Source organism: Schistocerca piceifrons, chromosome X (genome assembly GCF_021461385.2).
Source record: "Schistocerca piceifrons isolate TAMUIC-IGC-003096 chromosome X, iqSchPice1.1, whole genome shotgun sequence".
Lineage (NCBI taxonomy): Eukaryota > Metazoa > Arthropoda > Insecta > Orthoptera > Acrididae > Schistocerca > Schistocerca piceifrons.
The window spans coordinates 147611624-147683712 of record NC_060149.1 but is presented as its reverse complement, the minus strand read 5'-3'; positions in this window follow the sequence as shown (position 1 = coordinate 147683712).

The window sequence follows — 72089 nt, the reverse complement described above, 5'->3', positions numbered from 1 at the left end:
GAAATTTAATGTAGTCTACTTTTATACACAAATATGTTTTTGCTGGACATCGCGGTTTCCGAGTTATTCGAGAAAACGTACGAAAGTGAATTTCAAACGCACTCCCACCCCCAGTTACTCCCGCCGTTCAGGATTGTTGATATATTGTTCATAGCAGTCGTTCTCACCACTGTACAAATATTTGCGACAACACGAAATATTTCCCGTATTCGACCTTTTTTTATCTTCATTGATGAGGCTATTACACCACCGGATTAGTCGTGCATTTACAAATTGTAAAACTGACTTTTGTGTAACGTTTACCTCACCATTTTGTGAATTTTCAAAGCATAAATTTAACAATTAAATCTTAATAAGAAAATCTCCGCCCCCTTAGCTGACTGATCAGCCTGTCTGAGTGCCACGCAACGGGCCAGGGTTCGATTCCCGGCCGGGTCGGAGATTCTCTCCGCTCGGGGACTGGATGTTGTGTTGTCCTTATCAGCAGTTCATCATCATCGACACGCAAGTCGCCCAGTGTGGCGTCAACTGTAAGGATTTGAAACTCGGCAGCCGAACTTTCCCAGGTGGGGACACTCTACCATCACTCCCATACGATCATCATCGTTACGATTCTACTGTCCTTGTAAGGGTTAAAAGTTTAGACCGAATTGTAAAAATAATTAGTTTTTGTATAACGTCTACAAAAGTCTGTTTTCTTCCATTACTCTAACGGGAAAGCTTAAATTAATAGTGTTAACGAAAGCCGCGCGGGATTAGCCGAGCGGTCTTGGGCGCTGCAGTCGTGCACTGTGCGGCTGGTCCCGGCGGAGGTTCGAGTCCTCCCTCGGGCATGGGTGTGTGTGTTTGTCCTTAGGATAATTTAGGTTAAGCTTAGGGACTGATGACCTTAGCAGTTAAGTCGCATAAGATTTCACACACATTTGAACATTTTTTTGTTAACGAACTAGTCGATTAAGCCGGTTCAATGAAGAAAAAAGGTCGAATATTGGAAATAATTCTTGTACTCGCCAATTTTTGTACAGTGGTAGTAGAGAGTGCTATGAGCAACATACTGAAAATCTGACTGATGTAGTGAGAGTGGAGATGGGGTGCGTTTGAAGGCCGCTTTTGTAGGTTTCTCTCGAATAATTCGAAAACTATCGCTTCTAGTGAAAACGTATTTCAGCGCAAAAATGAACTAGATTAAATTTCGTGTAAAAAGGTCGTGTTCATTTTTCTCTAGAACTAATAGCTAGCGTGAAGAAAGCGAGCCGGCCGGTGTGGCCGTGCGGTTCTAGGCGCGTCAGTCTGGAACCGAGTGACCGCTACGGTCGCAGGTTCGAATCCTGCCTCGGGCATGGATGTGTGTGATGTCCTTAGGTTGGTTAGGTTTAAGTAGTTCTAAGTTCTAGGGGACTGATGACCACAGATGTTGAGGCCCATAGTGCTCAGAGCCATTTGAACCATTTGAAGAAAGCGAGAGGATATTGATAGTCTTACAAGACGCGCATACTCTGTATCGTAGGTGCTGTTTGTAGGCCAATTTGATGTAGTTCCCCATCTGACAGACCACAAATGTTCCATACGAAAAAATTGTTTGTCTGGACTTCCTATGCACCACTGTAGTGCGTTGTAAACAGTTATCGTTTACATCCTGTAGACAGGCGTCTGCCAGTTTATGGATTTCGGCATATCGGAATCACGAGTGTCATTAAGTTGTGTGTTTGACAATGAGTAATGTCATTCGAAATCCAACATTTTGGTGTAGCACATGTTAGTCATTTATTTTTTTCTTCCTCCGTCTAATATTAATTCCATTATGTACAAAGTGAAAGATACAGTTTTCAGTGTTTTTGTGAAGCGATATTTCGTCACCGGATGCTGTTAACGCGGAAGTTAATAGAGAATCCTCACGTTATGTCCGTCTCTGTCAACTGCGTAAACAGCGTCGCAGATATAATCTGACATTCAGATACAAAATCAGTCTCATTAAGTCAGTAGAATAATTATGAGCCGTATAGCGTGGAGAAGAGAGACTGTTTAAGCTATGCATGTCACCCAATGATGGACGTCGTGCTTCCAGACACCTAGCGAAGCTGCCCAGAGGAGAAAAGCGACGCTGTAAGTGCTAACAGCGTTTTATTTTCCATACTATATCTGATCTAGCCCACCAAGTTATTTGATAATTTTTTCCGGGAACAGGAACGGAGGACGACAGGGCCCTAATTAAGGAACTACCCCGGAATTCACCGTCAGTGGTTTATGGGAGGCACGGAAGGCTTAAATCAAGATGGCTCTTTCGGATAACCGTAATCGCGCTGCCTGGGCCACAATTCCAGCTTTTTATAGCCTCCCCGGCCTGCTCGTCTGAAACAGGATCACGGGCGTGCCTTCCTGCAGATTCGCACGCACTCGGCGCCCGTGCTCGTTAAGAGCCCGGGACGGCCATAACGGACAAACTTCCTTGTGTACTTACCCTCCGGCCTGCTTATCGAGCACGCGTAGCAGCGTGTTAATAACAGCGAGGAATCTCGATACATGTTCATCTCGCCTTTGTATTACAGGTCGTTAAAAATTTCTGCGCAAATTCTGTAAAGTGTTTTGGGAGAATCTGCCGTGACTCGACTGATCCCAGCGTCATTCTCGAGAGCTTTAGGAACATAGTCGTTAATTTCTGGAATGCTCGTCGAATGCTCGGCGCTGCGCTATCTCCATCAGAAACAATACTGAGGTGTGGTTTACTTCCTTGGACGACGCACGCGCCAGACGTGATGTCCTACAAAGTGGGGAGACAGAGACTTACGATGAGGGGCAGCGTTGTAACGTGTTATGCTTAGGTACGGAACTGATGCAGTTATTCATATACTCTGGCTGGCTGAAAACTGGAGCACTCTGCTGTACTCAGGACGAAGAATACAATGTGACCTCTCGCGTTTTCTCGGTATGGTGTGTGTTCAACAGAGTTGTCGCCATTTTTACGAACAATGTTTCTGAGGCCGAACCGGTCATCTTCTTTAAGTGTTGCGAGGTGTGTTGTTATTCGTATACATTAATTATTGATTAACTTTTTATACCTGGGATTCACAGTCATGTAGAACTTTATAAAACACATCATATTTACGCCAGTGACTGTAAACTTTATTTCACGATTGCAATTTCGGCCTTAGGCCATCATCAAGTGAAGCTGAACAATACAGAATGTTTCGTTCGTTGGTAGTTCAGCAACATCCCGTGTGCCTGGCTGTATTTTTCAGCTTCAGTTGATAATGGCCTAAGGCCGAAATTGGTATAGTGAAATAAAGAAAGTGTTACAGTCACTGGCGTGAATATGATGTCTTTTATTGATTATTGACTTTACTCTGTATACACATAAACGTATACAAGGCTTTCAATTTTTTATTTAGGACAATTTGTCCCATAATTAAATCGAAAGTTGTTCCCATCACCGGTCCTGATCAAAATTTTTGGGAGGTTTCCTTTGGTTGTAACGCAAATTCCAAAATATTCTCAATTGGCGCTCTCTTCGCCCTATTACCCCGTCACTAATGATCTAGATGTCGATGGTACGTTAAACCCTAATCTTCCTTCCTTCCTTTCTACAACGTCATTTGGTGTGTGGCTGAAAAGGTCCAGATTCTACAGTGCGTCAGAATTACAAGAGCCCTCTTTGGCTTTATGGTAGAGAAGCCATTTGGTGTGTGGCTGAAAAGGTCCAGAGACTACAGTGGGTCAGAATTATAAGAGCCCTCTTTGACTTTAGGGTAGAGAAGCACTGGCTGTTTTTCAGTTAATAGTGGATAAATGATGTACGTGCTCAATCTTGCATTTAGTATTCCTTTCGTTATCTGATTTATTGCTATGAATTCGGGCGGAATGGCTATCTTTAGGTTTGACATGTTTAGTACGTTGCGACTTAGCCCGGCTTGATTTATTGACTCAGTCCAGCTTGGTATATTCTCCTGTGGTTAAAAGCGTTGGCACTATTGTGACTACGTACACTTTCCCCACGTATTAATTGATTACATTCTTGTAGGGTCTGCAGCCGGATCATAAGCCATCTTGCCACAATATTTCAGTAGTTCATCTGGTCGCGATCTTCAGGTGATATTTAGCAAACAGCATTCTCACCTGTAAGTGGCGGCCAGATGGACCGCTAAAATGTTGCGTCGAGATGACTGATCCGGCTGCAGACTCGACACGAATATAAACAACATCGGTACTGGGCGCGAAACCAAAGTTTAATTTGTATGATATGTTAAACCTGTAGATCGAAGCACCAAAAATACTTATTTCATTGTGGTAGACATACATGAATGTCAAAGTTCATGTTTTCCGTGCTTCATTTTGTAAGTGATGTTGCAGTCAGTTTTCTTTTTCTGTTATTTAGTTTGAGTGGATTATCACTAGTTAATGTTCCTGCACATTTTACAGTATTGGCCAGTTCCACACTATCTCGAATCTGTAAATGACTTATTTTAAGTAATACGTTGTTTTAAGTATTTTCATGTCGACGTGCAACGTCAGTGAGGCCAGTTACTGAACATATTAGCAGTCCAATTTGACGTACTCTACTTTTATTCGGTGGACGTCACGTTCACCAGATAGAGTTATATCAGTTCCCTAATGTCCTCGTGAATTCACTCAGCTAGAATAAGACATGTACCTCTGGAGCCAGCTATAATATGTTGCGACCTGAATGGGAAGGACTTAAATGATTGTCTGATTTACGCCCAATCACCAAGGAAAACGTACTGAACATCACTACAGTTCATTTGAAGGTTATGATGATACATATTTGGTGGCACCCTACGGAAGCATATTTAGTGCCCCGCGAGACATTCTCAGAGACGAACTAAGTTGTGAATGGAAAAATATTTCAATGACTTAATTCAGTGGAATCTACTAAATTACACCACACAGTTCACCTAAATTAGTTAAATCATTATATAAATCTGCTTCTCCAACATACAATAAAGTCGGCCGGGGTGGCCGACCGGTTCTAGACGCTACCGTCTGGAACCGCGTGACCGCTACTGTCGCAGGTTCGAATCCTGCCTCGGGCATGGATGTGATGTCCTTAGGTTAGTTAGGTTTAAGTAGTTCTAAGTTCTAGGGGACTGATGACCACAGAAGTTAAGTCCCATAGTGCTCAGAGCCATTTGAACCATTTTTTTCAAGACACCACACACAACTTCTAAAAGTGCACCACACTAATCTAGTACTCATTTAAATCAACAGTTGTCCTCTTATCGCAGTATAATATACGGGAGGCGTTTAATATGTAACGCAATCCTTTATTTTTCTCGGCCATTTTCGGTGGAAAACATGTGGAATTTGTTGTGGGACATGCTGGAACATTCCCGCTTCAGTCCCTATAGTTTCATGAAGTTCCGATAGGTGGCAGCGCTATACGTAGCCTTCAAAATGGCGTCTGTAACGGATGTGCGTTCCAAGGAGAGAGCTGTCACTTAGTTTCTTTCGACGGAAAACCAGAGCATCGCAGATATTCACAGGCGCATGCAGAATGTCTAGGGAGACCTGCCAGTGAACAGAAGCACGGTGAGTCGTTGAGTGAAGCGTCTGTAATCATCGCAACAAGTCGCGCAAACCTGTCCGATCTCCCGCTTGCCGGCCGGCCACACACAGCCCATTCGAGGCCATCGATTGATCACAAACAAACATCTCGCTCAAACTTCCAGGCAGATTAAAACTGTGTGCCGGACCGAGACTCGAACTCGAGACCTTTGCCTTTCGCAGGCAAGTGCTCTACCAACTGAGCTACCCAAGCACGACTCACGACTGGCAGAAGTAAAGCTGTGAGGACGGGGCGTGAGTCGTGCTTGGGTAGCTCAGTTGGTAGAGCACTTGCCCGCGAAAGGCAAAGGTCCCGAGTTCGAGTCTCGGTACGGCACACAGTTTTAATCTGCCAGGAAGTTTCATATCAGCGCACACTCCGCTGCGGAGTGAAAATCTCATTCTGGAAACATCTCGCTGCTCAGCTGGACGTCTCTGATGGCAGTGCTGACACACTCGTCCTCCATTTGCGGTACTCAAAGGTGGGTGTGCGCCAGGTTCCTCGCTGCCTGACAGAAGACCACAAAGAGCAACGAAGGATGCACTGTGGAATATAGTACGTGCGTGATGGAGTGGCTACTTTGGCTCCGATATCGACCACTGGAGTGGTACCATGCGGACATGCAGGCCCTTCCAGTAAAATGGTACAACGCCGGAACACTGAAGGAAGATTACGTTGAAAAATTGGGTTTTGTACCCAAAAGAGTGGGGAATAACGTGATGTATTGGAATCTTAATGGTTCAAATGGCTCTAAGCACTATGAGACTTAACATCTGAGGTCATCAGTCCCTTGGACTTAGAACTACTTAAACCTAACCAACCTAAGGACATCACACACATCCATGCCCGAGGCAGGATTCGAACCTGCGACCATAGCAGCTGCGCGGTTCCGAACTGAAGCGCCTAAAACCGCTCGGCCACAGCGGCCGGTTGGAATCCTGGATAAAACCAGCCTGCTTCCTGAAAAAAATGTGTTACATTACTTATTGAACGTCCCTCGCATATTTCATTTCTGAGGTGAATTTTGATGATATGAACCCAGGGGAATCCACTTATTTTGATCTATCCTATAAATGTTTAGAATGTTACCTATCGAGGTGACGCAATTGTTAGCACACTGGACTCTCATTCTGTAGGACAGCTGTCCGCAGCTCGTGGTCGTGCGGTAGCGTTCTCGCTTCCCACGCCCTGGTTCCCGAGTTCGATTCCCGGCAGGGTCAGGGATTTTCTCTGCCTCGTGATGACTGGGTGTTGTGTGATGTCCTTAGGTTAGTTAGGTTTAAGTAGTTCTAAGTTCTAGGAGACTGATGACCATAGATGTTAAGTCTCATAGTGCTCAGAGCCATTTGAACTATTTTTTTGTAGGATAGCTGTTCAAGGACCTTTCTGGCAGATTCAGGTTTTCCGTGATTTCCCTAAATCACTTAAACCAAATGATAGGATGGTTCCTTTGAAAAGGCACGGCTGATTTCCTTTCCCATCCTTCCCTAATCTGAACTTATGTTCAGTCACTAATGACCTCGTTGTCAACGGGACGTTAAACATCAATCAACCTTCCCTCCTTTTTGCACAATGTTAAATTTGTGTCGCTGACTCAAAATGTTATAAAACAAAAGATAAAGGGATATAGCCATCGACAGTAGTGTGTTAGGTGGTAAACATTAAGTTGAGTTTGTGTATACTGAAGTGAGCTAATATTACTGATACCTTGGGTAGGAAGTAGATCGTAGATGCTGTGAAACACTTCGCCTCGACGAGATGGAAGGCAGTCAGCTTGGCGTTCCGTTTGGCGTTAACGCCCTACATTTATATTATCACGTGGCACACACAATGCTGAATTCTGAAGTGCCAGAAAGTAGGATTCTAGCCAACTGTTATGTCATTCTCTGGAAGTCTCCAGAAATGTTCATAAGACTGCCACTCCTCGTTACTTCAGTTGTAGGGAATCTTCTACCTGTCATTCACTTGAGTGTCCAAATAAAACTAAAGATTTAATGGAGATGTTTTTGCTATTCAGAAGAGACCCACTCCTGCATTCCTACATGCTGTCTTGAATAATTGATAGAAATATCGTCTGCATTATGCTTAAGGTTACAAGGTTCTCGGTGAATGTCTTCTGTTTGAACCTCCTAGGTCCCTGACCACACGTTTTTGGAAATTTCTGGTAAGGTCTTACGGGACCAAACTCCTGAGGTCATCGGTTCCTAAGCCTACACACTACGTAATCTAACTTAAACTAACTAACGCTATGGACAACACACATACCCATGCCCGAGGGAGGACTCGAACCTCCTACGGGGGGAGCCGCACGGACTGTGACAAGGCGCCCCAGACCGCGCTGCTACCCTCACTTTGCCGCTGAACATTCGGCCTTCCGTGCTATAGACTGTGGGATTAATACTATAAGGTACAGTGGATCGTGTTCGTAATGTGTTCTCACTCCTGATTGCTGTTATATTGGTAAATAGTCAGTTGGCTGCTTAGCGCTCAGTTTCACTTGATACTCTCCCTATCTTGGTGGTTTCCACGCTAACATTGCTCTACCTGACAAATGAAACCGGGACAGGAAGTCGTCGTTTAAGTGCAGGCACATTAACAGCTTAACACAGAGTAGTGTCTACTATCATGAGAGAGCATAATGAGAATTTGATGACGGTGAGCGACCAAGTAACAGAACTAATTTGCATTTTCTGTTTTTTGTTCAGAAGATATACATAGTCTGGAGTATGAGGCTCCCAACTGTGCGAAATTTTCACAGCTGCTAACAGAGCCTAACAGCACACGGAGTATACTAAAGTATTCACAAATCAGAAATTGTCAATGAGAAGCGTAATGACGTCGTTACAGAACACCGTGCTGTCACAGATGTGCAGAGAAATTTTTAACTTGTAAAGCACTCTCACTGTAAAAACAACTGCTTGTAAGTTTGAAGGAAGAGTGAAGGGTCATGATTGGTATTTGTTTATAGAAGACAACTACTTCAACTTAGGCCTATCCGCCTGCGAGGATGCGCTTTCTTTGGAGACTACAAAGCGTTAGTGTAGGGGTGTTCGAAGATTAAAAATGTCTTAATGAACATAAACGCAATATTCTTCCTTGTGCTGGAAGGTTCCACCACCTATTTTCTAAGCCATTTGAACCATTTTATTCGAGCATAGCGAGGTTTTTGTCTTTCTTCCCTTGTTTTTATGCGCAGATGGGAAGACTGCAGCACTGGAAGATTTAGGCGAGGGCTTTCTGGTTCCCTAAGGCGGGCTTTGCGTTCCACAGCCTGAGTACGACCATCAGGCTTATCAGACGGACAAGATCTGGCGGCTTCAGACATGTCTCTTATGCTCCGTTCAGCTTCAATCCCGTGTATATCTTTTAATAACTATGGCAGTTCATTATGTGACTATGTACGTATGTATGTATTAAACCGGGGACCTAGAAACGACAGAGAGGCTTCACCCCGCCGTAGCCCTCAGTGGTTCACAACCCTACAACAGGCCACAGCAGTCCACCCACCCCACCGCCGCCCCACACAGAACCCAGGGTTACTGTGCGGTTCGGCCCCCAATGGACCCCCGGTAACGTCTCATACCAGACGAGTGTAACCCCAAATGTTAACGTGGTAGAATAATTATGGTGTACGCGTACGTGGAAATGGTGTTTGTGCAGCAATCGGCGACACAGTGTAACTAAGGTGGAATAGGGGATACCATCCCGCATTCGCCGAGGTAGATGGAAAACCGCCTTAAAAACCATCCATAGGCTGGCCGGCACCACGGACATCGAAATTGATCCGCCGGGCGGATTCGTGCCAGGGACCGGCACGCCTTCCCGCACGGGAAGCAGCGCGTTAGACCGTGCGGCTACCCGGGCGTGCTTTATGTGACTAACTATTTCCTTCTCTCTTCCTGTTGGGAAGCTGCAGTAATATGAGCTACGTTAGAGTCTGTGCGCCTGATCGTTCCAGTATGAAGTCTTATACGTTTATTCACCTGCATTAATGAGAAAAAGTATGTGCAGATCTTTTTCTTGTCGTAACTACGCTGGTATCCAGAATTAAAGCAACAAACGGAAATTTTGCAAGGTTGCGTTTATTTTGCCACAAAAGAGTACAGACAGGTGATAGTAACGTAGCAACAATGTAAAGGATACAGGATGTAAACAACTGCAACATGCATAACGGCCGACCGGGGAGGCCGAGCGGTTCTAGGTGCTACAGTGTGGAACCGCGTGACCGCTACGGTCGCAGGTTCGAATCCTGCCTCGGGCATGGATGTGTGTGATGTCCTTAGGTTAGTTAGGTTAAATTAGTTCTAAGTTCTAGGGGACAGATGACCTTAGAAGTTAAGTCCCATAGTGGTCAGAGCCATTTTGAACCATGCATAACGGTAAACGAAAATGTTCATTTTTTCCAACGTAACGGGTTTTGCACGCACATTACGACAACTGTTTAATGTGCTCAATATGGGGTGTGACCATCTGTGGCAGCAATACAGGCCTGACAATGACGGGGAATGCTGTGAAGGATGTCACCAGTCTCATGTTGAGGCAATAACTCCCATTCTTCCTTCAGAGCTGCGCGCAAATTATGGAGAGTGGTTGGTAGATGTTGACGTGATTCAACACGTCTCTCTAGTGCATCCCTGACATACTGTATGGGATTCACACTGGGGAAGCGAGTAGGCCACTACATGCTTGCGATATCTTCCATTTCCAATAAAATATCAACCACCCGTGCTATGAGGGTGAGCTAATCGTCCATCGTTACGAAGTCTCGGCCCAATGCACCTCTCAACAAGCGCACATGTGACCCCAAGATCTCTTCAAGATACCTGTCAGCAGCTGAACCTCGCTGATTCACTCATACAATTTCATGAAGAGGTATTCGAGTGGGCCCTGCCCACACCGTTAGGGATCCTCCACGATACCGGTGTTTTTCCAGAATGTTTGGGTTCCGAAATCCTGTTCCACGTTCCCTCCGGACGTGAATCCGTCGAGAATCATTTACCAGACCAAAGCGGGACTCGTCTGTGAAAAGAACGTTGGCCTACTGTTCGACCGTCCAGGTAGCATGTTCTAGACGTTCCCTTCTCTGAAGAAGAGTCAGAGGTACACATACAGCAGGTCTCCGACAATAAAGGCCACTCGGCCGGCGTCTTCTGTACACCGTTTGAGCCGCGCGGTCTAAGGGCGCCTTGTCACGTTCCGTGTGGCTCGCCCCGTCGTAGGTACGAGTTCTCCCTCAGGCATGGGTGTGTGTGTTGTCCGTAGCGTAAGTTAGTTTGAGTTGGATTAAGTAGTGTGTAGGCTTAGGGACCGATGACCTCAGCAGTTTGGTCCCATAAGACCTTACCACAAATTTCCAATTTCCAATTTTACCCTGTTTGTCTCGATACAATACGTCCAGTGGATGAAGCAAGGTCAGATGCCAGTTGCCGTGCTGTGCTGAGGCGGCACCGTCGTGCCCTTACAACCAAATAACGGTTCTCTCTCTCGGACGCCACGCATGGTCGTCCATGCCCTGGTCTTCGGAATACAGTTTCGATCTCTATAAACTGTCGCCACATACTAGAAGCAACAGAACGATTCACATTGAGCCATCGGGCCACACCAGTTTCCGACTGTACTGCTTACATTGTTCCTATGGCCCTCCACCGCAGAGAGTCCGGGAGGCGCCTTCTCTGGGCCGTACTGCATCGTCTGTGAATGTGTACACAGCAACTGTGGATGGGGGGACTATATGGGAAACACTACCCCCTTTGATAGGTGCCCTGACGTCATCGTTGGCTTGGTTGTCCGTTGACCAGAATGCGCTACCTTCCGTGCAGAACACGATCGTACGGACATCTGTTGACAGTGTAATATATGATTGTATCGTTTATTAGACAGAGGACGATAAAAAAGTGCTTTGTTACTTTAATTTTGGACACCAGTATAGTTGTCATCGTCTGAGTGGATGCACTGGTCATTAGAGTACGTTGCTTCGGAACTAAGGTGATTAACTTCGCTAAAATAGGGAGCTAAATGGCCTTGAGTGACAATATCTACGGCTTTTATACTGGTACTACAGTGGTGCCCCGTTGCTTTGTGGCTGTATTAGCAATGACGATCCATTCACTATGTTGTTTGTAGAATTTCACCCTATTCCCATTTCCTTGTTCATTATTAGACTCAGTCCTTCATAACCCATATTTGTTTCTTTGTAACACCTGTACTCACCTGACCAGAAATTCTGTTCTTTCTGCCACCACACTTCGCTAATGCTCAATAAATTAAACATCGACCTATCTATTCCTCTTTTCAAGTTCACTAACCTACTGGTGCGAATGAAGAATATATCATTCCACCCTCTGATCCGTAGAAGAATAGCCTTTTTCATAATGAAATTCCCATGTGGAGTATCCGCCCAGAGATTCAAATGAGAGAACTATTTTAACTCCGAAATATTCTACTCAAGAGGATGCCATCATCCCTAAACAAGCGGTAGCACAGTATGTTATCGTGGAGAATAGCAGCTCTAGTTTTCTCTGTTACCTTCAGCCTTGCTGTGCTACCAACAGCGCCTAACGTTACAACGCGAGATCAGTCAATCATCCAGATTGTTGAAAAGATAGTTCCACCTACAATATGGCTATCTGTATGTGTTAAATTAGCAGTCAGTATTACATATGTATTTTTCTTAACTATGACTTCGGCTCATAGCGCACGCACGGAAGTTTCAGCATCGTAGGTTAATGACTCATGCTTAAGCCCGCAGTGAACTACTTAATTCAACCCAAAAAGAAATTTCATTTACCCATGTCTGTTGAATTGGGAATATTAGGACCATAAAATGGAATATTCTGCAGTGAATACAACGGGACGTTATAGTCCTTTGACAGCTAATACATAAAATCTATTGTGAAAAGAGTCAAGATTTCGCTGACCGATTATTGACTTTATTGGAAACTTTTTCGCTCTTTGCATTTGAACGTCTGAAGTTTTCGTTTAATCAATCGAAGCTAAAGCAATAATTCCTAAACAACCTGTTTCAAAGCTATGGATCTATCAACTAATTCTAGGTATAACAGTAAAATTTAAGCAACAACACAGTTCACATACAATTTATTGACTTCAGATCAATTATTTCGGTTAGTGCGACTAATAACTCCCTGTGGAAGTTGCTTCCAACAAAAGTGGAAAGCGATCTAAGCTGCGAAACGTACGCTGAATCACTCAAAAAAGGATTGCATTTATATTAAATCTTAGAAGAAAATCATACCAAATGATTCGAGCGCATCGATAATGATTATTTCCGATAATCTGCTGTGACCTCGGCTGTCATCACTTATACGTATACACTCCTGGAAATGGAAAAAAGAACACATTGACACCGGTGTGTCAGACCCACCACACTTGCTCCGGACACTGCGAGAGGGCTGTACAAGCAATGATCACACGCACGGCACAGCGGACACACCAGGAACCGCGGTGTTGGCCGTCGAATGGCGCTAGCTGCGCAACATTTGTGCACCGCCGCCGTCAGTGTCAGCCAGTTTGCCGTGGCATACGGAGCTCCATCGCAGTCTTTAACACTGGTAGCATGCCGCGACAGCGTGGACGTGAACCGTATGTGCAGTTGACGGACTTTGAGCGAGGGCGTATAGTGGGCATGCGGGAGGCCGGGTGGACGTACCGCCGAATTGCTCAACACGTGGGGCGTGAGGTCTCCACAGTACATCGATGTTGTTGCCAGTGGTCGGCGGAAGGTGCACGTGGCCGTCGACCTGGGACCGGACCGCAGCGACGCATGGATGCACGCCAAGACCGTAGGATCCTACGCAGTGCCGTAGGGGACCGCACCGCCACTTCCCAGCAAATTAGGGACACTGTTGCTCCTGGGGTATCGGCGAGGACCATTCGCAACCGTCTCCATGAAGCTGGGCTACGGTCCCGCACACCGTTAGGCCGTCTTCCGCTCACGCCCCAACATCGTGCAGTCCGCCTCCAGTGGTGTCGCGACAGGCGAGAATGGAGGGACGAATGGAGACGTGTCGTCTTCAGCGATGGGAGTCGCTTCTGCCTTGGTGCCAATGATGGTCGTATGCGTGTTTGGCGCCGTGCAGGTGAGCGCCACAATCAGGACTGCATACGACCGAGGCACACAGGGCCAACACCCGGCATCATGGTGTGGGGAGCGATCTCCTACACTGGCCGTACACCACTGGTGATCGTCGAGGGGACACTGAATAGTGCACGGTACATCCAAACCGTCATCGAACCCATCGTTCTACCATTCCTAGACCGGCAAGGGAACTTGCTGTTCCAACAGGACAATGCACGTCCGCATGTATCCCGTGCCACCCAACGTGCTCTAGAAGGTGTAAGTCAACTACCCTGGCCAGCAAGATCTCCGGATATGTCCCCCATTGAGCATGTTTGGGACTGGATGAAGCGTCGTCTCACGCGGTCTGCACGTCCAGCACGAACGCTGGTCCAACTGAGGCGCCAGGTGGAAATGGCATGGCAAGCCGTTCCACAGGACTACATCCAGCATCTCTACGATCGTCTCCATGGGAGAATAGCAGCCTGCATTGCTGCGAAAGGTGGATATACACTGTACTAGTGCCGACATTGTGCATGCTCTGTTGCCTGTGTCTATGTGCCTGTGGTTCTGTCAGTGTGATCATGTGACGTATCTGACCCCAGGAATGTGTCAATAAAGTTTCCCCTTCCTGGGACAATGAATTCACGGTGTTCTTATTTCAATTTCCAGGAGTGTATTTATGTTCAATACATGATTTATCAAGATCCCAGTGTAGTGATGATGGGGCACTAAAATGATCTATTAATGTAATATACAGTGCGAGACGGCCAAGTGGTAAGACACTCGACTGGGGGGACGGCGGTTCAGATCCCTGTCCAGCCATCCAGACTTAGGTTTCCAGTGTTTTCCCTAAATAGTTTAAGACGAATGCCGGGGTAGTACCTTTGAAAAGGACGCGGTCGATTTCCTTCCCCAATCGGAAATTGGGTTCCATCTCTAATAACCTCGCCATAGATGGGACGTTCACCCTAACTTTCCTTCCTTAATTTTTATTTACGTAACAGGGAAGGCAAAAAGCGAATGGTCGACTTCGGTTTACTGAGCTAATTTTAGGACAACGCAGCTTACCAATAAAGGAGAGCGCGTGTAGAACACTAATGCGCCCATTCTTGAGTACTGCTCGAATGTCTGGCATCCCCTTCAGGTCGGGTTAGAGGAAAACATCGAAGCAGTTTAGAGGCGTGCTGCTAGATTTGTTGGCGGCAGCTTCTATTAATATGTGAATTCAAATGGGAATTGCTGGAGAGAGAGACTGCGTTCTTTTCGCGAAACACTATTGAGAAAATTTAGAGAATCGGCATTTGCAGCTGGCTGCGGAACGATTCTATTACCGCCAACGTAGGTTTCGCGTGAGGACCACGAAGGCTAAGATAATGGAAACTGGAGCTTGTACCGGGGCATGTAGACTGTCGTATTTCCCTCCTTCTATTTGCGAGTGGAATAGGAAAGGAAATAACTAGCAGTGGTACAAGGTACCCTCCGCCATGCACCATAACATGGCTTTCGGAGTATTTGTCCAGATATAAATTTTGTATGAGCAGTTGATTATGACTGCCTTGGCAATTTACACTATCGTGATTGCATCAAAATGTCAGTGAATGGTTTATGATGGGCAGCGGATATTTGTACACCAGTTATTCGCCAGTATTTTGTTTTGACAATGGAACTACCCAGAACTTCATAGCAATACAACACAATATTACAACAGCCAAGATTAGTTTACAAAGATACCAATCACATTACGGGTCAACAAGTAGACAGTATGTTTTGAATGACTCACAATTTTTCGTTTTCTTTCACTGTGGTAGGTATGAATAGTGAACTGAAAAAACCCTTGTATTCAAACCGAGCAAAAAAGTAAAATAGAATGCGCAGAAGATTGAAGATAACGACTCTCCAGTGACAACTGTAGCTGTATAGCGTAGGAGTTTCTTTCTTAACCGGAGCGCATAGTTGTCCACTCTCTTCAGAACTGTGACGCTGGACAAACGGCTGTCGGACACCACTCTCTCTCTCTCTCTCTCTCTCTCTCTCTCTCTCTCTCTCTCTCTCTCACACACACACACACACACACAGACACAGACACACACACACACACACACACACACACACACACACACACACACGCACGCGCGCATCGTACAGCTGGCTATAAAAAATATACGGAAATTCGTATGTCCCATAATACACTCCTGGAAATGGAAAAAAGAACACATTGACACCGGTGTGTCAGACCCACCATACTTGCTCCGGACACTGCGAGAGGGCTGTACAAGCAATGATCACACGCACGGCACAGCGGACACACCAGGAACCGCGGTCTTGGCCGTCGAATGGCGCTAGCTGCGCAGCATTTGTGCACCGCCGCCGTCAGTGTCAGCCAGTTTGCCGTGGCATACGGAGCTCCATCGCAGTCTTTAACACTGGTAGCATGCCGCGACAGCGTGGACGTGAACCGTATGTGCAGTTGACGGACTTTGAGCGAGGGCGCATAGTGGGCATGCGGGAGGCCGGGTGGACGTACCGCCGAATTGCTCAACACGTGGGGCGTGAGGTCTCCACAGTACATCGATGTTGTCGCCAGTGGTCGGCGGAAGGTGCACGTGCCCGTCGACCTGGGACCGGACCGCAGCGACGCACGGATGCACGCCAAGACCGTAGGATCCTACGCAGTGCCGTAGGGGACCGCACCGCCACTTCCCTGCAAATTAGGGACACTGTTGCTCCTGGGGTATCGGCGAGGACCATTCGCAACCGTCTCCATGAAGCTGGGCTACGGTCCCGCACACCGTTAGGCCGTCTTCCGCTCACGCCCCAACATCATGCACCCCGCCTCCAGTGGTGTCGCGACAGGCGTGAATGGAGGGACGAATGGAGACGTGTCGTCTTCAGCGATGAGAGTCGCTTCTGCCTTGGTGCCAATGATGGTCGTATGCGTGTTTGGCGCCGTGCAGGTGAGCGCCACAATCAGGACTGCATACGACCGAGGCACACAGGGCCAACACCCGGCATCATGGTGTGGGGAGCGATCTCCTACAGTGGCCGTACACCACTGGTGATCGTCGAGGGGACACTGAATAGTGCACGGTACATCCAAACCGTCATCGAACCCATCGTTCTACCATTCCTAGACCGGCAAGGGAACTTGCTGTTCCAACAGGACAATGCACGTCCGCATGTATCCCGTGCCACCCAACGTGCTCTAGAAGGTGTAAGTCAACTACCCTGGCCAGCAAGATCTCCGGATCTGTCCCCCATTGAGCATGTTTGGGACTGGATGAAGCGTCGTCTCACGCGGTCTGCACGTCCAGCACGAACGCTGGTCCATCTGAGGCGCCAGGTGGAAATGGCATGGCAAGCCGTTCCACAGGACTACATCCAGCATCTCTACGATCGTCTCCATGGGAGAATAGCAGCCTGCATTGCTGCGAAAGGTGGATATACACTGTACTAGTGCCGACATTGTGCATGCTCTGTTGCCTGTGTCTATGTGTCTGTGGTTCTGTCAGTGTGATCATGTGATGTATCTGACCCCAGGAATGTGTCAATAAAGTTTCCCCTTCCTGGGACAATGAATTCACGGTGTTCTTATTTCAATTTCCAGGAGTGTACAACACCTGGGTAAAGAAAAGGACACTTGAGTTTCATTTTTCGTTGCCATGGAGGTCATCAGAGACAGAGAAATACCGCAGTACGTCAAGAATAGCGGAGGAAAGTCTCCAAGGCGTTTTTCAGAGAACCATCCTGCTGTAACCGACAGAAATAAACTCTTCTAGGGTTACAGTACGTCCTGGTCATCAAACATTTCAACTTACAGCGCCGTATCCTTGTATCCGGGATAATTTGAAGTCCAGAAGAAAATAGGTGGAGTAGAAGGAACTGACATCTAAAGTTCGAAAACTACTACGTCTGTCACAGCTTGCGTCAGAAGCTCGTGGTCTTATGGTTAGCGTGCTGACTCTCAATCACAGGGCCCCGCTTTCGATTCTCTGCCGGAAGTGAGTGTCTGTGTTGTCCTCATTACAATTTCATCATCATCGACGCGTGCGTCGCCGAAGTGGAGTAAAATAAGAAGACTTGCACCCGGCGGCTAAGCACCTCGGAAGGCGTCTCCCGACCAAAAATGCCGTACGCAGACTATCACAGAATGTGATCTGAGGCACTTTATAATAACGTGGGCAGATTCAGAATTTTCAACATCATAGACGCCACGGTAGAACAGATCCCCCGCGTCTATCACTTGCATTGGCGCGCAACTAACGGTCATCGACTCGTGCTAGTACAGCAGGGCGAGACGAATGCTGCCGAGTCCAGCGAAGTGTAGCGATGTCGTAACAGAGACCAGAGACAGTGGTGGTGAGAGGACGCTGGCGTGGCGTAGCTGGCTATGATCTGCTTGGGGTAGCTGCATCAAGCGAACTGATGTCCGCCTACTCTACGACCTGTATATTCCCATCTTCGTAGTTCGCCATATGCCAGACTTGCGTGGCCGGTGATCATGTGGCATACTTGTCGCCGAGCCTCTAAACCTACGAACATTGTACAAGTCATTGCCTTTTACACCACATGTGCAAAAACGGAAGCAAAACACGACCAAGATGATGAATGTACTCATCCCGTTATTCATCAACGAGAATCTAAGTGCGAAGACCAAAAACCAATCCTGTCAGCCAATGGTGCGACCCAAGCTACTGTACGGCCGTGCACCATGGAGCGTTACTTATGATACCAACATTTGTTTATTACAACCGATCTATAACCGGTGCCTGCGATGAACATTGGGGTGCCAAGAGGGACTCCAACAAGGGATATCAATGCAACTCTCCTGAAAGATAAAATTGCAGACGACGGCAACAAGCTCTTCATAAAGGTTGACCTCCTACGAGACGAAATCCACTATCTCCGCCTAGTTTGCACTGTCCATCCCCGAAGATGACATAAATATAAGATGCCTCCGGCCTCGGTCCGTTGACACCCACGGTAGAATCGTCAACTTACCGCGCTAATGATACTGCGATTTCACACGCTCATCGAATCAACTATCTACTGCATCTTACTCGAACCTGATACGCAACCTAGGAACAATGTTCTCTCTTTTGAGGAACTAAGGACACCTGTGTGCCCCAGTTTCCTCACAATGTGTAAATAAAAAAAATGAATAAATATACATGTCTATGTGTACCTTATATCTAAAAAGAGGAAACTCTCGAAGGGAGTCAGCCTTGCGGCCCTGCCATCCACAAAGATTACTGAAAACAAAAGCAAAACAAAAGAACACGAAACCTACAATGTTTCCAGTCTCTGCTATCTCTCAGTCCACAGGTGGCGAAGATAAATATAAGACATCCCAAAATTCGCGTAAGTTATTTAGGAAACGAATGAATAATCTGAAGAAAGATTGTTACACGGGGATGGGATCTGAAAACCATTACTTCCGATTACGAAATTAACCACTGCATCGGATCGCTCAGTAGCGCTTTAGTGAGGCGATAATGTTGATCATTCATGCGCTGTAAGTTTTGTTTCTTATTATAACACGGTACTGTAATCTGAAAAATGTGACGTACTAGAAAACCCTTTCTACCAATTTCACAGCAAATCCTAAGAAGTTCTGGTCTTATGTTAATTCACTAAACGGATCGAAGTTATCTGTCCAGACACACTGTAACAATAACAGCATTGAAACAGAGCATGACACAGAAAGAACCGAAATACTAAAAGTCTTTTTACGAAACTGTTTCACAGAGGGAGGTCTCCCTGAGGTTCCTGCTTCGGATCGTCGGACGAATGACAAAATGACAGACATCGAAATAAGTGACCGACGGATAGAAAAGCGACTGAAATCGCTCAACAGAAGATAGGCTACTGGATCTGGCGAGATACCAGTTCGATTCTACACAGGGTATGGTGAAAAACTTCCCCCTCTTGTAGCAGCAGTACACCGTATGTCTCTAGAGGAGCGAAGCTTTCCTAATCATTGGAAAACAGGTTATTTCCGTTCTCAAACAGCGTCGTCGAACTGACGCAGACAACTGTAGGCCTGTATGTCTGAAGTCGGTCTGTTGTAGAATTTTGAACATATTTTATGCTCGCTTATTGTGACATTTTTGGTGGCCGAAAATCTCCTCTGTAGCAACCAACATGATTTCCGAAGACAACGATCGTATGAAACCCTGCTCGATCTGTTCGTTCACGAGACCCGGAAAGTAGTAGATAACGGCGCCCTGGTAGATGCCGTGTTCTTTGCCTTTCGGAAGGCATTCGATACCGTTCCACACTGCCACCTAATGAACAAAATACGGGCGTACGGCGTGTCAGATGAACTGTGTGACTGGATTAAAGATTTTCCAGCAAACACAACATAGCTTGTCATACACATACTATCGCTGAAAAGTCTTCGAACATTAGTGATGTTGAGGAAAAAATGCAAATTGGAACCAAAAATGTTCGAAATACCCTTAAGTCTTTTATTAAAACTAAATACATGCAGTCAAATTTTATTCTGCTCAAAGTAGCCTCCTTTGGCTTTAATCACTGCTCTGCAGACGCGAGGCATTCTAGGTGTCAGCTGCATCGGGATTTCCTCGGTGATATGCTGCCATTCCTCTTGCAGTTTAGTTCAGAGATGATGAACGTTGGTAAGAGTCCTTGACTTAATTGTTCTATTCAAGTGATCCCAAAAGCAATTCAGTAGAATTGAAGTCGGGGGATTGGGGCTGCCAGATCATGTTTTTCAGTTCCTTCTTTTTTTGCTGGCCAGAGTGGCCGAGCGGTTCTAGGCGCTACAGTCTGGGACCGCGCGATCGCTACGGTCGCAGGATCGAATTCTGCCTCGGGCATGGATGTGTGTGATGTCCGTAGGTTAGTTTGGTTTAAGTAGTTCTAAGTTCTAGGGGATTGATGACCTCAGAAGTTAAGTCCCATAGTGCTCAGAGCCATTTGAACCATTTGAACCTTCTTTTTTTCTAAATTTGCCAAATACGCAGTTTTGAAGCGTGTTTAGGGTCGTTGTCTTGCTGGAGGACGAATCCATTGCCAATCAAACGTCTTCCACATGGCTTTGTATTATACAGTAGACTGCATGGTAGCCCTCTTTCTTCATTGTCTCTACCGCCTCCAAAACATCCCCATACCATGAGGGAACCCGTTCCATGCTTTAATGTTGGAGATACTCACCTGGCAACCGGCGAACAGACTTACATTGCTTTGTGTCAAAGACCTCAAATTTGGATTCGTCAGTGAAAAGTACCTTTTCAGATTGATTTACTGTCCAACTTTCATGTTGTCTTCCTCAGTGTAGCCTCTTCTGCCTATTAATAGCCGTCAGTAATGGTTTCTTAGCTGCCTCACCCCCGTTAAGAGTCACTGCCTGAAAACGTCTTTTCACAGTACTTACACTTTCCAGCTTTTCTCTATTATTCTGCTGCTAAAACTGGCGCGGTTTTGAAGCGATCACGTGTACTTGTGACTACTATATATTTGTTATCACTTTTTGATGTGACTTTTGGCCCACCCTTTCGACGTCGGACCATATTCTGGCCAGTATCCGCATGCCTCTGCAAGGTATAATGGACAAATCCAACGGAAATATGTTCCTGACGTTCTATTTGTCGCACTGTAAGACTGGGTGCACCTAAAGGCACAACTGCAGAACGTTTTTCTGTTGAAAGGTACTTTCTTCGTCCCGTTACCGATGTTAACACTGAGCACTCACTGCAGTTCACTCTTTGATATCTCGTGTATAACTATATACTTCTTTCTTACCTGTAATCGTGTTTACAGATTTGTTGACGTCCTATGAACGCCATCTAGTGAGGAAAGATACTATGCCACCACAATACAAAATTAGCAGCATACAGTGCTTGTAACCCGAATGGCATAACAATGGAAGTTATGTTTTGAACGATTTCGTTTTTAAAAACGTGGAACACTACTCTTAAACGTTATATTGAACATGACACTGTGGAAACAGTATAGTTAATTCGTATTTGAATCTGATAACTAGCTTTTTGTATCTTACTTTCAGGGCATTCGAAAATTTTTGAGCGGTAATATATATATAAATGACATAGTAGATAACACCGTAAGTTCCATGCAGCTTATCGGGGATGATGCTGTTGTATACAGAGAAGTTTCGACTCTAGAAAATGGTAGCGAAATCCAGGAAGACCAGCAGAGGATCGACGCCAGGTACAGGGAATGACAATTGACCCTAAAAATAAGCAAATATAACGTACTGCTAGTACATAGACAGAAGAACCCTTTATTGTATGATTACGCAATTGGAGAATAATCACTGGAAGCAGTTACTTTCATAATATACCTACGAGTAAGCTGAGGAGTGATCTGAAGTGGCACAACCACATAAAATTAATCGTGAGTAAGGCGGATTCGAGATTCGGATTGTTTGGAAAAATCGTTAGGAAATGTAGCCCACGAACAAAGGAATAATCTTACAAAACCGTCGTTCGATCAGTACTTGAATATTGCTCGTCAGTTGGGGATCCAGAAAGGACTGATGCAGAAAATAGAGAAGATCCGAAGAAGAGCAGCACGTTTCATTACAGATTCATTTAGTAAGTGCGAAAGCGTCACGAGATTTTCCATCCACTCCAGTGCCAGAAGCTGCAAGAGAGGCGTTCTGCATCGCGGTATGATCTAGTGTTAAAGTTCTGAGAGCATACGTTCCTAGAAAAGTCAGAAGCATATCGCTTCCTCCTACGTGTATGTCGCGAAAAGACCATCAAGATAAAATTAGAGATTCGAGCGCACATGGAGACTTACCATACTCGACTGAAACTGGAAAAGAGGAAAGTGACACTGATACACAAAGTACCCCCCACCACACACCTGGTGGTGGCTTGCATAGTGTTGATTTCGATTACAAACACTTTAAGGGGCCAGACGTAGGTGCAGTAAATTGAGAGATCTACGAGTGCTATTCGGAAAGTAAGGAACGATGGGTCGTGAAATGGAAACCACAGTGAAAATCAAAACTGTTTTATTTGCAACAGTTAGCTACAACTTCCAGTTACTTATCTCAATAGTCGCTGATCCAACTTGGACGTTTGTAATAGCGTTGTAACAACTTTCCAATACCCTCGTTATGGAAGGCAGCCGCCAGTGCTTTCCGACCATTCTCTACGCTGACCTACAGCTCGTTATCTGTGCCAAAATGTTGTCTTCACAGCCAGCGGTTCATGTGAGCAGAAGCGAAACTCAGGAGACAATTACGGGCTGTATTGTGGGTAATCAAATATTTCCAACTGAAAACGATGCAGGAGCATCTTCATTGCTCCTACAGAATGCGGCTGAGAACTGTCTTGAAGAAGAAAACGCACGACAGTTATATAATGTTTGCTGCATAGCTTCAGGCGAAATTTCGTACTTGGCGGGAGACACTATTGTTCTAGGTATCTTCATGTGCTCCCTGTGTGCTCAGAGCTAAAAAGAATGACGAAACGCCATCGACGGGCATACTAGAGACACTGCCCAACACACCTGAGCAAAACTTCATCGGATTTTCACTGTGGTTTACATTTTGCGACCGACCGTTCCTTACTTTCCGAATAACTCCCGTATCTACGGGAATGAGATTAGTTCAAGTGTGTCGAAGATTGGGTACTACAACGTACGTCGATGGCAAAAGTACCTTGTCAAGAGTAGTAGCAGAAGTCGTTGTGAAAGATATACATGGCTATTCTCAAGTACGTCCGCAACTCGTGGTCTTGTGGTAGAGTTCTCGCTTCCCGCGCACGGGGTCTAGGGTTCGATTCCCGGCGGGGTCAGGGATTTCCTCTGACTCGAGATGACTGGGAGTTGTTGTGTCGTCTTCATCATCATTCATCCCCATTATGGTCGGAGGAAGGCAATGGCAAACCACCTCCGCTAGGACTTTGCTTAGTACAGCGGTGCGGTACTCCCGCATCGTCCCCTACGCTCCTCGTCATCATCATCATCATCATCATCATTCTCAAGCACCCCCAAGGCTTTTAGAAAACTACTGTGCAAACACTACAAGACACACAGAAACTAGACACACATCGGTGGATACAGCATCTCTCCACTTTTCGATTCGTAATACGCGCCGTGACGTAGTTGTTGTATGGGGCAGGCGTGTCAGAATAAGTTGATAAATCCTCCACTTCGTAGTGTCGCATCGAATTAGTTCGCTACTGCAGATAGGCAACTCAGTGAACAGATTTCTTAAGGAGGCCGCTGTCACCACTTCCCAGGCATTTCATGTCAGCGACTTCAATGAATCACAAGCAGGTATTAACATTTCCCTCGTCACAAACTGTATCCAAACTGAGTACTGATAATGTGAATTAAAAACTTGGACACATGCTCTATCCACTTATATGAGTCCATTTTCTCTCTATCTTGTAGTTTACGCGCAGTCATCTTGTGAATCTCCGGAGGTACTTACGAATAAACCTGCATTTAATAATGTAGCGTGTATTAATCACCGAAAACCAGTTTTTCAGATATTGGAATTGACGAACATTGAAGAGGATGGCCATAAAGAGCTAATTCAGTGCAAGTTTCGTCTACAATAACCTGTTTGAACCGTTACACTCCGATCTGAGCTGCGTAAATTGTATATGGATGGTCGTGGGGGTATCTCCGAGCCTATCACCACCAACAGTTTGTGGCACACAGATCACTAATGATGATTACAGGAAAGTAATCCGGCCTGATGAATCATCCTTCCCTTGCCTACAGCAACAAGTCAGGTTTATGTACTGCACACACTCAAAGAAGTTTATGTGCAACACTGTTGCTTCCCACCGTTAAACCGGATGGTGACTCCATGCTGGTACGTTTTCAAATTTCGTGGTATTTAACAGGTCACGTTGACACGCTCCGAACTACAAGGTGTTCCGTGAGGAATGGTCAATATTCAGGGATATGACAGGAACGATCACTCGAAGTAAAAAAAGTCTAGTAAATATGGGCTCTAAAATTCATGCTTTACCAGATCTTTGCTTTCCACATTTTGAGAGGTGATAATATGACCAAAACAAGAAGAAAATGTCCAGTACACATGTGCTCTGAATTGCATGGCTTAAGAGCTGTGAGCAGTTGTTCATATTCGCTAATGTGAAACAAATCTCTTCTACTGACCATGTGCTCATACCTCTGAAGGTATACATATTATAGCCCACGTTTACTAGCATGTTTTCTTTTTTTTTTTTTTTTTCTTTTCGGAAGACCATTCCTGTCATATTCTTGGATACTGACCGTAGCTCCTTGAACACCCGGTATAACCATGAATTATGTGCGATATAAGGACGGAAGGAGGAAACCTTAAACATCTGGTCGACATCCACGTCATTAGAGACAGAGCACAAGTTCGAGTTGATTCAAGGATGGGAAAAGAAATCGGCAGTGACCTTTCAAAGGAACCATCCCAACATTTCCCTACAGTGATGTAGGGAAATCACGGAAAACCTGAATCAGGATAGCTGATCCGTTGTCCTCCCGAATGCGAGTTCAGGGTGCTAACCACTGCGCCACCTCGCTCCATTTGTATGGGATACACTAGGTAACCTAGTGAGCCCAGTGGGTAGAATCTGTTTCCCAAAAAGGCTATCGGCTCGTCATCTTCCAATACGAGCATGTCGTCATTTACTGCGATAGCTCTGGCAACATTAACTTCGGAACACTCCAGGTCTACTCCATCACCGAATGCGGATATTATCGAACACATGTCCTCTGATTTAAGGAATAATTCCTTCTTCAATGTCACTAGTGGAAATAAGTGCTGCTCTGCATTGTGACTAAAAAGGCTCCACTTCTTGGAGTTATTTATTCGGCGAATAAGCGGAGTCATACGACGACTACCTAACCTAACCTAACCTTCAACGCTGTGCTAACAGTACGAAGTACATGGTGACAATTATTGAATTACTCGTATAAGAAAGAAACGTAAATTGGTTACAAACTACGGCGTGCACACACTTTATTCAACGTGTAAACGTCGCTACAGATATTCGGATTTAGGTTATGACATGTTCGAAATGCATGTGGCGCAGACGAATAGCGAAATTCTGCATGACCAGGCGATGTGTCGGAATATCGATGCTGTCGATGACCTCCTGAATGGCTGTTTCCCGCTCAGCGATGACTTTAATATAGCCTCACAAAAAGGAGTCGCTTGTGTTCAGATCCGGAGAATATGGCAGCCAGTCGAGGCCCATGACAGTGTTCTCTGGGTACCCAAGAGCCAGAATGCGTTCCCCGAAGTGCTCCTCCAAGACGTCAAACACTCTCCTGCTCCGATGGGGTCGAGGTCAGTCTTGCATAAACCACATCTTGTCGAAATCAGGGTCGCTTTGGATAATGGGGATGAAATCATCCTCCAAAACCTTCACGTACATTTCGGTAGTCACCGTGCCATTAAGAAATATCGCACCGACTATACCGTGATGGACACTGCACACCACACTGTTACCCCTTGAGGGTGAAGAGAGTTCTCGATTGCGAAATACGGTTTCTCAGTCCCCCAAATGCTCCAATTTTTGCTTATGGAGGAACCCATGCAAAGGAAAGTGGGCTTCGTCGCTAAACCAAACCATTCAAGTGCATATTATTTCCCATCATGCCTTGCGGTCAACCGTGCAGTTTGAATGTCATAACGCAAACCGTTCAGAAATTATGACGATTTTATATCATTTAGTTCAACAATTGTTACCCTGAAGGTGACCTGGTTCCATTCTGTACGGCTATTTATCTAGTATGTTTCCATGATGACACTGTCTTTCAGGGATGATGGAGAAGGACAGTGTATCTCTTTGAGATAGCGAACCCTGGCGAAAAATTACAGAGTCGATAGTTGTAATGAAAAAGATAAAAATTCAGGTTGGTTTGCAGACATTGATAGGAATCCAAGCAAATACATTACTGAAATAATTTTATGTATCTGCACAACCTGCTCAAAGTGCTATGTTCATAACAACGGCGTCTTCCAGCTTCTATGCGGGGATGATAAGTCACATGAAGTTCTGGTATCCATGTTTGAACGATTCCAGTGTTGTTAGAACACTGTCCCAAGCAGCGAGAATTCTTACCTCAGGTCGCTTTTCTTTGTCGACAGGCAGTGGTATAACTTGAGTATGGTACCGTTTCTGTGCGACTGCAATCTTGACAGACGAAAAAATGAGGAATTGCAAAAAGAAAGGGGAAGAAGGAGAACGAAGTAGGAAGTGTGAAGGAAAAGAAATAGAAAAAGAAGAAGGGAACAGACCGGAAGACACTAAGGGAGTGGAGGTGTATGACAAGATTTCACGAGGAGATTCGGATTAAACTGTACTGAACAACAGTTCGATAAGACCTAGCTTTCCCTGGTACGGGGCGCTTGTGTCTTGTTTGCGGATGTTAGATGGAGCCACACTCGTTACGCGAAGTGAGCCAACTCATTGAAGTGTGAATAGTATATTTTGCGATTGTTGTTTTGTTTTCTACGGTTTTGGATTAACAGGCAAGGAAAAAATTAAAAACGAATCGTGTTACTCGTGCAAGCAATGCGACATTGCACTGTGTGTTTTCCGTGTTTCGAATTGCTTTGTGCAAAAGAGAATTATTGAAATGTTTACGTTCCACTTCTTTGTCAAATCTAGGGACCGATGAGGATTAAACAAAAATGAGGAGTTGTCGGCGGGCGCAAAGTCGAAATTTGGCCTGGACGCTAGTTGCCTCTGTCGACTGGTGTTTCGTATACAAGACTTCTTGTACGTCGCCACAAGAATGCACAAAGTAAGATCCAATTGGTTGAACGAGCTGGCAAAAAAAAAAAAAAAAGAAAAAAAAAAGACTTCCTCTTGTTTCCTTCCTTATTTTTAACTTGTTTCTGTGCTGCGATATGATATTGAATCTTTGAAGTATGCGAATCTTAAGTCTACATAGTTGTACATAATGTTGTTCTGCTACTATGTTTGTCTCGGCGCGTTATATTATACCTTTATAGTAGCTTGACAATGGTACATAAGCAGAAATTGCAAAAGTAAAATAAAAAAAAAAGACGCAAAAAATTTGGAAAATGTCATCATGTAAACAATTTACAGAAGCTGTGGACCTGCCTTACAAGAAGTTCATTACATGAAGAGATAATAAAAAAGGCAAGAGAAAAAGACAAGCTCAGGGGGTGTTGATGATGGGACTGGTTTACCGTTGGGCTGGAGAAAGACAGTTTGGATATACCGATAGGGAAGGAATGCCAACGATGGTAGAAGAAGCTTTAACCTTCTGTTGGACATGTATAGCTGTTTAATCAGACACAGGTCACTGATTATTTCGATTCACAGAAATATATATATATATATATATATATATATATATATATATATATATATGATTACAAAGTATATGTGCATATTTATATTCCATGTGCTGCCCAGAATTCCGCTGGACGGACTGCCTTATCATTGGCAAGAACCAGACTGTCCATGGAAACAGGTTCTGATAGTTTCCTGCGTTGAATAGGTGCTGGTGGTCTTGAGGTTTACCGCACTCACACAGTTCGGCCCCTGAGATGAATCCCCATTTCTTCATGTTCACCTTACACCGAGATACTACAGTTCTCAGTCTATTGAGTACCTTCCATGTCGTGTATGGGAGGTGATGACCTGCAGCAAGTTGTTCTTTGGGGTTGTCCCAATATTTCTCTGATGATGAGCTATGCTAGAGTTGTATCCTAGGGTTTGTAGGTTTTGTCTGAATAGATTGCTTTGTCTGGAGGAAACTTATTCTCAATTTGAGCCTTGATAGTTGACGTTCTCTTCCAAACAGGGGGTGTCTTTGGTCTGTCTCCTGCTTCTTTCTATTTCAGCTGGTGTTCTCCTTCGGATGCCTGGAGGTGCTACGCCCATGAGGTAGTAGATTTGTTACCAGAGGTTACCCCCAAGCAGCCAGTTACAATTCGTCCTGTTTCATTTAGGGCAATATTCACCTGTTTGGCATGGCTGGAGTTCTGCCGTACAGGTGCTGCATATTCAGCAGTGGAGAAGCACAAAGAAAGGGCAGATGTGCGGAGGACATGTGGATGTGCTCCCCAGTTGTTGCCGGTCAGTTTCCTAATAGTGTTATTCCTAGCACAGATTTTCATTTCTGTATCTGTGCAGTGGTCTTTGAAGGTGAGGGAAAAAAATGGTTCAAGTGACTCTGAGCACTATGGGACTTAACATATGAGGTCATCAGTTCCCTAGAACTTAGAACTACTTAAACCTAACAAACCTAAGATCACACACATCCATGCCCGAGGCAGGATTCGAACCTGCGACCGTAGAGATCGCGCGGTTCCAGACTGATGCGCCTAGAGCTGCTCGGTCACAACGGCCGGCTCAACGTGAGGGAACGGTCCAACTTTACTCCGAGGTATTTCGAGGTGTCACAGTGGGTTAGCTGTTGACCTCTCCAGGTTCTTCTCAGTTTCCTCTGAGCCTCTCTGTTCCTTAAGTGGAATGCACACACTACAAATATGGTTTAAATAATAGATGGCACTCCCTGCCAAAGTTACATACCTGTTGGCAACATTTTTCGTTATTATGTGCTAATTCCGTAATTTTTTTATTCTGTTTCGATTTTTTTCCACCGTAGTTAATGGAGCATTTTATTGAGACTCTCACGTTGACCAAGCAAAATCGCGTAGTTCTGATCTAATTTTTCTTATTTCTTAGATTAAAAGAACTCGGCAAGGGTCTCAGATCAATGAAAATTGTTTACGAATTATCGAACAAATGTTTTGTTAACGACATCCTTCTTCAATACACTTATTTAGGATTTCTTTTTTATAAATCTCATATTAGCAACCGTCATTCGCTCCTAAAGAATTTCATGCGCATTCCACACTGAACTGCTTCAGACATTTATGACTGTGACTAATTACAGTATCGTTTCGACGATGATATGGTCGAATACTATCTGTTTCCATTTATGTATTTTGTGGGTCACTTCTGTGTGAACCTTGCGGCGTCAGCAGACAGCATGGAAGTCTTGCAAGGGTAATTTACCAAGTTGTTTATCTACATCGTAAACATTAAGTCATATCGCACTTGACTGAAGTACTCCGGACGCTATTTCGTTTCTGGAGATTTCTTCCGATTAAGAACGTCGTACTGAGTTCTAGTTGTTAGGAACTCTCCAGATGAATCGTACACCAGTTATGATATTAACTATGCGTTTATTTTAATTATTGAATGACGGTGCGAAACCAAGTATCACGGGACTAACCTGGGCTCTACTATTTACATCTTACCGGTTCTCGTTAAGGAACAGAAGAAACTGAGTTCGACACAATCTGCGGCTACGGAAATAGTATTCGTCCTCGTAGCGTCATTTCCATAACTCTACAACAAACTGACGTTAATGAGTTCTGTAGCTGTGAGCATGTCTTGCGACCCTTCTTAAACATTGGAACGTTCTGCACCTCTTTCCAAACACGTCCGTGCTCCGAAGTTCCAGCCATATGTTACAGACTCTTTATAACAGACGTGCTAGTTCTTCCGCGTGTCAGATATAGTATCTAACAAGTAGACTATGAGAGCCAGTGACCTCAGTAGTTTTATAATTCTGCTGTCACTTTTTTTCATATCTCTAATTTTTGCATCCATGCGACAGTCGAACCTAGGATTTGTGTTGTAATTTCCTTCGGTAAAGCAATTTAGGAAGATAGACTAGAGTACGTCAGCCTTTTATTATTTTCCGTTTCAGTACCGTTTTAAGAAAGAAAGATCGCGGTTAATGTCCAGTCGACGACTAAGTCGTTTGAGACGGATCACAAGTTCAGACAGGACAGGGAAACAAATCGGAGACGTCCTCCTTTAAGGACCGTCCCCAGCATTCGCCTGGGTCGATTCAGGGAAAACACGAAAAACCGAAGTCTGGATGATCAGATGGGGACTTGTACCTTGCTCCTCCCGAATTCGAGTCCATTATCTTAATCACGGCGCCACCTTCCTCCGTCACATGTGTAGGTGCTAACCACTCGACATGGAAGCGAAAGATGCTGTTCTATTTATTACTTTACAGAAGATACTGGTTCCTCAGTTACTCTTTGTTCCAATTAAAGTGCGGGCCATTGCGGCTTGTAGACCGCAGAAACACTTCCCGTATCGTTATAACAGTCGCCGTAGATACTCAGTCCTAGAAGAAGGCCACGCTGGAAGCTTATGCATGGGAGAGGAGAGTGACTCAGCACCGCATTTAGCTACAAGCGCATCCTAGGAACACGTGTGACCAGATCTTAAAATTTTTATCGTTGACTGCATCCGCGAAGCCAAGTGACAGCAGACACGCTAAGATGTTTTATTTTATGTGTTTATTTTATGTGTGAGGTACAGTGCTTGATCGTCTGGGGTAACGATAAAGACTCTCAGTAGTTGTGTGCGCCATTAGGAGGAGACCATCGTCACCACAGAGATGAACACCACAGAATCACGAATGCACTTCCCAGGCAGCGGTAACTAGCAGTAACATACTGTGATGTCTACGCAATTTTTTTTTCTCCAGAGGAAAGGGTTTGTAAGAGTTAACGTAAGAATAAAATATAAAGAGTTTCACGAAGTATTAAGACACGACACAGCTCTGTTGATGTCGCTAATTGCGAGAAAAGAAGGTATGAATTTAATGTGGAGTTAATATCGTGGTCATTAGAAATAATCCGATTTTTTGAAGCACCTCGTTGAAAATATTGCATCCTGCGCAACGACTACACAAGGAGCGATCAAAAAGTTTCCGTTCGAAGGTCGTACAGTCCATAATCGGTAAGTTAACCATGAAAAATTGCCTTGAGCGTTGAGGTAATCATTGGATCAACACACCAGGGTGAAGATATCTGTTTGGTAAAACACGGTGTCCTGGGGAGGAATACGTCACTGCTTGCTGCACATCCTCATCCGACAGGAACTGTCAATCCTTCAAGGCGTTTTGTAGGGGACCAAAGGCGTGATAATCTGATAGGGAGAGATCAGAATTATACGGCGGGTGCTGGAGTGACGCCCCCTTGAGTTGGCGTAACTTCAGCGTTAAGACATCTGCGACGTAAGGCCTGCCTCATCGTGAAGCAACAGTAGCACCCCCTGTTGCAGTTTGCATTCGACAACGGTGGTTTTCGATAGACATGTTGCCCCATCTACATTCTTCATTCTCCGATGGATGTCTACCGGCGTTTGTCCTTCGGCAGCCAAGAAAAGGACAACAGCTCGTTGGTCCTGTTTGGACATATTCGGTAATAACCTCGCCATAGTAGTTCCGCATTTAGCGCACCCACGTCGGAAAGACACGAAAGTCAGACTAATCTCTTGCCTTCATTTCGGTGCTTATATATCTGCATCGCAGTCGCGCTACGTTGCATGTCCGCTGCAGAAACGCCCTCACACGGAAACTTTGTGACTGACCCTTATATAACAGGGTATGACCTTTCTATCGTCTTTTGCAAGTGTGAGACCAAATAAGCAAAATATTATTCATTAAACAGCAACTTCAGAGCTAAGATCACGAAAGTTACCATATTCATGTTAGGCTGTTCTCCTAACATTATCTTTTAATGAGTTAATGACGTTTCTGCAGGACAACTGTCGACGTATTTTGTTCTATCTGTGCATAATATTATATCATTAAAGGCATTCGACGAAACGACTGTGAAACTGGACCAGTTTTCAGGAATAGTTTAATCCACGTTCAGTCATTTACGGAGCTTCTCTAAAGCACTTCGGGCGAACACCACTTTGATTTTCTATCTCCAGCTTTATCATAATAAACTTCGTTAGAGCAAAAAAGTTAAGCACGAGGGGAAAAAAAGAACAGGAAAATGGAAATAAGAATGGTAAATTACCGTTAAAATTTCATTTCAAACTGGAATTTAACTAAACGTGAAGCAAAGGTGTAGCCCCTACCTCGAAGAGGCACAAGATTCGAAGATAATGAGAAGCATTGCATTAGATAACTAACGTATTAGTCGTGTTCGTACTTTAGTTATAAACTAGGCGCAGTTTGTTTGTGAAGTTTACAGCGTAGTGTCACACACGCAACATTTGATTCCCAGAATGCTCACACAACTTGGATCTGTCCAGTCAGAGATCGCAGTCTCAGCAGCATTTAATGTATCACAAACGTTATTTCAATTCTTTGAGGATGTTGTCAAGTCACAGAAAGTGTTCCTACAGGCCAGATCAAGGCTGACCACTATACAACAAGACCCATATTTCGCTTTAACCGCTCTACGAAATGCAACGGTATCCGCAAGACAATTACGTGAATAGCTTTATGGTCGCGATTTACCGATACGCTATAGTGGAGGCTCAGAGCAATTTGTAAGTACGCCAGATGTCCAGCAATGAATGTCCCAGCATGCCAAAGCAGAGGCAACTTTGTTTCTTACAGGGTTTCTACCGTGAATCAATGTACGGAGGAATGTACTTTTCACAAAAGACTATTAGTTAAGACAAGACATTAGCTATTACGGTGGTTTGAAAGTATTTCCGTTTCGAACAAGTGGTGAGTAAGGACCGACTTCTAATCTCTTGATGTGGTACCAGATACTATAAGAATAATAAATTGTGAATGAATGAATGACCAATTTTCATGGATCAAAGTATTCGTATTGTACTGATTGACACTAGGTGATTAAGACCGTTTTCTCGTCATGAAATATTCTTACAGGCGTTCCCCGTTGTATAGTAGTAGTTACGTTAGCATTTTCTCGTTTGTTATTTTGTTTAGCCTCGAGTTACCTTAGAACTTGGACATACTCTAAAGATAAAAGATAAGTAATTACATGAAATGGAACTTACTGCCATCCATCTTTCTGTTACTCTATAAATCGGAAAGGAAATATAACCCCGATGTGGTAACAAGTGTCTAAATGTTTAAGTACACTAACAAAGCAAGTCTTACATTGTTTGTAAGCTACACGGGTAAAACCACATTTACAAAACACTGCCCTGGAATGAGATCAATGTTTTTAAGTAGTTATGCAGTCACTTACTTCTTATTTGGTAATTCATGCTCGTTTTTGAAGAAACAGCAAGATACTTCAAATTCCTCGAGTGAAAGAATGGGCTTTATTCACTGCATGGAATTTCCCAAAATCAATATTTATGTTGTTGAATGATTCACTAAATTATCAGGACGCCGATGGGAAATTTTGTGTAGATTTTAAGTCTGACTCCATTCACACATTTGTTACTTACTTTTGAAGAATTTTTATTTCATGTTTTATAAAATAATTCTGACACAAGAAAGATGACACTGCCGACGACTGTTGGATCAAAATTGATTATTTGTTACGTTATATCAAAGATTTTACTGCGCAACTCCTTCATTGTTGATTGAAAATGTAGAAATTCCTATTTTTCTACAAAAGATTTCCTATGTGTAATATACAGGGTGTTTCGATGTCTTTGCATCAAGTGTCTAGAAGTGATAGATCATGTCATGGAGAACAACTTTTCTTAGAGAGAAAATGTGCCCCGGCGACACTAGGGATCGTTCAGTATTCTCCGGCCCTGCGACGAGATTTCACCGAACTAGCAGTATCTACTAACCGGGTATACAGCATACTACCTACCACAGTAAACTGATAGAGCGATTTTGAACAAGAAAACAATAAGAATGAGTGTCACTATGCTGAAAAATATATTTTAGAAGTGAATTAGGAACCTTTATTTTCGTCAGTCCAGTCCCTCTTACGCAGACAGAGGATTATAGGAAACACAAATTGCCTAAGCACGCAGCAGAGTACCTACATCCTGTCGCCCGTCAGGAACGTAGCCCTTGCATCGACAGAAAGCATCAGCAGCGAACATTTTATCTCTAACAAGGGCTGTTCTCCATGATACGGTCTATCACTCATTGAGATTTGGTGCAAAGTCTTTGTAACACCTTGTGTATTCAGTTCAAATACTGCTTTTATGTATGTAGACAGGTGGTTTCTTCCTTGGCTTATATTCTTAATCAAGTTGTCGATGAGTGCGATGTGGTATATATTTGCTGATAGCAATTTCTAGAGATTAATTTTATTTCAGGAAAATCTCAACGCTTTTTGACTATTTAATGACCACTGCCAAGGGGAATTATGGGCAGTTATTGTGATATCAGTTTAATCACTACCCACCTGGAATATATAAGATCTAATTCTCATTCAGTTTCCACGGCTTCACTAGGCCTGCCTTTCTTTATTACATTAAACAACAATGCTCTTACAAAAATTAGTAACTCCTTCACCTCAACGGATGCCTACTGCCTTCCCTTCCTCGCCAATCCTGCGAAAAGTAATACAAACGTCTCAAAAATGAGATCGACAGGAAGTGCAAAATGCCTAAGCAGGGATGACTAGAGGACACATGTAAGGATATAGGAGCATATATCACAAGGAGTAAGATAGATACAGCCTACAGGAAAATTAAAGAGACCTTCGGGGAAAAGAGAGCCACCTGCAAGAATATCAAGAGCTCAGATGAAAAACCAGTCCTAAGCAAAGAAGGGAAAGCAGAAAGGTGGAAGGAGTGTATAGAGGGTGTATACAAGGGCGATGTACTTTGAGGATAATATTATTGCAATGGAAGAGGACATAGGTGAAGATGAAGTGCGAGATATGAATCTGTGTGAAGAATTTGATAGAGCACTGAAAGACCTAAGTCGAAGGAAGGCCCCTGGAATAGACAATATTCCTTTACAACTACTTATAGCCTTGAGAGAGCCAGCTATGACAAAACTCTTCCATCTGGCGAGGAAGATGTATGAGAAAGGCGAAATACCTTCAGACTTCAAGAAGAATATAATAATTCCAGTCCCAAAAAAGCAGGTGTTGACGGATGTGAAAATTACCGAACTATCAGTTTAGTAAGTCGTGCGTGATTGCAAAATACTAATAAGAATTCTTTACAAACGAATGGAAAAACTGATAGAAGTCGACCTTGGGGAAGATTAGTTTGGATTCCAGAGAAATGTAGGAACACGTGACGCAATACTGAACCTACGACTTCTCATAGAAGATAGGTTAAGGAAAGGCAAACCTATGTTTATCACATTGGTAGACTTAGAGAAAGCTTTTGACACTGTTGACTGTAGTAGTCTATTTCAAATTCTGAAGGTGGCAGGTGTAAAATATAGGGAGCGAAAGGCTATTTACAATTTGTACAGAAGCCAGATGGTATGAAAGGGAAGCAGTGGTTGAGAAGCGAGTGAGACAGGGTTGTACCCTATACCCGATGTTATTTAATCTGTATATTGAGCAAGCAGTAAAGGAAACAAAAGGAAAACTTGCAGTAGGAATTAAAATCCATGGAGAAGAAATAAAAACTTTGATGTTTGCCGAAGACGCTATAATTCTGTCAGAGACAGCAAAGGACCTGGAAGAGCAGCTGAACGGAATGGACAGTGTCTTGAAAGGAGAATATAACATGAACATCAACAAAAGCAAAACGAGGATAATGGAATGCAGTCGAGTTAAATCAGGTGATATAGAGGGAAATAGATTAGGAAATGAGACACTTAAAGAAGTAAATGAGTTTTGTTGTTTGGGGAGCAAAATAACTGATGATGGCCGAAGTAGAGAGGATATAAAATGTAGACTGGCAATGGCAAGGAAAGCATTTCTGAAGAAGAGAAATTTGTTAACGTCGAGTGAAGACTTAAGTGTCAAGAAGTCTTTTCTGAAAGTATTTGTGTGCAGTGAAGCCATGTATGGAAGTGAAACGTGTACGATAAACAGTGTAGACGAAGAAGAGGATAGATGCTTTCGAAATGTGGTGCTACAGAAGAATGCTGAAGATTAGATGGGTAGATGTAACTAATGAAGAGGTACTAAATAGAATTGGGGAGAAGATGAATTTGTGGCACAACTTGACTAGAAGACGGAATCGGTTCGCAGGACACGTTCTGAGACATCAAGGGATCGCCAATTTAGTGTTGGAGGGAAGCGTGGCGGGTAAAAATCATAGACAGAGACCAAACAATGTATACAATAAGCAGATTCAGAAGGACGTAGGTTGTAGCGGTTATTCGGAGATGATGAGGCTTGCACAGGATAGAGTAGCGTGGAGAGCTGCGTCAAACCAGTCTCTGGACTGAAAACAACAACAACAACAAAAACAACAACAGACGGACAGACAGACGGACCACAAAGTGATCGTATGAGGGTTTCGTTTTTACCCGATTGAAGTACGAACCCTAAAAACGAGAATATCGGGCTGCAGAATGGCATTTTCAGTATCACTGAAGTATAACTATAATCACTTTCTTAACTAACAGGAATAGACTGGCATTGACTGCGTTTTGGCCCCTGGCAAGTTTAGCCACCGGAATGCACTGCGTATAACTCACCTAGCGTGTCTCTGAACTAGGTGATTTTAAATGCAAGTAGCTATAACATTCCAACAATTAATTCCACGTTTCCCTTGCAGTTTCGTGGACGTAGAAGCGCCACACATAGTGTTGTCTGCTGCTTTAAGTTCCCACCAGTCGATACTACTTGACGTCTTTTGCTTTCTTTCGTATCTGAAACTGTCATGATCCACCATTTTGTCAGACAGAGCAAAGGACCTGGAAGAGCAGCTGAACGGAATGGACAGTATCTTGAAAGAAGGATATAAGATCTTATTAGAATTTGTGAATAGTAGAAAAACTTTCAGAAATAAACCTAGCGACTTAAAATCACATTCTGCAAGAGAAATGATATGAATGGTCACAGATATATGTAAGAGAGAGCTTTGGAATATTTTAGTACACATTTTCATTGCAAATAAATAACGAAGAACATCAGAGTATTTTAATGAGAAAGAATGTACAAACAAAGTCATACTAAGCAAAATATGTATCATAGAGCCAGTATAAGGAACATGTAAAGAAAACCCAATTCAACACTTTTTTTCTAATTTCCTCCTGGAAGAATACATGTAGCGAGGTAAAAGCGCGAACTGTCAAAAGGAATAATTTGATGGATTACAGTCCCATTGATTTGTAACTGCGGATTTCATAGTTTTCTACCGTTTATGCCTTCTGATTGCTTAAAAGTTTCGACTTATCCGCTAGAGAAAAGATTATATAAAAAGCAATAGCTAGAGTACCCATTTCAGTACGTAATAATCGTCTGGGTAATGTACACCTATGTTACCTGAGTTGTAAAGGAACTCCCTGCCCTTCCACATACATTGCTCAAAATTTCTCTTCTATTTTCGATTCTGTATAATTTTTGTTTTTGTAGTATGCAGTCCTAAGACTAGTTTGACGTTTTCCTACTCCTGAGCTCTTTTGTATGTCGTTTGAGGTGCAGTGAAGGGCACTCCGTGTGTGGGGCGAGTGACTTCTGTACCCTACAGCGAGGAGGTGCTTTCGATAGTATAGGTACTCACCAATTATTACCGAGCGAAGTGGCGCAGTGGTTAGCACAAAGGACTCTCATTCGGGAGGACGACGGTTCAAACCCGAGTCCAGCCATCCTGATTTAGATTTGCCGTGATTTACCTAAATGGCTTCACGCAAATGCCGGGATGGTTCCTTTGAAAGGGCACTGCTGATTTCCTTCTCTAATACGACGGGACTGATGACCTCCCTGTTTGTTTCCCTCACCCAAATCAACCTACCAATAACCGGTTATTGCCGATGAGCCTTAAACTAACGACTGGCATGCAGTCTCATAACTATTCATCTGCTATCACACTTCATGATACTCAGTGACAACAACCGAGGAAGGTGCGTCAGTAGGAAGAAATCGGACTCACATTCTGGGAGAACGGCGGTTCCAATGCCCCAAATGGTTCAAATGGCTCTAAGCACTATGGGACTTAACATCTGAGGTCATCAGTCCCCGAGACCTAGAGCTACTTAGACCTAACTAACCTAAGGACATCACACACATCCATGCCCGAGGCAGGACTCGAACCTGTGATCGCAGCAGCAACGCGGTTCCGGACTGAAGCGCGCTAGAACCGCTCGGCCACAGCGGCCGGCTCCAGCGTCCCAACGAATATCGAGATTTTACATAATTTCGCTAACTGCACATCTGGGTTATTCTTAGCCGACTCCGTCCCCCATCGATCCCAGTTGAGCTTTTACTTTGTTTCTTCTGACCTTGACGCGATGGAACATTAAATCCTAATCTTTTTTCCTTCCTTTCATCGGTAATCCCTGTCATCACAACGTTCAATACATTGTTGCCCAAGGCAGTTGAGTCTGTTGGCAGAAGTTCTTTTTTCCAAATTGAGTTACTCTCGGAAAACGCTAGGCACGGTAGCACGTGAAAAGCGAAGCGTCTGCACGATCTTTGAGATGTACTCAGGAGCTAGCTGCGATCAAACGCTCTGATATTGCGCTTCGTGTATATCTCGCGTTCGGCTGCCACGCCCAACAGGAGCGCTTCCTCTCTCTCTCTCTCTCTCTCTCTCTCTCTCTCTCTCTCTCTCTCTCTCCCCCCCTTTCTTCATACCTTCTACGACTATTTCAATCGTTCATAAGTGTAAACTGTAAGTGTGAGTGTTATATTAGGCATACAATCTATGGACATAATTCTAGGAGAATTTTATGCACAATATAACTGAAACAAACCTGAAATAAGACAACAGTAGACATAAACAGGAATCGTATAAAATACGAAAAAATGATGCCACGTCGTAATCGACTTAATGTGACTTTGGCAACTTACTTTAAGTTTTACATCAGACGACAGATGGCCTCTGTCGTAACCTATATTTGGTGTCCTAACACGACAATGACATTTTGCATATCCACTGTTGCACATCTTCACAAACTCAGTCACTTAATCATTACAACGTGGGCTGTAGGGTAGGCATAACATCACAAATATTGAGACGCTTGAAAAACTAGCTTTTGCTTAAATTACCTAGACTATATTCGTCCAGTGTTTCATAACGAGAGCGCCTAGAGGCTTCCAACAAACTTTAAAGATAATTTGAAACCTTTCATGAACTTTTGTTGTTTACATACTTAAAGATCAGTATTTGACACATTTACTCATTTGTAAAGTACTCAGACTTTTGACGCTGATTACACATCAGAGTTCGATTCTTTAAGGAATCGGGGGTTTCCTGGTAAGACATAGTTTGCCTATAGAATAAAGTGATACACGTCGTAAGAGATCATCAATCAGTGCAACAGACGGACGTACGCTTTGTTCTCCACGTCGTAATAATTTACTTTTCGAATTGTTTTGTCTATTATAGCATAAAATAAAACTGAAGAAAGTGAGTACCTTTATTTGACAGTTGATCTATCACTGAGATCGTCACAGATTTTGATAGCGACTTTTATATTCGTATTTTTAGTTTAAAGTGCAGGTCGAGATCCAATGACTGTTAGCAGAATATGGAATCGGTGGGTTCAGGAGGGTAATACGGAACGCCGTTTTGGATCCCAACGGCCTCGTATCACTAGCAGTCGAGATGACAGACATCTTATCTGCATGGCTGTAACGGATCGTGCAGCCACGTCTCGATCCCTGAGTCAACAGATGGGGGGCAGCATGGAATATCAGCTCGGAGACCATGGTTGCGGTTACCCTTGACGCTGCATCACAGACAGGAGCGCCTGCGATGGTGTACTCAACGACGAACCTGGGTGCACGAATGGCAAAAAGGCATTGTTTCGGAAGAATCTAGGTTCTGTTTACAGCGTCATGATGGTCGCATCCGTGTTTGGCGACATCGCGGTGAACGCACATTGGAAGCGTGTATTCGTCATCGCCATACTGTCATATCACCCGGTGTGATGGTATGGGGTGCCATTGGTTACACGTCTCGGTCACCTCTTGTTCGCATTGACGGCACTTTGAACAGTGGACGTTACATTTCAGATGTGTTACGACCCGTGGCTCTACCCTTCATTCGATCCTGGCGAAACCCTACATTTCAGCAGGATAATGCACGACCGCATGTTGCAGGTCCCGTACGGGCCTTTCTGGATACAGAAAATGTTCGACTGCTGCCCTGGCCAGCACATTCTCCAGATCTCTCACCAATTGTAAACGTCTGGTCAATGATGGCCGAGCAACTGGCTCGTCAGAATACGCCCGCCACTACTCTTGATGAACTGTGGTATCGTGTTGAAGCTACATGGGCAGCTGTACCTGTACACGCCATCCAAGCTCTGTTTGACTCAATGCCCAGGCGCATCAAGGCCGTTATTACGGCCAGAGGTGGTTGTTCTGGGTATTGATTTCTCAGGATCTATGCATCCAAACCGCGTGAAAATGTAATCACATGTCAGTTCTAGTATAATATATTTGTCCAAGGAATACCCGTTTATCATCTGCATTTCTTCTTGGTGTAACAATTTCAATGGCCAGTAGTGCACTTTCATACAAAAAGCAGCGTGCCTCTCTCGTCCCATAGTCGAGCGGCTGGCAGCCTCTCGTTGTAGCTGAGGCAAAGCACGCGCTTCAGCACTGCTATGGGGTCGTTCTCGGCCATCGATCTGTCGTCTTTTCCATCACTGGCGCAGACTGCTGAGTAGTAAACGGGGCGGACAGTCACCAATGACCTCAGTCGATCGACTGTTTCCAGTTCTGGATATACCTACCATACAGTGCAGTACCCGAACGAAATCCGCTTAGATGCGTTCCTCGTAATTCAAACTGGACGCGGTTTAGCTAATTGGTTGTGTTGGATAGAAGAGATAGCATCCATTGATGAGTGGATCACATTATCAGCACATTGCGTCAGTTTGCTGATGGATCCTGATAAAAAGATACCAGGGCATCTTCAGAGGCAGTCAGCTTTCTTATGGAGTGAAAGCCACTCCGCAAACACTGAGGGCCCACTCCTCTGGGAAGGTTTGAGATCTTCGCAGGCTTGCGAATAGCTACGTCCAAATGCTGTCATGTAATTCAGGAGAATAGAAACAGATCGTGGCAAGAATTTCAGAATTCCACAAATCGTTCCACTGTTAGACTGTACAGGAGACATTCATGTGAATTTCAGGCAGTGGTGAGTGTTGGTCTGTTACTGTAATAGTGAGATGTGGTATTCCCCAGATCACAATGGACATACCGCGACGGAGCATTTCATTCCAATTACTATCACTACTAACAAGGATCCAGCGGTCTGTCGTCACCTAGTGACCGCTGAGAGAAGCAGTAGAGACTTGGGTTTTACCAACACCGCCCTATCTCTATGTGAGAGCTGGATGGATGACTGACTACAGCACGTAATACGTCACGAGGTTACGGACATGTCCATTTACGCATGTTGCAGTACATCACCAGAAACGCTAAGAAAGTCTTCCTCGATCATTTTAACTTCTTGTACAGAGTAGAACAATTTCCTGATTAATGGAAAAAATACTTCTCTTGCTGCTGAGTAATGTTTGCATAGCGTGTATCTGAGGTGGAACATGGGAACCAGCCCGGGATTCGCCTAGTGGGATGTGGAAAGCAGCCTAAAAACCACATCGAGGCTGGCCGAGACACCGACCCCTCGTCGTTAATCCGCGTGGTGGAATCGATCCTGGACCGGCATACTTTCCCGTCCCGGAAGCGGTCGCGTTAACATACGCAGCTAACCGACGGCTTTCTCTTCTTGAAACTCAAGGAACTTATAATGTGATTGTACAGCTTTCGTCACCAGCTGTACGGAAAGAACTTTGGAGCGAATCGTCAAGCGCCCCTCTGTCTGAATCTCGGAATTTAGGTAATTCCTTAATTCGCTTCAGTGAGTGTTCAAGAGATATCACTCCGTTATTGGTAATCTGAATCTGCTGGAGACGACTATACTACGGAGTTTACGGCTCAGGTACCCGCCTCTGTAGCCGAGGTCGCGGTAGCCCTCGACTCGGGGGTAAGTCGATTCTAATCCAAGTGGTGGATGATATTTTCAATGCCAGTATTTGGCAGGTAAGGGGAGTGGAAGTGGTAATGTAAAATTTCTGTTCACCAATCTTTGCACCTATGTCCTGGATTAAATCCGAAACACCCCCGCAATGTCTAGTACAGTGAGGGAATGTGACACTGCTGCTGATGATCCGTCCAATGGATAGGGACGTTAAGTTCGACGGCCCTCTTGGTGCTATTCGAGAGGAATACGCTATGTGCGGTACCAGGTTTCACTCTATACCTTCTTGCATCACCAGCAGACAACACAAAAATAACTCTACACTATACACACATTCCATACACTCACGTACGCTCTACACATACACATAAGACACAACTCTCACGTAGCCAGAAGGAAAGGGGTCAATGCGCGTGGAAGAACACCCTTTCCGACAAGCGGTTGAATCAACCCCGTAGGATATCCCAGCCAACAGTGCCATACGACATTTACAAAAATTGGAAATTTTTGGTAAGTTCTATGGGACCAAACTGCTTAGGTCATCGGTCCCTAGGCTTACACACTACTCTACTCTAATTTAAACTAACTTACGCTAAGGGCAACACACACCCGTGCCCAAGGGAGGACTCGAACCTCCGACGGGGGCAGCCTCGCGACCCGTGGCAAGGCTCCCGAGACCGCGCATCTACCCGGCGCTGCTCAACATTTACATTTTCTGTTGGTCAGTTATCACCTAATATTAATTTTGTACAACCTGAAGACGCCCTACGCTACGGCTTAGAGGTGTAACATTCTCGGACTTCTCTTTTTCTTCACATTTCTTCCTTTCCGCACCTCATTTTAGGTAAAAAGTCGGAGATGTCTTTTCATATCGGTTAACTATGTCCCTCAAGGTAGTGTTGAAATTTTGACCCCGTTTTTAATAGCTACAGATAGCGTTACTTCGGCGGTAAAGAGCTGAATTCTGTGCTCCTGCTTTGTGGACGTTATTTCAAGTTTCTGGACTACTTTTAGACTCTCAGACACAAGCAGCAGTTTAGTGGTTGAAGGGATGGGCAAGAAATACTCTACTGAAAAGTCTGCGTATGTCTTCCTTGACTGTTCACATACCATTTTTAATTTTTTTAATTGAAAATGAGGGACACCATTTAACTTTTAAAGAATCCCAGAGGTTTTCAGGCATAATTTTTGACGAAAAGTTTTTCTGATGGCCACACCAGGAAGCACTGAGGTCTGTAAAAGCGTTTCATATTTTAAAACGTGTTAACCAGCGTGTTTGGTGAACAGGCAGTAGCTACCTGCTCCACTTTTATCAAACATTTGTACTATTCAAGCTAGTATATATGTGTAGTCTGTGGGTGTGCCATACTGTGGTGTTTAATACTAGATGCCATCCAACATGATGGTAGTAGGGAGCCCACCGGAGAATTAAGTACTAGGTCCACTTCCAGGCTTTTTGCCCAGGATCGTAGGGGGCTGCTTTCCGGGTAAAAACTCCTATGGAACAAACATACAAGTGCAAGATCACATATCTGTCTGACTATCATAACACTGATCTCCGATCTTTCTAGCGACTCTGTAACAGCCATCTAACCATCAAGCTGCTATGGAATTTACATACAGGGCTTCAATTCACACTCCTGGAAATGGAAAAAAGAACACATTGACACCGGTGTGTCAGACTCACCATACTTGCTCCGGACACTGCGAGAGGGCTGTACAAGCAATGATCACACGCACGGCACAGCGGACACACCAGGAACCGCGGTGTTGGCCGTCGAATGGCGCTAGCTGCGCAGCATTTGTGCACCGCCGCCGTCAGTGTCAGCCAGTTTGCCGTGGCATACGGAGCTCCATCGCAGTCTTTAACACTGGTAGCATGCCGCGACAGCGTGGACGTGAACCGTATGTGCAGTTGACGGACTTTGAGCGAGGGCGTATAGTGGGCATGCGGGAGGCCGGGTGGACATACCGCCGAATTGCTCAACAAGTGGGGCGTGAGGTCTCCACAGTACATCGATGTTGTCGCCAGTGGTCGGCGGAAGGTGCACGTGCCCGTCGACCTGGGACCGGACCGCAGCGACGCACGGATGCACGTCAAGACCGTAGGATCCTACGCAGTGCCGTAGGGGACCGCACCGCCACTTCCCAGCAAATTAGGGACACTGTTGCTCCTGGGGTATCGGCGAGGACCATTCGCAACCGTCTCCATGAAGCTGGGCTACGGTCCCGCACACCGTTAGGCCGTCTTCCGCTCACGCCCCAACATCGTGCAGCCCGCCTCCAGTGGTGTCGCGACAGGCGTGAATGGAGGGACGAATGGAGACGTGTCGTCTTCAGCGATGAGAGTCGCTTCTGCCTTGGTGCCAATGATGGCCGTATGAGTGTTTGGCACCGTGCAGGTGAGCGCCACAATCAGGACTGCATACGACCGAGGCACACAGGGCCAACACCCGGCATCATGGTGTGGGGAGCGATCTCCTACACTGGCCGTACACCACTGGTGATCGTCGAGGGGACACAGAATAGTGCACGGTACATCCAAACCGTCATCGAACCCATCGTTCTACCATTCCTAGACCGGCAAGGGAACTTGCTGTTCCAACAGGACAATGCACGTCCGCATGTATCCCGTGCCACCCAACGTGCTCTAGAAGGTGTAAGTCAACTACCCTGGCCAGCAAGATCTCCGGATCTGTCCCCCATTGAGCATGTTTGGGACTGGATGAAGCGTCGTCTCACGCGGTCTGCACGTCCAGCACGAACGCTGGTCCAACTGAGGCGCCAGGTGGAAATGGCATGGCAAGCCGTTCCACAGGACTACATCCAGCATCTCTACGATCGTCTCCATGGGAGAATAGCAGCCTGCATTGCTGCGAAAGGTGGATATACACTGTACTAGTGCCGACATTGTGCATGCTCTGTTGCCTGTGTCAATGTGCCTGTGGTTCTGTCAGTGTGATCATGTGATGTATCTGACCCCAGGAATGTGTCAATAAAGTTTCCCCTTCCTGGGACAATGAATTCACGGTGTTCTTATTTCAATTTCCAGGAGTGTAGATATGTGTGCGTGAGCGCCTGTGTGTGTTAGTGTGGTGTGTGTGTGTGTGTGTGTGTGTGTGTGTGTGTGTGTGTGTGTGTGTACAGAGTGACCTCCTTCAGAGTGACCGTCTTCACTCCATAACGAAATTGACTGCCTTTACAGCTGTCCTGATGTCTTTCTCCTGAATCCATCAGTTAGAGAATGGAATAAAATCCCATCTTGGCTTCATATGAGACTCGCAATTATTTTAGATTCGACTGTATTCAAAACTGAACGTACACAAAATTGAATTTTAAGTAATTTTACAAAATGTTTTGGGTAGTCACTATGGATAAATTATAGATTGTATTGATGGCTTAAGCTGTGGGTTACCCCTGACTGCTTCAGTAGTTCACGGGACCAAGTGTCCGTGATTAGATCTCAAGATGAATTTACTGTATATAAAGCTTTGCTGTACGCATTCCTAAAGGCAACAGAGCATATTAACGATAATACTGGTAAGAAACTTCCCATCTGTTCCGTATGCAACCTTCTGCAATGTTATGAAATTTTTAACAAGCAACAAAAAAATTTTACAGACAACAAACATAAAAAAAGAAACACTCACGGAGACCAAATCCAAAGTAAAATTTATGAGAGAATTGAGCGCAGAATTTGAAATAGTCACAGGAGTACGACGAGCGGTTCTAGGCGCTTCAGTCTGGAATCGCGCGACCGCTGTGGTCGCAGGTTCGAATCCTGCCTCGGGCATGGATGTGTGTGATGTCCTTAGGTTAGTTAGGTTTAAGTAGTTCTAAGTTCTAGGTGACTGATGACCTCAGATGTTAAGTCGCATAGTGCTCAGAGCCATTTGAACCATTTTTTGAAATATTGTGAGACAGTTACGCCTAATAAAAGGTCAAAATTAAAATTCCAAACACTAGAATTAACGTAACTAGTAGAACAAAATGACCAAAAACTTATTAAGGACTATCTTCTTCTCTTACTACAGAATAAGCAACATGTATTTCGCTACTTCGTACAGGAACAGAGAAAACGGAAAGCAGAGACAGAAAGAGAGCTGGCGTGATCATCATGTGACACAATATGCCCATCCTTTATTGCTGTTGTGCCTAAGGGCAATGAGGCACAATAAAATGTGATCGATGAGACCAACTGTCCGACCGAATAGAACCTCATATCGGTCATTCCAATGGTAGGAAGTCCATTAATGGATGGCTTCATACTCTGGCGGAAGAAGCCTCCAGTGTGTGGTACCTGTTAACGGAGAACATTCTGTATTCTGATGAGAGAGCAGAATCCAACTTTAGTGTAGCCGGCCCATTTTTTTATCTGACGGAAACGCGAGTGCGATGAAACAGTTTAACCTTTCATACTGGAGGTTTTAGTGAGTTGCAGAATGGCTAGCACATCCCTTTTATTTCAGTGAATAGCCACTCTTTCTGCTGTATAATTTTAGATTTTAATCTGAGTAATCACTATTTCTCATCTCCTGTGTGTGTGTGTGTGTGTGTGTGTGTGTGTGTGTGTGTGTGTGTGCGTGTGTGTGTGTGTGTGTTTTTAAGAAATGTTACGCTTTTATTGGAATCTTAATTTTGACCTATTAAGCGTAACTGTCTCACAATATTTCAGAACGGACACTATTTATCGTCTTCATTGGTAACACATGCGTGATTTGGTTCTTATTTAGCAAACAGTACCACTAAGTTCACTTTTTATCTTAAATATTGTCTATTGTATGTTACTGTAAATTTTGTTGTTGTTTGTTCAAAATTTCATAACATTGCAGAAGATCGCATACGGTGGGTGTTGCACAAAACGAAAGGATATGTATGAGGGCTTGCTGAAAAGTAATGCCCCTGAATTTATGTGAAAAGTCTCAATGGTTCTTAAATTAAACAAACGAGGAAGTGCAGGCTTTTTCGGCGAATTTAGCTGATGCAGTCGTCTCAGGTTATCAGGCCCGAGAATATTTCAAAAAAATGTTCAAATGTGTGTGAAATCTTATGGGACTTAACTGCTAAGGTCATCAGCCCCTAACCTTACACACTACTTAACCTAAATTATCCTAAGGACAAACACACACACCCATGCCCGAGGGAGGATTCGAACTTCCGTCGGGACCAGCCGCACAGTCCATGACTCAAGAATATTTAATCATTAAAAGAAACGTTACTGACATTCTACATCTTTACTCTTCATGCCTACGTATTTATTTCTCAACATAGTCACCCTAGCGACGAACACATTTCTCTCAACGAGAGGCTAATTTGTTGGTACCGTCATTGTAGAATGTTTCAAAAAAAAAAGGTTCAAATGGCTCTGAGCACTATGGGACTTAACATCTGAGGTCATCAGTCCCCTAGAACTTAGAACTACTTAAACCTAACTAACCTAAGGACATCACAAACATCCATGCCCGAGGCAGGATTCGAACCTGCGACCGTAGCAGTCGCGCGGTTCCAGACCGAAGGGCCTAGAACCGCTCGGCCACCGAGGCCGGCCAGAATGTTTCAATTTGGAGACGGGGCCACAACCTGACCTTTGCTTCTAAGGCTTTATCACTATCAAAGTGAAGTCCTCGAAGCTGTTCCTTAAGTTCTGAAAATAGATGAAAACCAGATGGGGCCAAGTCGAGACCGAATGGAGGATGATTGATGACAGTGAACCCAAGACGTCAGATTGTTGCAGATGTCGCAGCGCTCGTGTGTGGCTTCGCATTATGATGCTGTAAGAGAGGGTACTACATGTGTGGACGAACTCTTCGAATTCGGAACTCGATTACAGCACGCTAATCTCACGCACCGGCATTGTTATGTTGCACACCGCAATGTTACACTCTACAATTCGGAGGCCTTCAGTGGCAGAGGTCTGCAAATATGTAGGGATGAAGAATGAAGATGTAGAATATTAGTAACGTTTGTTTTATTTAAAAAGTTTTAATAATTTTCACATTAAAAACTCGGAGGCGTTACTTTTCAGCACGCTCCCGTATTTACAGTTTTATGCCGAAGATATAACGAAATGAATGGAAATTTTTTGTCCCTCTTCCCTACAATGTACATCTGTCCATTAGGACCACCACTCCTCGACTTTTTCAAAAATCGGATGTGAATGGAACAGTGTGGCAGAAATCAGAAATTTGGAGACTCGAGATATTCGTGCCTTAAATGGATCCAGCGATGTTCGACAGAATGGGTAATTTTCAGTACATTTAATAAATAAAAAAGGCACTCCGTCTTCAGGCCACGAGTGGCCTACCGGGACCATCCGACTGCAGCGTCATCCTCTCTGGAGGATGCTGATAGGAGGGTTGGTTCAAATGGCTCTGAGCACTATGGGACTTAACTTCTAAGGTCATCAGTCCCCTAGAACTTAGAACTACTTAAACCTAACTAACCTAAGGACATCACACACATCCATGCCCGCGGCAGGATTCGCACCAGCGACCGGAGCGGTCGCGCGGTTCCAGGCTGTAGCGCCTAGAACCGCTCGGCCACCCGGGTCGGCGCGGATAGGAGGGGCGTGGAGTCAGCACACCGCTCTGCCGGTCGTTATGATGGTTCAAAAAAATGGTTCAAATGGTTCTGAGCACTATGCGACTTAACTTCGGCGGTCATCAGTCGCCTAGAACTTAGAACTAATTAAACCTAACTAACCTAAGGACATCACACACATCCATGCCCGAGGCAGGATTCGAACCTGCGACCGTAGCGGTCACGCGGTTCCAGACTGAAGCGTCTAAACCGCACGGCCACACCGGCCGGCTGTTATGATGGTATTCTTGACCGAAGCCACTACTATTCGGTCGAGTAGCTCCTCAATTGGCATCACGAGGCTGAGTGCACCCCGAAAAATGGCAACAGCGCATGACGGCCTGGATGGTCACCCATCCAAGTGCCGACCACGCCCGACAGCGCTTAACTTCGGTGATCTCAAAATTTAATAAATATGTCTTACTATAATAACTACTGTTCTTTGTTCAAATTTCACTTCAGTCGAAATGGAAGAAATACACGGAATAATAGGCTTTATGTCCAGCAGACGACGAGGGCGTTAGACACATGGCACAAGGTCCGATTGGGGAAGGCTGGGGAAAAAATCGACTGTGCACATTGCAAAGAATGGGCTATATATTTAGACAGGGAACCTATGGAGACAGCCCAACTGTCTATGGCACCGCAGCATCGCTCATTTCAGAACACATTCAGTAGCTTTCGGCGCCTCTCGTGGCCTCAGTGTGGCCGTGTGGCAAGTTGCATACTGCGAAGGCTGCCCACACTGCTGGCTCCGTTCCGATACTACTGATATGAGCAAGATCGATATTTTTGTTTTGATACCTGCGATATCAGTATTGATATAAGACGTTAAACAATTACATAATATCAGTATCGATAGGATAGTATTTATCTTCTATGACTTAAATAATGAAACACTGCAGCAGTTACGCATTTTTGCATCCTTAGAGCACTGCGTTTTGAGAATTTATTCTCATGTCAGCGGCATTTTGTGAGATGTTTTCATGTGTGTTTTTCTGCCTCTTTCGCCCCGTTGTCGTCTTCTTAAGGTTATACTGCAATCGGAAAGCCAGACAAACTAAATATTGCGATTTTTTAATTTGCTAAGGTTAGAAATATTATTTTTGTCCATTTACTTATAGATACCGTGCCTCCTCTATTACGCAGAATACTACACACACTCGCTAACAATCACCCACACTGTTTCTTTTTAAAATCAAAATATCTTACAGAGCTATTATGGCAGTATGGTTTCACAGCGAGCTTAGTTACAGTGCAAGAGGGGCACAAAAACACACACGCAGGCATCGCACAAAATATGTCTGTAAGCAAAAGCACTTGACAATAAAAATAAATTATCGAAATGCGTGGCACTAAGCATGAAAAAATATATAACTAATGCAATATTTCATTATTTAAATCATAAATTATTCAATCGCAGGCTTCCCACAAAACATCGATTATGATGAGTGAAATTTCACTTCTACTTAAATGAGAATTACATTATGTGCCATATGTATGTAGTACACAAGAAACATGTGCCTTAATAGAAAGTACATACCATATGCTTGCGTATGATGAACATATCAGTTTTAATCAAAGTATGACAATTACACCGTACATGTACTCATTACTTTGAAAGAATATTTGAAGGGTTGATATTATACTAATGTTGGTACATGCAAAAAAAAAAAAAAGTAACTCTCGTATTTTTAGTTTTATTGCAAATGATTGCGTGTATTTGTAGCCCGTCACTCATGTCAAGTATTATATTTTGTTGGTCGTTAAGATATTTATATTTGAATTTATACTCAGTTTCCTTAAACCGACTTATGGTCTGAATAAATCCTTTTTGTTTAAAAATACGTGAGAACATAATCAATATCTTGCGACTGAGTTGGTATCTGTTGATCGCACATTATCGAGGTATCGATGTAATTTGAGATAATAGTATCGGTAACAAATAACATATCGATTATGGTGTTGGGAAGTCCCCACGGCTGCGTCGGCGAAACTGGAACGTCCCTACGCACTGCTGTTCGGACTGTTCATTCTCCGATGAACTACACGCTCTTATAGTGTTTGGTTTTGGACATTCTTAGGACTGTAGATGGTAGTGTCATTCACAATGATTAAATACCACCTGACAGCTTTATTGTGCCTTACCACTTTCTAGTAGTATACTTATACAGAACGTTAAGTTCATTATCATTTTCGACAGTCATACAAGGAATTGTCCCCGCATTCATCTTAACCGATAAAGGGAAACCACGGAAAACCTAAATCTGGGTGTCAAGACGCGGTTCTGAAACGAGTCCAGTGCTGTAACCATCATGCCACTCACACTGTCATTTTTTTGTCAGCGTTTCGTTGCATAGACCTCTTCATCAGGCAGTCGTGGCAAAAATAAAAAAAGCATTTGGCCTATGTGTACAATAGTTTCTGCAGTGGTATGGATGACTTGGCGCCATGGAACGCTTGAGGAGAAAGAGAAGCATATCACATCGCCGTCAGCCAGGCGAACTTCTGCTCAAAACGTGCACCGCGCTACGGTAGCAGGCTAATGGGGCAGTATATGCTATGGGAGACATTCACCTGGGCTTCCGTGGTACGTGTACTAGTAATCAGAGGCACCATGAGACCTGCGGACTACTTGATATTGCTGCGGACCACCTTCACCCTTTATGTCTTGCCCGGCGGTGATGGCATCTTCCAACAGGATAACTGTCCGTGACACAGGAGCAGTAACGTGCTGCAGTGGTTTGAGCCACATGGAAGTTGATGTCTTTGCCACTAGATTCGCGTGATATAAATTCAATAGAACAAATCTGGGACGCTACCAGACGCCAGTTACGCGGCGACAAAACACCGGTAAGTAATTTACGGGAAGTGCGTGCCATATGCTTAGACTTCTGGTGCCAGTACCTCCAGAAACCAACTAAGGACTCATCGAATCCATGCCACGCAGAATCGCTGCTGTATTACGTTCCGAAGTTGGACCAATATGCTGTTAAGTAGGTGGACATATGCTATTCGGAATGTGGACGTTATGTTTGGTCTCATCCATGAAACGTGAATAACCGATATTTATTCTCCGAAATGAAGTAACTCTGACCGGTCAGACACAGGTTTTAGCTTCGCTTCTCATATAGCTTTGCTGATACGTCACCTCGTTGCATATTAAGTGAGAACAAATAAATACAAGCATTTCTCCAGCGGTTATCCTGTAGTATTCATTTGCTTTCAGATGACTTTCACCATTATTTATAAACTAACAGTCAGACTAAAAGTGTATTCGGCGTTACTACTATCTCAGGGTGATAATGAATTATAATATCTTCTCTGCAGGGCCTCCATCTTGCATGAGGTCATAATATGACATCTTCTTCATACTTTTACAAAATTAGCTGCAAATTGTTTATGGTTCAAATGGCTCTGAGCACTATGGGACTTAACGTCTGAGGTCATCAGTCCCCTAGAACTTAGAACTACTGAAACCTAACTAACCTAAGGACATCACACACATCCATGACCGATGCAGGATTCGAACCTGCGACCATAGCGGTCGCGCGGTTCCAGACTGTAGCGCCTAGAACCGCTCGGCCACACCGGCCGGCTATCGGTAGTCTCAGATTTCCTGTCATGGGTTCTTCGTGAGACGTGTGTGAGACGAAATAACATGTTGCCTGCCTCTTATTAAAACGTCTCCACGCTAAATTTTAAGCGTAAATCTATCCGTTGTATAAAGCGCACCACTTGTACCTTCTGGCACTGAAGTTTATTAATATTCCTGTGACGCTCTCATGCTTGCTCAAAGAAACCGTGACGAAACTCGTATTTGTATAATTTCTATTTTCTCCAGTAATTTTTGGCGTTACTGTCACATATCGCTATGTGATATCATTTCAGACTAAACTCATGAGTAACATTCAAGAATTAGTCGAACGAGAGGTTTGTAATCTAGTTAATTTTCGTTGTAATTCTCCGTAGTAATCCGCTAGGCATCTACTTTTACCAGTGTTATATAGCCATTATTTATTAGGCCGCCCCGGATCCATGGCCCTTGATACGAGGGCCATAGACACGGATTCCCATTTAGATGCCGTGTTTCTTGACTTCCGCAAGGCGTTTGATACAGTTCCCCACAGTCGTTTGATGATCAAAGTAAGAGCATATGGACTATCAGACCAATTGTGTGACTGGATTGAAGAGTTCCTAGATAACAGAACGCAGTATGTCATTCTCAATGGAGAGAAGTCTTCCGAAGTAAGAGTGATTTCAGGTGTGCCGCAGGGGAGTGTCGTAAGACCGTTGCTATTCACAATATACACTCCTGGAAATGGAAAAAAGAACACATTGACACCGGTGTGTCAGACCCACCATACTTGCTCCGGACACTGCGAGAGGGCTGTACAAGCAATGATCACACGCACGGCACAGCAGACACACCAGGAACCGCGGTGTTGGCCGTCGAATGGCGCTAGCTGCGCAGCATTTGTGCACCGCCGCCGTCAGTGTCAGCCTGTTTGCCGTGGCATACGGAGCTCCATCGCAGTCTTTAACACTGGTAGCATGCCGCGACAGCGTGGACGTGAACCGTATGTGCAGATGACGGACTTTGAGTGAGGGCGTATAGTGGGCATGCGGGAGGCCGGGTGGACGTACCGCCGAATTGCTCAACACGTGGGGCGTGAGGTCTCCACAGTACATCGATGTTGTCGCCAGTGGTCGGCGGAAGGTGCACGTGCCCGTCGACCTGGGACCGGACCGCAGCGACGCACGTATGCACGCCAAGACCGTAGGATCCTACACAGTGCCGTAGGGGACCGCACCGCCACTTCCCAGCAAATTAGGGACACTGTTGCTCCTGGGGTATCGGCGAGGACCATTCGCAACCGTCTCCATGAAGCTGGGCTACGGTCCCGCACACCGTTAGGCCGTCTTCCGCTCACGCCCCAACATCGTGCAGCCCGCCTCCAGTGGTGTCGCGACAGGCGTGAATGGAGGGACGAATGGAGACGTGTCGTCTTCAGCGATGAGAGTCGCTTCTGCCTTGGTGCCAATGATGGTCGTATGCGTGTTTGGCGCCGTGCAGGTGAGCGCCACAATCAGGACTGCATACGACCGAGGCACACAGGGCCAACACCCGGCATCGTGGTGTGGGGAGCGATCTCCTACACTGGCCGTACACCACTGGTGATCATCGAGGGGACACTGAATAGTGCACCGTACATCCAAACCGTCATCGAACCCATCGTTCTACCATTCCTAGACCGGCAAGGGAACTTGCTGTTCCAACAGGACAATGCACGTCCGCATGTATCCCGTGCCACCCAACGTGCTCTAGAAGGTGTAAGTCAACTACCCTGGCCAGCAAGATCTCCGGATCTGTCCCCCATTGAGCATGTTTGGGACTGGATGAAGCGTCGTCTCACGTGGTCTGCACGTCCAGCACGAACGCTGGTCCAACTGAGGCGCCAGGTGGAAATGGCATGGCAAGCCGTTCCACAGGACTACATCCAGCATCTCTACGATCGTCTCCATGGGAGAATAGCAGCCTGCATTGCTGCGAAAGGTGGATATACACTGTACTAGTGCCGACATTGTGCATGCTCTGTTGCCTGTGTCTATGTGCCTGTGGTTCTGTCAGTGTGATCATGTGATGTATCTGACCCCAGGAATGTGTCAATAAAGTTTCCCCTTCCTGGGACAATGAATTCACGGTGTTCTTATTTCAATTTCCAGGAGTGTATATAAAAGACCTTGTGGATAAGATCGGAAGTTCACTGAGGCTTTTTGCGGATGATACTGTAGTATATCGAGAGGTTGTAACATTGGAAAATTGTACTGAAATGCAGGAGGACCTGCAACGAATTGACGCATGGTGCAGGGAATGGCAATTGAATCTCAATGTAGACAAGTGTAATGTGCTGCGAATACACAGAAAGATACTTTATCATTTAGCTACAATATAGCAGGTCAGCAACTGGAAGCAGTTAATTCCATAAATTATCTGGGAGAATGACCGTATAAAATTAATGGTCGGTAAAGCAGATGCCAGACAGATTCATTGGAAGAATCGTAAGGAAATGCAGTCCGAAAACAAAGGAAGTAGGTTACAGTACACTTGTTCGCCCACTTCTTGAATACTGCCCACCGGTGTGGGATCCGTACCAGATAGGGTTGATAGAAGAGATAGAGAAGATCCAACGGAGAGCAGCGTGCTTCGTTACAGGATCATTTAGTAATCGCGAAAGCATTACGGAGATGATAAATAAACTCCAGTGGAAGACTGCAAGAGAGACGCTCAGTAGCTCGGTACGGGCTTTTGTTGAAGTTTCGAGAACATACCTTCTCCGAGGAGTCAAGCAGTATATTACTCCCTCCTATGTATATCTCGCGAAGGAACCATAAGGACAAAATCAGAGAGATTAGAGCCCACACAGAGGCATAGCGACAAACCTTCTTTCCATGAACAATACGTGACTGGAATAGAAGGGAGAACCGATAAAGGTACTCAAGGTACCCTCCGCCACACACCGTCAAGTGACTTGCGGAGTATAGTATAGATGTAGATGTAGATGTAGATGCACTGACTCCGAATTTTTGATTCTGTTCTCAATATCGATTGAGGTTTCCATGTTTCGCATATTACTCTGTCGGCTTTCCCGTTACGTTTACACAAGTTTCAGCCCTCTCCCATTAGAGTGCTCTGAATTGTAGTGTGTAATGCGATAGTGCTTAATGTTAACTATGTTGGCGCGTGAGAAACGGCGTCGGGTTTCTAACCGCAGAAAACCTGTCTCTATGTGAAATCCGTGGGGCACGCTTTCCTTCAGGAAAACAATGCCAGACCACACACGATTCCTGCGACACCCGAAACAATAAGACTCTTTGAGTTCACTGTCGTCGATCATACTCCAGACAGTCCCGACTTGGCGCCATCCGATTTTCACCTGTTTACAAAACTTTAAGAACACCTTCGACGGCATCACTTTCATAGTGATGAAGCTGTAAAAGCATATGTGAGATTTTGACTTCGTCAAGAAAGTCAAACATAAACGTAAACATGGTCCGTAGTAGGCTATAACGTGATTTTTATTTAACCGTGCGATTCACTCATTTCGACTACTTGTCATTGTCAAGCACTTGTGAAACCAACGCGGGAAAGCACTACATTGTGTGCAGGCATCGCATGTATAACTAACACCTTACACATCGCACATTAAGATAAAACATTACTGCACAAATTTTCTTTGGATGAAGATGAATCTGTGACAACAAATTACCAGCTGCTATCAGTTACCGTGTGGTTGTAAGAAATTTGTGCAGTAATGTTTTATCTTAATGTGAGGTGTGTAAAGAGTTAGTTATACATGCGGTACGTGCAGATAATGTAGTGCTTTTCCATGTTGGTTTTACAAGTGCTTGACAATGACAAGTAATCGAAATTAGCTAATCGCACGATTAAATAAAAATCACGTTACAGCCTGCTACGGCCAATGTTTACGTTCAGTGAGCATCTGAAGGCTGTGGATATTTTAAAGTCAAACATTCTATAGTCAGTGCATCAACAAACTGGTCTCTCGTTCGGAGAAATGTTTTTGTCGCCGGTGTGACTATGTTGAGAAATGAATACGCAGATATGAGAAATAAAGATGTAGAATGTTAATAAAGTTTGTTTTATTTAAAAAGTTTCAGGAGTTTTCACATTAAAAATTCGGAGGCATTACTTCACAGTACACCCTCGGATATGTTCCATAAACTTGTGTTTTGTTCTCTAGGCGAAAGTTTGAAACAGTATCGAATTCCTTCCGGAAGCCAAGGACACAGCTTAACCCCGGCTGCCGGTACGTATTGCCTCTATCTCATCCACGGACAGAGTGAGCTTACTTTCCCAATGTTGTTTCGCAGCATCCATGTCGATTCTTTTGGAGGAGACGGCTATTCTGCAAGAACGTTATAACACGCAAACATAAAACGTGTTTCATAATTAACAGTGCTAGGACGAGACAGAGGATAATCTATAACCGACAGATGTCCTGGAATGGATATGCGACGTACAGAGTGCTGTTGGCAAGTAAAAGTAAAAATGAGAGGAAAATAAGAAAACATCATCTCTGTTTACAGACTGAAAGTACCGTGAAAGTTACTAATGAGCGCAAAGGTTACAATTGTCGAAATGTGTGTTCTGTGTTCAATATCAAATGAAATCCTGCGTAATATTTTTGGAAATAAGTGTTTTAAGGACTGTTTATCTTTACTTTCGTTTCAAAAACTACAAAAACTGCAAAGACGTCATGAGCATCGTTAATACACTACTGGTCGAAACAATTGCAGCACAGTGAAGACCACATGCAAAAAACGTCACATTGGCACGAAGTATGCAACATGCTTTGGATATGTAAATAACTGCCGTCTTGTAAAGTCATCAGTTGACCAAAACTAACTGAAAAACGGTTTAGACAAGGTATCTGTATGGTGACAAAGTGAAAATTGACTTTAAATAACGGAAAGTGTGAAATCATCCACATTAGTACTACAAGGAATCTGCTAGATTTCGGTTACACGATATATCATCCAAATCTAAAGGCTGTAAATTCAACAAAATATTTAGGGATTACTATTACGAATAACTTAAACTAGAACGATTACATAGATAATGTTGTGAGGAAAGGAAACCAAAGACTTCGATGTATTGGAAAATACATAGAGAATACAACAAGTCTATTAAAGAGACTGCTTACACTACGCTTGGCCGTCCTCTTCTGCAGTACTGCTGTACAGTGCGGGATCCATATTAGCTAGGATTGACGGAGGACATGGAAAAATTTCATCTCTGCTCGTTTTGTATTATCGCAAAATAGGGGTTAGAGTCCCGCGGATATGATACCCGAATAGGGATGGTAATCATAGAAACAAAGGTATTTATAGCTGCAGCAGCATCTTCTCTTGAAATTTCGATCACTAACTCTCCTAAAAGTGTGAAAATATTTTATTAGCGATCACCTACATAGGAAGAAAAGATCATCGTAGTAAAATAAGAGATATCAGAGCTCGCACTAAATTGGTATTAAGTGTTAGTTTTCTCTGCGCGCTGCTATAGAGTGGAACGGTAGAGAAATAGCTTGAAGGTGGCTCGATGAACACTCTGCCAGGCAATTAATTGTAAAGTCCAGAGTAATCATGTAGATGTAGATTAGTATTTAAGAGAAACCGCTGAAAGTAAGTATGAGTACAGCCATCAGTAATTTTATGTATATAGGAGGACAAGGCAGAGAGTTTTTCATTTAGGAACTGTACTTCAATGTAAGTTGTTTGCGAGGATATCGTGTTACGTCTCGTTTAAGATGGAGAAATGTTCTAATACCTCGAGTCAGAATTTGAACGAGACAGGATCGTGGCGTTTAGAAACTGTGGGTTATCGTTCCGTTGTGTTGCTGCCTGCGTTGGTCGGTATCTCAGAGTTGTCATGCGAATGAGTCGATGAGTTCAGGAGGCCCATTTTCAACGCCATGCAGGATCTCAATAGCTCCAAGCGACTAACGCCCGATAGAACATATTGTTCGTTCGGCTGCGCAAGATCGTACAGGCCTGTCACGTCACTTGAGTCTGGAAATGGGCTCTTTTCGAGTAAGAAGAGCAGTACGACAACATCTGGATCTATACCGACTATCGGCACGAGTACCATTGTTGTGACTGCCCTTGGCGTGACAGCGCAAAGAGACACAACGATACTGGTGCATCCAGTCACAACACTGGGCATCACGTCACGTCGTTCTTTCGACGAGTCTCGGTTGTGCGTACAGCATTCTGACGGACGGACTCATGTGCGTTCTCGTCCTCGTCATACTGCTCCAACACCTGACTTGATAGTACAGGGTGCCATTGGGTACACAACACGATGAATGGAATATTCCGGAATTTGAAACACGAACAGCTGCTAGCATGAGTTTCTTAGAAGTAGATACCTTAGGGGTTGCGAAGCAACTCAAATCGCTTGATACGGGCAAGTCTTCAGGTCCAGATTGTATACCGATTAGGTTCCTTTAAGATTACGCTGATACAATAGCTCCCTACTTAGCAATCATATACAACCGCTCGCTCACCGATAGATCTGTACCTACAGATTGGAAAATTGCGCAGGTCGCACCAGTGTTTAAGAAGGGTAGTAGGAGTAATCCATCGAACTACAGACCTATATCATTGGCATCGGTTTGCAGTAGGGTTTTGGAGCATATACTGTATTCAAACATTATGAATCACCTCGAAGGGAATGATCTATTGATATGTAATCAGCATGGTTTCAGAAAACATCGTTCTTGTGCAACGCAGCTAGCTCTTTATTCACACGAAGTAATGGCCGCTATCGACAGGGGATCTCAGGTTGATTCCGCATTTCTGGATTTCCGGAAAGCTTTTGACACCGTTCCTCACAAGCGACTTCTAATCAAGCTACGGGCCTATGGGATATCGTCTCAGTTGTGCGACTGGATTCGTGACTTCCTGTCAGGAAGGTCGCAGTTCGTAGTAATAGACGGCAAATCATCGAGTAAAACTGAAGTGATATCAGGTGTTCCCCAGGGAAGCGTCCTGGGACCTCTGCTGTTCCTGATCTATATAAATGACCTGGGTGACAATCTGAGCAGTTCTCTTCGGTTGTTCGCAGATGATATTGTAATTTACCGTCTAGTAAGGTCATCCGAAGACCAGTATCAGTTGCAAAGCGATTTAGAAAAGATTGCTGTATGGTGTGGCAGGTGGCATTTGACGCTAAATAACGAAAAGTGTGAGGTGATCCACATGAGTTCCAAAAGAAATCCATTGGAATTCGATTACTCGATAAATAGTACAATTCTCAAGGCTGTCAATTCAACTAAGTACCTGGGTGTTAAAATTACGCCCGCATCTCGTGGTTGTGCGGTAGCGTTCTCGCTTCCCACGCCTGGGTTCCCGGGTTCGATTCCCGGCGGGGTTAGGGATTTTCTCTGCCTCGTGATGGCTGGGTGTTGTGTGATGTCCTTAGGTTAGTTAGGTTAGTTCTAAGTTCTAGGGGATTGATGACCATAGATGTTAAGTCCCATAGTGCTCAGAGCCATTTGAACATTTGTTAAAATTACGAGCAACTTCAGTTGGAAAGACCACATAGATAATATTGTGGGTAAGGCGAGCCAAAGGTTGCGTTTCATTGGCAGGACACTTAGAAGATGCAACAAGTCCACTAAAGAGACAGCTACACTCGTTCGCCCTCTGTTAGAATATTGCTGCGCGGTGTGGGATCCTTACCAGGTGGGATTGACGGAGGACATCGAAAGGGTGCAGAAAAGGGCAGCTCGTTTTGTATTATCACGTAATAGGGGAGAGAGTGTGGCAGATATGATACGCGAGTTGGGATGGAAGTCATTAAAGCAAAGACGTTTATCGTCGCGGCGAGATCTATTTACGAAATTTCAGTCACCAACTTTCTCTTCCGAATGCGAAAATATTTTGTTGAGGCCAACCTACATAGGTAGGAATGATCATCAAAATAAAATAAGAGAAATCAGAGCTCGAACAGAAAGGTTTAGATGTTCGTTTTTCACGCGCGCTGTTCGGGAGTGGAATGGTAGAGAGATAACATGATTGTGGTTCGATGAACCCTCTGCCAAGCACTTAAATGTGAATTGCAGAGTAGTCATGTAGATGTAGATGTAGATTATCACTTCTTTGCAAAGCCAGTAATTGGGACAGAAGACGTTGCATTTCTAACCTAGAAAGACTGGTCGCTGTGCCGTATCTTCGACTACTCCGTGACGTTATTTTTCAACAAGATAGAGTAAGACTTCATTTTCCCCGCGGTCTCTTGACCTACTTCGACACAGTTGGTGTTCGACTTTTGCTCTAGCCGCTTGTTCTCGAGACCTGTCACCTGTTGAAGACGTGCGATCGTGGTTACGGAGAGTGTCGCGCCAGCACTCGCCAGCCACTTCGACTGATGAATTCTGGCATGGAGTTAAAACAGCATGGAATGTCGTACCCACTTCTGTCATCCAAGCACAGTTACACTCAGTGCCTGGATTACAGCCATCGTTGCTTTCGGAGGTGGCAGGTCTGTGCACTAAATTTCACACCCTAAACATCCCCAAATCGCATACAAATTTAATCACGTGTCCTTCCTATTATACCGCGAACTGTGGATGAAGGGCAACAGGTTGTTTCCAGAGATTTCCGAAAAGCATTCGACTCGGTACCCCACTGCAGACCGTTAGCGAAAGTACGTGCATACGGAATAGGCTCTCAGATATGTGACTGGCCCGAAGACTTCTTAAGAATAGAACCCAGTATATTGTTCTCGACGGCAAGTGCTCATCGGAGACAGGGGTAACATCAGGAGTGCCTCAGGGAAGTGTGATAGGACCGTTGCTGTTTTCTATATACATAAATTATCTGGCAAACGGGGTGGGCAGCAACCTGCAGTTGTTTGCTATTGATGTTGTGGTGTGGTGTGCAGGAAGGTGTCGAAGATAAGTGACAGTAAGTTGATACAAGATGACCTAGACGAAATTTCTAGTTGCTGTGATAGTGGCGCCGGCCGGTGTGGCCGTGCGGTTCTAGGCGCTTCAGTCTGGCACCGCGTGACCGCTACGGTCGCAGGTTCGAATCCTGCCTCGGGCATGGATGTGTGTGATGTCCTTAGGTTAGTTAGGTTTAATTAGTTCTAAGTTCTAGGGGACTGATGACCTCAGATGTTAAGTCCCATAGTGCTCAGAGCCATTTGAACCATTTTTTTGTGATAGTGGCAGCTGGCTTTTAATATAGAAAAAATGTAAGTGAATGCGGATGAGTAGGAAAAACAAACCCGTAATGTTCGGATACAGCGTTATCAGTGTCCTGCTTGACACAGTAAGGTCGTTTAAATGTCTGGTCTAACGTTGCGAAGCGATGTGAAATGGAAGGAGCATCTAAGGTTTGTGGTAGAGAAGGCGACTGGTCGACTTCGGTTTATTGGGAAAATTTTAGGAACATGTGGTTCATATGTAAAGGAGACAGCGTATAGGACGCTAGTGGGACCTCTTCTTGGGTACTGTTCGTGTGTTTGGGATCCGTACCAGATCGGATAAAAGAAGACATCGAAATAATTCAGAGGTGATCCGCTGGATTTGTTACAGGTAGGTTCCGTCAGCATGCAAGTGTTAGAGATATGCTTCGGGAGCTCAAGTGGGAATCACTGGAGGAAAGAAGACATTCATTTCGAAGAACACTACTGAGAAATCCAGAATGCGATTTTCACTCTGCAGCGGAGTGTGCGCTGATATGAAACTTCCTGGCAGATTAAAACTGTGTGCCAGACCGAGACTCGAACTCGGGACCTTTGCGTTTCGCGGGCAGACGAGGTACTGGCAGAAGTAAAGCTGTGAGGACGGGGCATGAGTCGTGCTTGGGTAGCTCAGTTGGTAGAGCACTTGCCCGCGAAAGGCAAAGGTCCCGAGTTCGAGTCTCGGTCCGGCACACAGTTTTAATCTGCCAGGAAGTTTCACTACTGAGAAAGTTTGGAGAACCAGCATTTGAAGCTGACTGCAGAACGATCCTACTGCCACCAGTAAGGATTGCGCGTAGAGACCACGGTGATAACGTACGAGAAATTAGGGCTCATACGGAGGCATATAGGTAGTCGTTTTTCCCTCGCTCTATTTGCGAGTAGAACAGGAAAGGAAACCATTAGTTGTGGTACAGGGTACCCTCCGACACGCACTGTACAGTGGCTTGCAGTGCATGTATGTTGATGTAGATGTACGCTGCAGGCGCAATACTTAAAAAATTTCGTTATTTGCTATCCTTCCTGTTGTTGGAGTGTTAATACTGAGCCGTTTATGAGAAGTTGGGACAGACTGTGACCACGCCAGCACTAAAGAACCGGATGAGAAATGTTTGTGGTAGCGGCAGGACAAGGCAGGTGATGAAGAGAACATTAACGGGTAACGGGGAACGTATTGGAAGTAGGCGGATGAACATTCCTCGATCTGCAGCGAGCGGGTCCTGGGTGTTGGCGGGGCGGTGCGTAGGCGATGAGAAGCTGCGCCGAGTGGGCGATTTGGAACAGCGCAGAAGTTCTGGTGGGCCACTACAAAGACTCGCGCTCCAAGACGCCTACCAGCCCAATCACGAAGAAACTGGAAGCACACGCTTATTCCGTCAGAAGACTATCTAACTGAAGACTCTCCGCTGACGCAAGGAGGGCTACGCTTGACACTTCTGTTAACTAAAGATGTCGGTTATTATACGGGAGAGTCAAAGTTTTAATTATCACCTCGATAAAAATAAACCTTCGTAATAAATTCTTTATTTGTAAGTACATATCTGTAGTCCTGTGACCTACTGAAATGTCTGGGTCGCAGTACTGCAGGACGCCGTTTCACGAGCCAAAATAAAATATCGCGTCCCAATGATTAGGCAGAGTATCGAACGATAATTCGTTTTCGGCAGCAGCAGAAATGTTGAAGCTGTGTCAGGACAACATGTTTATCCGTCCGGATCGACCTGATATAGTAGCAACATTTTCGCCAAGTCAGCGTAGCCTCTTGCAGCCGTGTTCCGCTACATATGCGGAGAAAGAATTAACGCACGATACTACACGTTATTAGTGGGCTGCGACACTTCGTTTCGTCTGCTCTAGCGGAGTGCTGCACTTCTGCGTCACGAGAATTCCAATACGAGGTTTGTCCGGAAAATACGTATAAAAGTTGAATAATAACTTTATTTTACAATTATTCAGGTATTACAATATGGTCTCCTTCAAAGTACTCGACCTGAGACGCGATGCACTTCTGCCAACGCCGTTTCCACTGTTGATAACATTGCTGAAAGTCTTCAGTTGTGATGATGTTCAGTTGCCGTGTCGTTTCCGCCTTGATGGCTTCCACATCTCCCAAGTGCCGCCCCCGAAGCACCATTTTGCGTTTCGGGAACATGAAGAAGTCACACGGGGCTAAATCGGGTGAATAAGGCGGGTGGTCTGTCACGGTGATTGAGCTTCAGGCCAAAAACTCGCGCACAATGAGCGATGTGTGAGCGGGCGCATTGTCGTGATGAAGGATCCACCTGCCCCCTTTTGCCAACTCCGGTCGAACTCGGGCCACACGAGCTCTGAGACGTGTCAGAACTTCAACGTAAAACTTTCCGATCACTCTCAGGCCGGGAGGGACAAATTCCTTGTGAACAATGCCCCTAGAATCAAAGAAAACAATCAACATTGTCTTCACATTGGACCTTGATTTTCGCGACTTTTTTGTTCTCGGTTCTCCTGCTAGTTTCCATTCCTTGCTTTCAGATTTGAGCTCCACATCGAATTCGTAAAACCAGGACTCGCCTCCAGTGATGACTCGGTTGAGAAAGTCCCCTCGTTCCTCTGCTTCCAACCAATCCTCACAGCACTCAACCCTCTTTGATTTCTGTTCTGGCGTCAAGAGCTTCGGTACGATTTTCGCACACAATTTCTTCATTTCGAGTTTTTGTGTCAGGATTTCGTGAAAGATTGTTTTGGGGATTGACAGCTCGTCATCAATCATTCTGACTGTCAATCTACGGTCTTTAAGAACACAAGCCCGAATTCGTTCAACATTTGCATCGGAACTCTATGTCGACGGGCGCCCTGGGCGAGGGTCATCGTTCACTTCTTCTCGGCCATCCCGGAACCTTTTTAACCACTTGTTCACGATTCGTTCCTTCAGAGAATTGTCTCCGTAAACCTGTTTCAAACACTCAAAAATCTCACGGCCATTCTTGCCTAGCTTGCAAGAAACTCGATGTTGACGCGCTGGTGCTCAATCCGAGAGAGCTCCATGCCGACGGCAGGTGAAAAAGGGTAACTGTCAACAAGCTGCCGCACACTCCCACCTTCACGCAGAGTGTTCTGATTCGAACTGAGCGTTGATGGGATTGATTACAGCAGTAGTCTCACTTGGCGGTGACTGCAACTTGTAACATAAAGACATTATTAAACTTTTATACGTATTTTCCGGACAAACCTCGTATATACCACGATGCACACATGCATATGCAAACAAACAAAAATTAATTAGCTTTAGTCTTTCGAGTTGATGGTTCAAATGGCTCTGAGCCCTATGGGACTCAACTGCTGAGGTCATTAGTCCCCTAGAACATAGAACTAGTTAGCCTAACTAACCTAAGGACACCACAAACATCCATGCCCGAGGCAGGATTCTAACCTGCGACCGTAGCGGTATTGCAGTTCCAGACTGCAGCGCCTTTAACCGCACGGTCACTTCGGCCGGCTCTTTCGAGTTGATAATTGAAGTTTTCTATCTTTCGCACAGTAACGGTATTAACTGGTCTTAGACATTCCTGTAACTAAGTGTTCGATTGATGTGATGGTCACCTCACACGAAAGACCCAGATTCTACTCCCAGTACCACCGAGGATTCTTCTTAAGGACTGAAACAAAAGGCAGTCCACCTAATACGAACAGACAGCACGGTATTAAGCATTTTAGGGGCCCCAGTATAGAATGCGGGTATTAAAACCGGGTAAGCGATTTGTTTAACAGGTACTTCTCTAGTTTCACTACCGGATAGTACCTTAGGGAAAGAACCTCAGGACCTGATGTTGAACGTATATCTATAGTCTGGTGGACAATTCGGCATCTGCATGAGGTTGTTTACGATGCTGTCGTCTAAGGATTGTCTCAACACCTGGACGTCGAAGCGAAATGGAGCAAGAGGTACAGAGGATCGAAGTTTAATGTAGGGATTGCCAGCTGATCCTCAACGTAGAATAGCGTAAAGCATCATGCATAAATGGGCAAAAGAGAATATCTGTGTGATTATACAGGGTGACAATTATTGAACTATATGAAATAAAATAGTCATAACTTCTGAACGGTTTGCGTTAGGACTTCCAAATTTCACGTTTGGCCGCGGACATGATGGGAATTATGGTTTGGTTTAGCGACGAAGCCCACTTTCATTTGGATGCGTTCGTCAATAACCAAAATTGGCGCGTTTGGGGGACCGGGAATCCGCATTTCGCGATCGGGAAGTCAATTCACCCTCAACGGGTGACTGTGTGGTGTGCAACGTCCAGTCACGGAATAATTGGTGCGATGTCCCTTGATGGCACGGCGACTACCGAACGATACGTGAAAGTTTTGGAAAATGATTTCATCACCATTATCCAAAATGACTCTGATTTCCGCAAGATGTGGTTCGCACAAGACGGAGCTTGACCCCATCGAAGCAGGAGAGTATTTAATGTCCTGGAGGAGCACTTAGTGGGCCTCATTCTGGCTCTGGGGTAACCGGAGGCCACTAACATGGATCACGATCGGTCGACATATTCTCCGAATCTGAATACATTCGACTCCTTTTTGTGGGGCTATATTAAAGATAATATGTACAGCAGTAACCCCAAAACTGTTGCTGAGATGAAAACAGGAGGTCATCGACAGCACTAATGTTCCGACACTTCAGCGGGTCATGCAGAATTTCGCTATTCGTTTGTGCCACGTCATCGCTAATGATGGCGGGCATATCGAACATGTCATAACCTAAATCTGAATATCTGTAGTGACGTTTAAATGTTGAATAAAGTGTGTGCATGCCATAGTTTGTAAGTAATTTAGATTTTTTTTCATATCCTAAAGAGTAACGATCACATAAAAATAATTGTATGAAAAGTAAGTGTCGGGCTGAGAGCCAATGGAAATGTCACAATGCAATGTAATTCAACTATGAAAGAAGTAGCCTGGAAAACCCTGTTGCCACCCATTAATGAGTACTTTTAATCATCTTGGGACCCTTACGAGTTAGCATTAATACGGTGGATACAGAAGATCAAAAGAAGAGGACTATATTTCATGGGTTAGTTCACTGTGCGTGAGTGCGTCACCGAAATTTCATCAAACTCCACTGACAAACTCAACTGGACAGTCATTGTAGATCACGGAGTGTTATACTGTTAAAATTCCGAGAGCGTAAGTTCAAAGAACAATGAGGCAGCATATTACGTCTTCCCACAAACATCTCGCAAAACGCTGCCGTAGACAATTAGGTAGCATGCGAAATATGTATTTGGATTGCCGTGAGAATATATTCATTATCCTACGCGGTGCCTTAGGTGAGCATTTAACAATCTTCATCGCATCATATATATCACAGTGCCACCACAATACTCAAGAACGACCTCGAGAACTGCAGAGAGGAATGTGGTGGCAACGCACATCTACATTCGACACGGGACAGCGTCGTGATGCCAGTCAGACACCGTGCCGTGCTGTATGCAGCCAGCGCAGAATATCGCTGATCTCGAGCTTGCCAGTTCGTGACATTCATGGACCCCGCAGATTTATTACATACAGCGCGCTTGAATTCGAATTCAGAGAGTGCGCTCTGCGTTACACTGTGCTGGAGCTAGTGGCGCCTTCCAGACACTAGTAATAGGTAATCGAAGAATTTTGTATAGATGCCACAACACGCTTATATACGGTACTGAATGTACAGGGTGTTTCCGGAGGAATGGCCAGTATTCAGGGCCATGACATGGACAATCATTCGAAGAAAAAATTTCTAGCAATACGTTAAGAGCTGTGAGCACTTCATCTTCGATACTGTGAAACAAATATTCTACTGCGAACTCATCGCTTTCCATATTTTGCGAGAAGGTAGTATGGACCAAAACAAGAAAAAATTGTCCAGTAAATATGGGCTATAAAGTGCATACTCGCAGATCTATGAGCATTTGTTCAGTAGAAGAGATGAGTTTCACATTAGCGAAACTTATGTTTTATTTTGGCCCATACCACCAATTCTTAAAACAAGGAAAGCAAAGATCTTGCAGGAGAAGAGATTTTATTTACAATACCGAAAATGAGGAAGTGCTCATAGCTCTTCAGGTACGCATTTTAGAGCCCATGTTTGCTAGAATTTTTGCTTCGAATGATCGTTCCAGTCGTATCACTGAACACTGACAACTTGGCAAACCACGCACAGTTTAAACTGAATAACCACTTAATTTAACATTAAGTATACGTACACATATAACTACAGGCTCCATTTACCACTACCATCTCCTCCCAAATTCTGTCCTATAATCAAGACAATTTCACACACACACACACACACACACACACACACACACACACACACACACACACACACAAGTAGTGTCACAGGCTGGCAACACTCACAACGTGAAAGAAAACACAGGAACAGACACAAAAACTATTACTGTGCGGAGTGACAAACAGTTTACAAAAGTGAAGTGTAAATAATGCAGTGCAAGAAATACAGCAGAATGGCAAAAACTGCCAAGTGTGTATGTGAACCGACGTCTTTCTATGTCAACCGCTGCTAGCAAGGAGGGAAGAAGCAGAATACGTAAAAAAAAAAAACACCATAAGCAACTTGTATACCAACTTTATAAATGAAAATCTGTTTTTAGCCTAAAACAATAAAAATGAACAAACCTATGTATCCAATTTGCAGAACAACCACGGGAGATACTTTATAAATAAAAGCGAAACGTGTCTGGTGTAATTCTCTTTAATTAAATTGCATTAAGCTCAAGACGGATAACCGATAGTAACTCACTGACAATTCCTCCGGGGCCAGCCTGTATGGATATACTGGGTGTTTGAAAACGGTGCCTCATATTACTAACGGAAACACTACTTGCCAAAACTAGGAAAAAAGAGTCTTGCAAATATATTTACAAAAAAATTAATTGTAACGAGAATGGTCAGTACTCAGTGTTCATGGCTGCCTTGCGGTGAACGCACATTAAAAGCGTGTATTCGTCATCGCCATACTGGCGTACCACCCGGAGTGATGGTATGGGGTGCCATTGGTTACACGTCTCGGTCACCTCTTGTTCGCATTGACGGCACTTTGAACAGTGGACGTCACATTTCAGATGTGTTACGACTCGTGGCTCTACCCTTCATTCGATGTCTTTGAAACCCTACATTTGAGCAGGATAATGCACAACCGCATGTTGCAGGTCCTGTACGGGCCTTTCTGGATACAGAAAATGTTCGACTGCTGCCCTGGCCAGCATATTCTTCAGATCTCTCACCAATTGAAAACTTCTGGTCAATGGTGGCCGAGCAAATGGCTCGTCACAATACGCTAGTCACTACTCTTGATGAACTGTGGTATCGTGTTGAAGCTGCATGGGCAGCTGAACCTGTAGACGCCATGCAAGCTCTGTTTGACTCAATGCCCAGGCGTATCAAGGCCGTTATTACGGCCAGAGGTGGTTGTTCTGGGTACCGATTTCTCAGGATCTATGCACCCAAATTGTGTAAATATGTAATCACATGTCAGTTCTAGTATAGTATATTTGTCCACTGAACACCCGTTTATCATCTGCATTTCTTCTTGGTGTAGCAATTTTAATGGCGAGTAGTGTAGTTATAATGCCTAATCCCTCATGTTCGACTTCGCCAATGCCGACGTTACAGTCAGCGTGACGGAAATGGAGACCCTATTCAGTCACGTTTAAAACGCGCTCTCTGCAGTCATGGATCGTGCCGCTGATCCCGGCAGAGGTTAGAGTCCTCCCTCGGGCTTGGGTGTGTGTGTTTGTCCTTAGGATAGTTTAGGTTAAGTAGTGTGTAAGCTTAGGGACTGATGACCTTATCAGTTAAGTCCCATAAGATTTCACACATATTTGAACATTTTTTTAAAACGCTCTCTCACGCTGCGACATTGACAATTGTAACGTAAACGGTGTTGCTGAGATTCGAGAAATGGATACCCAGAAGTTCCGATGGCGGGATTTTCGATTTCTCAAGGAGGAAACGTTCCACATCGAATGCTTTCGGTCGTTCATACTCCGGAAAAAATATGAAACGTAATGTCGATTTCCTGAAATTATTTGCCATGATCTTAGTGCACGAAGCTCGCGCACAGACTAGGTGGCAAGGTAAACTAAGACGAGCTCACACGCTCCGCAGGTGGAAATACGGCACGTCCTCTCCGGTCGACCGCTAAAGCCAGACCGAGGGCACCCAGCTACATGGGCGGACATAGTTGTAGTATTTTGTGCTCTATGTCGATGAAATACACGTGTCATGTAGGATTCGCCATCGAACCAATTGATCACGACCAATCCAAGTAAGCGTGGCTGGATTTGCATTGGCGAAGAGCTTAGACCGCGAGAGAACTTTAAATTTAACTGATGCTTATTTACTGTAGGGTTTGTTTTACTGCTGAGACCTCGTCATACTGCAGTATTCCAAAGCCCAAGTTGGACTTGTTTTCGTGAATATCATAAATAGTTTCAGTCCAAGTGAACCCTGAGAACAGCTAATCCTTTTCTTTTTATAATTCTCGTTTCTAATTTTTCCGAGATTGAGTGCAAGGGATCTTATACTCATTCCAGTAGTAATTCGTCAGGTTCCACTGCCTTCTGGCTTTTTTATTAGATTCTAACTTTATTTGAAAGATCATTTTTTCATAAAATTTTTGCACGACTCTGTCATTCTTAGTATAAGTAATATTGGAGCGGATCCTGTTCCATTCAGAGTGACGGTATGACAATGCGTGATCCCTTCCCCCATCAACATGCAGCTGTACTTCAACTCTGTCTCTAATGACTTTGATGTCAACGAGACGTTCAAGTCTGACCTTCCCCTGAGTGACTCTGATTATTGTTTGACGTGATGAGTGAGTTCTATAGCATCCGGCCTTTTGTTGCTTGTGACATCAATCATAAATATTTATATAACTCAGGATAGATTTACTTTTCTCTGTTAACGGTCTGGTACCACTCTTACGTTCCGTCATCATCTTGGATGCTGTAGCTCTCGATACGCCTATTACTCTGGCAGCCGCCCAGCTAACTGCGCTCCTGGTTCTTACAAGATTGTATGGCGCAGCAGATAAGGACCTGACCTGTATTTAAAGGGAACAGGGTTCAAAACACTATCTGGACATTCTCAATCGGGTTTTCTCGATTCATGAACCTCAATGGGAGAAACACTGGCGGCGTTTGTCGTCTTCTAGTGTTGGGAGGCAGGTTATGTAAACACATGGCAAAATAATAAATTAAATCACAGCTCTGGACGCTTAAATGTGAGGTAGTTGCCAGTATTATTTCCTATTCTTTTTGGCGCTCATAAAAACCCGCATTTGCTAAGAAGCGGTCTGTTCTGAACTGACCACTAAACACTAGTATTTTATGTACTGATATAATCATTGCAATCATTTCATTCATTTTGTTTGTTTATAATGCATAAGAAGTATCGAGTGGCTACGCACTCGTCTTTAGGTGTTCGAAAAAAGGGTTTCTTATTTATGTCTGTCTAAAAGGTCTTGTTAAAGCCATATCAATCAGTGTAGCGGTTTGGGCAATTATACATATACAGAAGACGACAGTAAAATACTTCATGTGTTTATTATTGACGAAACAGTTCACGGATACAATGATGAACATTTCCAGTCTATAAACGTATGTGAGACACCTTCCTGTAAGTTATATTGAGCGAACATGCTATAAGGTGGTGTGGTCTCCTGACCTTCATTTATTACATATTTCGTCCTCACAATCGTATTCTGCACATCAAGAAGCTTCATTCGAACCCAAACTCGATAAGGTAGAGTCAATTTTGTACGAATTCATGTAAGCGATATGCAAATCTAATAAGTAAATCACCGAGGTTGAAAAAAATGTCGAGGCTGGCATACACAACATGACGGCCACAGGAATTATCGTTCTAAAGCGGAAACAAGGCAAAGGCCCCGAGTTCGAGTCTCGGTCCGGCACACAGTTTTGATCTTCCAGGAAGTTTCATATCAGCGCACACTCCGCTGCAGAGTGAAAATCTCATTCTGGAGACATGCTACAGATTTCCACATTGGTCGACTTAAACGAAACGTCATTCGCCAGTTTAAAAGAGCAACACTGATTGGTGGAATATTTCTGACACGAAGAGTCAGAGGAGTGAGGGAAGGCAGCGAATGATATACCCTTGCAACTTTTCCAGAAAAATTGGCCGTTCCATTGTCTCTCTTGGTTCAAATGGCTCTGAGCACTATGGGACTTAACTTCTGAGGTCATCAGTCCCCTAGAACTTAGAAGTACTTAAACCTAACTAACCAAGGACATTACACACACC